We start from the raw sequence: 72,089 nt of genomic DNA on the forward strand, positions 1-72,089 counted from the left end.
TGCAGCCCCTGCTCCTGCAGCCCCTCCTCCTGCTGCTGCCCCTGGAGCTGAGCACCCCTACTGATGCCTGCATCAGTTCAAGAATTGTATTGTAAATAGTACTGTAAATAGTATACACAATAAATTATATTTTCGTTTACGCTTTGCGTGTGTCTGCAGGAAGTTTCCTTCCCGCACATATTTCCATGACGTTTTCTTCGCTACTAATTGTATAGGCAGTGAGCTAGCATACAAGCAACAGAATGGCTGAGTACAGGCTATGCTTGAAACACACTAGATGCAAAATGGCTGAGCACTGGATATTCTTGAAACTCATTGGATACAAAATGGCTAAGCACTGGCTATTCTTGGAACACGTTGGATACAGAATGGCTGAGCACTGGATGTTATTGAAACATGTTGGATACAGAATGGCTGAGCACTGGATGTTCTTGAAAGACTGGATACAGGATGGCTGTGCACTAGCTCTATGCTTGAACTACATTCGATTCTACAATGGCAGACTGTACGGCCAATCTTGGCTCGAACAGTGGGTGGACCTTGGATCGGGTTGCACTTTGCCATGATGCCAGGATTGGGCCAAAATTCGTACCAATTTCTGCGAGCATTGGACCATGCTTGGCCCAGTGGTGTCGTGCTGCCGGGGATTTATCCTTGTGTTTAGGTGTAAACGAAACTTACTTTTTTTTTACCTGAACAAATTAACCTGAGAGACGGTAACTTTATCAATGTGCATGTGATCAAGCAATCGTTTATTTTTTCTCTTTTCTTGTTATTCGTAAGAGAGCGATGGGTAATCGGAACTGGCTACAAAAGGTATTAATTACAATAGTCGATCATTAGTAATGTTGACATTAAAACGACAAAAATGGAGCTGGACCGGCCATGTAACGCGTGGGTGGATAACGGGTGATACCTTATAGATTTACAGAACGGGGGCAGAGAAGGGCGTTGTCGGGGACGGCAGGCAACTAGGTGGTGCGATGAAATTAGAGAATTCGCAGGGCAAAATATGGGGTCATCTAGCGCACGACAGTGCTAATTGGAGATCACTGGTAGGCAGTAGGCTTACGATGATGATGGTTATGAACAGAATGAAATGTATTGTGCCGGAAAGCTGTTCTTGGGTCTCAAGAAGCTAAGTGAGATGGAAGGAAGCCAACAGAAGCATATATATCGAAGGCATCGGAGGGAAGCACTGCAGCAAAGCGTACTAACTTTAGAACGTTTGCTGGCTCTCGCCTATGCGTCCCACACCGCGAGGAAGTGCGAGTAAGCGTGTTGGAATTGATTGATTGATTGATTGATTGCCTTAATTAAGGTCCCGAAACGACAGAATTTGAGAGACGCAGTATAGTCGAGGGCTCTAGGTTAACTTCGACAACCTGTGGTTATTTAACATGCACTCAAAGTGCGGAACACGAGCGTTCTTGCACTCGGCATACGTTCGAGTGTAGCCGCTTGTGCTTGAAATCGAACCCGTTACCTTTTGTTCATCAGCAGAACGCCACCGTCGCAGAGCCAGCTCGGCGGATCTTGCTGAGAGTTGACAGGCAGTAATACTTGGTATATACGACTTCATTTTAACTCTGTAGCCCCAGTGAACTTAAAGCCCAGAAGTGAACGCGGCGCAGAAAATGGTGCTCGCTGCGTGTGTTTTATTGCGATAGCAATTATATGGACACTCCAAAGCAGATTTCTGCCGTCGCCGTGAGGTTTCGTATGACGTCAGCGGCGATGAAATCGTCGTCGCGCTCCGGACGCTGTATGTGCGAGTGAAAGGGTGCGAGGGACGCGCGCTTTCACGGGGAGCGAACGCACGTCGAACAGCAAACGCGCGTTCTGCGCCGTGCTCCCTGAAGGGCTGCAGAAGTAGGCGTCTCTTTCCTCCTTTACAATAGCGCATACGCACCTTCTTCCGACGCGCGAAAGGTGGGGGGGGGGGGGGGGGAGGGAGGCGGCGTTTAGCTGCGGCACCAAGTGCGTATTTCTGTAAAAAAAGTCGCCACGGAGCTGCCCGGGATTTCGAAGAGGCGCTCGCCCGCTTGCGCCCTGCAGCAGACGGCCGCCTGCCTCCTGGACGAGACCCTCGGAGACCACCTCCTGGTGTACGTCGACGGTTCGGTGGTACCGGACACCGGCTCTGCCACGGCGGCCTGCACGGCACCAGCCCTGCAGAAGAGCAGGCAGTGTCGACTGCCCAGACACGCCAGCTCGACTGCAGCGGAGGTGGCAGGCCTCCACCTGGCCGTCGACCTACTCTCCGAGGAGCTTCCTGGGGTACCAGCGGCCATCCTCTGCGACTCCAAGGCAGCCCTCCTCGGCCTGCAGAGGCCAGAAAGCGCCAGCGATGGAGTCGCACTGCTGTCTACCCGGCTGACAGCGCTGCAGGACGCAGGCCACCCGGTGTCCCTGCACTGGATCCCCGCCCACGTAGGGATCCCGGGCAACGAGGCAGCCGACACCCTGGCGAAGGACGCCCACCACACCACTGTGCCCCTCAGTCGGGCCGTGACGGAGGGCGACTTCACAGGACTGAGGCTGCGGCGACACCTGGCGACCCACCACCCAGACAAACGGGTGGCACTGGAATGCCCCCCACGACCACTCCCCCAGCGAGGCCTGGCTCGCAGGGAGACCTCGCTCCTTCTCCGGCTCCGCATCGGCTGCAGCTGGACGGCAGCACGCAGCTACCGACTGGGACGAGCGACGTCCCCGGCCTGCAGCTCCTGCGGGGAGCGGGAGACGATCGAACATCTCCTGCTGGCCTGCCCGGCGTACCTCCAGCAGCGGGGCCCACTCCTGCAGGAGTTCCGCCGCCTGGGCCTCCCCTCTGGCAAGGAGGAAGATCTCCTCTTCCCCGGCCGACACCACCTTTCTGCACTTCGAGGCGTCGTGGAGTTCCTTGACTCGTCAGGGCTCTCCGCACGCCTCTAAGGACATTTCTACAAGCGGGAAGGCCTCACGGCCTCCCACCCCACCCCGGGCCTGACCGGCCTGGCACAACACCCCTGCAGACTCTGCAGCACACCAAGGCCTTCCATCTCGGCCTGATACGTGCCGCCTATGCCTGCCGGTTTTGCTTCGCCCAGCCATGGCGACTCCACTCTATCCCTTCTTTCGCTCCCACTTACCCCTCCCCGTTGGCGCTGAGCCGTGCTCCCTCAAGGGCTGCAGAAGATAGCGCCAACCTTTCCCTTTCCCTCAAGAATCACTTATCATCATCATCTGTAAAAAAGTTGTCGCAGTACGTTTCACCTGAAAGGCGAAGCATCAATTGCGATAGCAAATTTGAAGAGAGCTATACGGAGTAATGATAGCAGCTTTATCAGCTGTATAAACTTGGACATGCAGCAGCACCGGCAACACGCAGAACTGTTGTCGACGCCGCCGGCGTTTTGCCCGCGTTCGCTCAAAGTGCGTGCGGCGTTGGTGACTGTTGCCGGAGCCTCTGATATAAATAGGCACTTGGTGCCGCAGCTAAATGTCGCCTCCCTTCCCTGCCCCCCCCCCCTCCCCCACAGCCTTTCGCGGGTCGGAAGAAGGTACGTTTACTCTACATATATGGTGATTGTAGAGGAGGAAAGAGACGCCTACTTCTGCAGCCCTTAAGGGAGCACAGCGCAGAACGCGCGTTTGTTCTCCGCCGTGCGTTCACTCCCCGTGAAAGCGCGCGTCCCTCGCGCTCTTTCACTCGCACATACAGCGTTCGGCGGCGCGCGGCGACGGCGACGCCGACGGCAGAAATCTGCTTTTGAGTGTCCATATAATTGCTATCGCAATAAAACGTGAGGCGAGAAGGTGGTAAAGACTTCCGACGCTGCTCGACGAGTGTCTCGTTCTGATGTAGTCGAAAACCGAGCCGCCCCCAGAGGCTCCGGCAACAGTCACCAATGCCGCACGCGTTTTGTGAGAACGCGGGCATAACGCCGACGGCGTCGACAACAGTTCTGCGTGTTGCCGGTGCTGCTGCATGTCCAAGTTTATACAGATGATAAAGCTACTATCATTACTCCGTATAGCTCTCTACAAATTTGCTATCGCAATTGATGCTTCACCTTTCGGGTGAAATTGCGACAACTTTTTAAATGCGAATCATTTCTTGGCAAACATCTGCCACTTTAACAGTTAATATCTATATCTATCTAGCCGCCTACGTCTTTCTGCTCTCATGGTCGTTTCGTTAACTTGGTATGTACCAAAATTGTCATAGTATGACAAGAGTGTATGACGAACATAAATCATGGGTCTTGATATAAATGTCATGACATGCGTATCATGTAGGTCATTAAAATGACCCAGCGAAAGAAGATTAACAATCAAAAATCTCTGAAATGGGTTCGGACGTGGTTACCAAGTGAAGGAAACATTAAAGGATGATGGCAGAAGTCATAGTCATGAGCATGACTGAGCAAAAATGACAATGACTCAGCGAAAAAAGATTAACACTCAAAAGCCACTGAAATGGGTTCGGACGTGGGTACTAAGTGAAGGAAAAGGCTAAAGGTTGATGGTTGAAGTCGTAGTCATGAGCATGACTCAGCAAAAATAACAATGAATCAGCGAAAAAAGATTAACACTCAAAAGCCATTGAAATGAGCTTGGACGTGGGAACTAAGTGAAGGAAACATTGAAGGGTGATGGTAGAACTCATAGTCATGAGCATGACTAAGGCTTTTGCCTTAAGGTCTTTTAGCGTAGCTAAAGGGACTCCTGAGGACTCATATGAATGCCATGACATGCGTGTCATGTAGGCCATGAAACAGCCGCCTACGTCTTGGTGCTCTCATGGTCGTTTCGTTAACTTGGTAGGGTTCCTGCACACCACTTTGCATAACATCGATTCTCACAGGGCGTGAGATCTGCCGGCTTTTTTTTTGCGATAGCTACATTACGCCAGGTTTTCGCCTCTTCGCCGTCGCCGTACTTTGAGCCGTGGCCGCACTGTGACGTCACACCACGGGCCTCGATTCTCCGGCGACTCAGCTCGTCGCGGTCACCGCTCCTGCCGCTAGCAAAGTCCCTTGATAATTTGAAAGTACCGACATTCTGTGAACTCTGCCGCCGCGCCGAAAACCCTCGCACGCCCTCCTCTCCCGCCTCTCGAATCGGCGATTTTCTGAGCGATGATTGCCCCCCCCCCCGGGCCGTTGCCAAGGGAACGCGCGCAAAATGACGCTTTGCTTGTGTTTTCATTTTTCGTCGGCGCCATTAGCAGGCCGCCTCCCTCTGTTGCGAGCCAAGCTAGCGCCACCACAGCGCTGGCACTCTTGTGATATCTAGCGTCATGTGAGGATGGAGTCAGAGCCTTTTCACGCGAGCCTTGTCTCGTTACAGGTGATCTGCAAACAAGGGGAGGGATCTGAGGCTTTCGTTATGACATGCACATGAAGGAAACCATCAGTCGACGAAACCAACAAGGCAAGGATATGGGAGTGTTTCTATTTTTTTATTCTTAAGTTGTGGTGTTAATTACTTCGAAATTGATTGTGTAATCATTCATGAAAGAAATTATTGATTAGACAGTAGAAGAAAAAACAACCATGCGCCGCCAGTGGGATCCGACCCACGACCTCCGAATTTCGCGTCTGGTGCACTACCAACTGAGCTACGGCGACGGCTGCCCAATCTTCAACTTTTCTGGGTATTTATGTCTAGTGTAAGCTAATCTCGATAGTATTAACCAGCGCCGCCCTCCTCCATAGCGGCGGACGTAGTACGTCCTGTATTACTGCGGTTGTCACATCGACCGTGATCGAACTTTCTAATCAATTCTTTCATATATTTCATAATCAATTCCTTTCATAAATGATTACACAATCAATTTCGAAGTATTTAATACCACAACTTAACAAAAAAGGTAGAAACACTCCCCTATGCTTGCCTTGGTTTCGCCGACTGCTGGTTTCCTTCACAGGTGATCTGAGTTATATATACACCGATATATATTTTGAAACATACTTCCAGGTTCATGACCTCGGTAATTTATAAAATGGTACGAATTATTTCCTTCCAGCTGTCAATCAGAAAATGACTACGTCCTTTATGGCCAGGCTTTACAGCGCTAAATATTGATTTCGACACGGGTATCTGAAAGCCTCCTAAAGTGCCATCTAGGTACTATCCCAGATACTTAATTCATACATAGAACGTAATATTTCCATAACTTAATCTAACTATCCGTTAGTGTGAGTAATCATCCAAAGATTTCAAGTCAGACCCTTGGCCAGGCCACTTCTCCAAATGGTCGGTAAAATTGTCTCCTTCGGGATCATGAAAAAATGTTATTGTCTTTCAAGCATTTGTGATTTTATTTTATTCAACAAGTAATAAAGCAGCTGCATGGAAATCACTTCGAGGCACCAAGAAACTATCCTGCCTCTAAAACCACTTCATAAACAACAGCATTTCTGCGAAAATTATGCACTAGATAGAGAGAGAGAGAGAGAATAACTTTATTTAAAAATAGACCCCAGTCCGGGTCCACCAAAAAGAGCGAGGCCTAATCTTCAGACAGGCCCAGAAGTTTAAGGTGTTCGAGCAGTGCTTTCATAATATCTGGGGAGGAGTCCGCCAGTCACTCCTCCAGGGTCGCAGGTCTTCGTGTAGTAGGTATTTGACTGAGGCTCCCGCGCATGGCTGCATGGGCACCCGGACAATCCCACAGAATGTGGGCGTCATCCGGGAAACCACCGCACGCCACACAGGTGGGAGGCCCGTCCTTGTCTTGTATGTAGTGCTGTATGTGGGGGGTCAGTAGAGAGTGTGTTTGCGCACGCCGCACTAGGGCCGCTTCGCGTCGCGTCATATGGAGTGGGGTGGATTTGGATAAACTTGCTACGCATTTCGTCTAATGTTTCGCGCCGGTCGGAACGCGCCAGAGCAAGTAATTCGGTACGGTTCAGTGAATCCGGCCACCACAGGGGAGGGCACGGGAGACTTGCGCGGGACGTGGCATGTGCCACTTCATTCCCTCTAATCCCCGAGTGACCAGGTATCCACTGTATCCGCACACGTAGGAAGGGTGGGCATCAAAGTGGTTAGCTAATGCGTTGTAATGCGCGTCTGGAATGTCACCTGTCGCGAGGGCTCGACAGGCTGCTTGACTATCTGTGCGTATCAGTATATTACGGGCATGCGGGTTGGGCATGGTAACGGCGTCATATAAATTCTGCATTTAGCATAACGTCAGTGGGCTGAAAAATATTGAGGAATGTACAAATATACAGGGTGTCCCAGCTAAATGTAGCCAATGTTTTAAAAAGGACGGACTGTGCTAGGAGGCTCAAACCAACTCAGTGGTGTGGAGTATCGCGTGTTCTAGTCTGCGGTATTTTTTTTTTCGTTTTGCGAAGTTAATTAAAATAACCACGTGATAGCGCCACTATTTCAGCGCCCCCCCCCCCCCCCCCAGATCATCGATCCAGAAACAAAATCCAGATATCTGTACAGCGGTTCCGCAACGGGGTTGGCGTTACCGGTGGCCGTCGCCCGCACGGCGGCCTTTTCAGCGTGCCGTGCGCACAGCGCGCAGCCGGCGGGGAGAGGATATCGAGGAGGAAAGCGCGGTAGTGGAGGAGAGTTTCGCTACGCTCGCGTCGCCGCAGACATATTTGAAGCCGTAGAAGCGAATCCTAAGGTCGCTTGTAGGGCCATTTGAGGCCGTACAAGCGAAGCTACAATGTATCTTCCTGCATGCATGCTTCCTGTCCTTTTTTTTTTGTCAACACATCTGCTTAGCACGCTGTGAAACGCTGGGGAAAACTCGTCCGTGTAAGTTCTCGTGCTCTACATTGCAGCGAAGCGCGTTTATTTAATAGGAACTCACTATTGTGAGTTTTCTTCTAGTTGACATTAAGAGGAAAAAATGAAGCTGGGCAGGCCATGTATGCGTAGGATGGATAACCGGTGGACCATTAGAGTTACAGAATGGATACCAAGAGAAGGGGAGCGCAGTCGAGGACGGCAGAAAACTAGGTGGGTTGATGAAGTTAGGAAATTTGCAGGCGCAAGTGGGAATCAGCTTGCGCAAGACAGGGGTAATTGGAGATCGCAGGGCGAGGCCTTCGTCCTGCATTGGACATCAATATAGGTTGATGATGATAATAGTGAGGGGGCCCTTCACTATAGCCATAACACTACAGTGATGGGGTAACTGCAGCCGATGCAGAACCTGTGTAATAGTGCACCTTTCCATCTGATTTCAGGGCGCCGCGCAATAGCGCTGAGCTCAGTGTTTTGGGGTTCTGGGTTCGGATCGCGGCCTTGGCGATTTTTTTTTCAAACGTTGTTGCATTTTTATTTCTTCGTTCAGCTTCTGCAGTACTTGTTCTGTTGTCCTACGCATCACCACCACACCTAACATTGAGGTCTCCTGTCAAGGGCAGTGAAGCGACGGGTTGCGTATCCCAAGTGGAGGGGGGTTAGGAGATGCCGCTTTAGCGGCCGCAGACCAATAAGTAATGACGCGTAGTTACGTTTTTACTGTGCGCACCAGTGGGATGGCTGCCCCCAACCACTGACTAGCGAAACACTGTGCACATAACCTGCGATAGAATAAAAAAAGGGGACCCCGTGGTCAGTGCCTATTTAATATCCTTATCCAAGATGTGGCAGTGATGGTGTTACTGTAAGGAAATTACCGTTGGAAGGTACTTTTCGGAAGGTACTTTTCCGAATAACAAGCGATGCAAAGAACACTTGATTTTGGGCAAAATTTTCCAAATCAAAGAATTGACTTTGTTCGACGATTTCACACGCCAGCTATGACTCGTCACTTTCGTAATTATTACCCTCTTGTAAGGACCACGCGAATAGTGAACGTTATTCGGAGACCATGTGAGGCGTCTAATCTGCAAAGTTTTATTTAAGGAAGCGGAATTCTGCAGGGATCCACGTTTATGCAGTTTAGTTCTGGTAACGTTGGCAACATGGTCCTTTTTTTTAAGGACGAAGTATTGTGAAAGGCGACATCTTTTTTTAGACAGTTATCACCACTTTTCCGCATCGGGTACGTTTCTAGCCTCTTTCGTGGGCCGACCCCCAAGATAGTGCAGCTTCAAAATGTGGGCCGATACGGGCGACTGGGACCACTGGTCACCATGGTGTTCCGGATATTTATTTATTTATTTATTTATTTATTTATTTATTTATTTATTTATTTATTTATTTATTTATTTATTTATTTATTTGGTTAACAATACATCCTTTTCATGTTGCCTGAGCAAAAGGTGACCGTAGATATAGTCACCTGACTAAGCCTCTAGCACCATAATAGCATTCGTTGCACAAAATATTCACACAAAATGTGAACTCTTTGTGAATAGATGTAATGCATATATTGCAATAGCAATTACATGGAGACTCCAGTGGAGGTATTCTGCAAGTGTCCACCAAGTGTGCTGCCCATTTCGGCCGCCGCTGATTAGTTGGAGCTGCGTCAGTGAGAAAGAGACTTGCCGGGGTGCCTGTCTGTCTCTTTCTTGGTATCCCAGGCCAGCCAATCATCACTTCAGCCGCCGATGAAATGGACAGTCCAAGACGAACACAGTCTACGACAGTCCAAGAAAAGAACATGGCATCCCTACGATCTACAAAACGGCGATCAATCGTTCCAGCACGCGGACACAAGCAACAGTTTGGCCACAACGGCACGAAACAGCCCCTTTTCTCCAACCAAGTTTTGACGGTAAGGGTTGCCGAGTGTAACTTAAAGAAAAACATTTTGACGCCTGGAGGAATGATCATTCGCTGAAGAATCTTAAGTATACGTCTAAGTTATTGCACTCTAAGTAAAGTGCCCGATAAAGGGGAACAATGTGTCTACATGTGCAGCAGATATTTATTTGCGGGAGGCAGTGAAAATGTCATCAGTGTCATCATCATCGCCATCGTATTTTTATGTCCACTGCAGGACGAATGCCTCTTCCAGGGATCTCCAATTACCCCTGTCTTGCGCTAGCTTATTCCAACTTGCCCCAGCAAATTCCCTAACTTCATCACCCCACCTAATTTTCTGCCGTCCTCCACTGCGTTTCCTTACCCAACGAAAAATGTCAGTCGTTACGTTAATAGACAGGGAGAGAGCGATGTGGATTAGACAGCAAACGTGGATAGCCGATGTTGACCAACGCCTTCTAGATAGCAGGCCTGTGCACTCTGCTTTATGACGTCATGCTACTCGGACAGAAATTTCCACCGTCAAGCCTGGGGTGACGAATGCGGTGACGTCAAAATCACCGCGGCTTAATCGGGAGCCTCCCGATTGTATGGCAGTCGGGTATGTATGGCAGATTAGATTGTATGGCAGTTGGCCAAGGCAGCATGACGTCATGGATCGAAGTGCACAGGCAACACCACCTAGATAGCACAAGGCCTGTTCACTCCGATCATGACGTCATGCTACCTGGCCCGACCGCCATAGAATCTAAAGGGGATGCTCCCACTTACGCAACAGTGATTTTTACATCACCGCTTTCGTCACGCCAGCCTTGGCAATGAAAATTTCGGGCCAGGTAACATGACGTCATAGATCGGAGTGCGTAGGACAGTGCTATCTAGGAGGTGGTGTATTGACACGCATACTTGTTTATCTTTATCCGCTGACCGCATTTCGCCGGCTAACAAATGTTCCAGGCTATCGCTCAGTGCAACACGCGTATTTCTGTATCGGAAGTCGATCGAATGTTATTGATGGTTCTATCTATTGCTTCTGTGATCGCCGAACCTTGTCTAATGAAATTCTGCGCGCGACTCGAATTCTGGTGTACATTCTAGAACTTACGCGAGTACCAGCGATTGTTCCGGAAGGTTCATTGGGTCATGTATAAATAACCGATGTGTCTCATCCGCAGATCATATTTTCGACGATCGACGACGGTTCTCGCCGCTGTAGTTGTGCATTGAGTGTCACTTGTTTTTCTGGGCACAGGTTTGCTCGATAAACAGTTAGTTTTCATTGCTCAAATTGTTCACTACTGTCTGCTTATTAAGCTTCGCCTTTAAGAGTGGAACGCGACAGCGTTATTGGGCGCCGTTGACGCCGACACAGACACCATATTTTCTGCGACATGGGGCCCGATCAAAATTTAGAAAGGCTCGGTTTTCAACATTGTCCTCAATGCTGCCTAGAACCAAAGTACAGCGAAACACCATCAGAACTGGAGGGCGCTTAAGCATCGATCGCCTTTAAGAGTGGAACGCTGATAGCATTCAAAGATCTCTGGCTGCCTATCAGGCTTTTTTCTCGTATATTCAAATTACAATCCTGACGCTATCACCTCTGTAGGTTGTGGTTACGTCGTACTATACGATTTTTCTGGCGGATTTTAGTTTGAGAAATTCAATTTTTGTTCACTAACGCCTTGCGCCATGCGAAGGGCCCGCCCGGTCGGGGTGGTTCGGGATGATGTGGTTTGGCATGATTATTTTCGCCAGACGCCGATGTTACGCCGACACCGACGCCGACGCTGGAATTTCTGCGACACGGGGCCCTTAACGCCATCGCGTTAAAAAGTCGCAGTTCCGCCCGAAAGGCGAAGCATCGATTGCGAGAGCAAGTTAGTAGAGAGCCTTACGAAGCAAGGATAATAGTTTAATGGGCCGTATAACGTTGTAAACATTCGCTTACTAACCGAATAGAGAAGCACGGTGTCACGCACGCACAGGTAAACATGAACACATCTCGCTCGATGACCGCGTAAACTCGCTGTGAAAACGTCGGAGTGAGAACGCGCGCCAGCCGCAGCGGGCAAATTGACCTTCGCGGCGCTGTCTCTCGTCTCGCTTCAACGCAACCTAAACGTCGAAAGCACAGCGCATACGAAGCTACCGGTACTCGGCGCATGCACTTTGTCCCCATCGCATATCGCTTTCAAGATGAGGCCCACGCAGGCGTGCACTTCGCCCACATCGCAGATCGCTTTCAAGGTATGGCGCCCGCGTGGCCGTGATAAGGGCAGCAGCAGATGGAGCGCAATGCACCCCCCTCCCTCTCCGTCGCCTCGCCCCCGTGCCTCGCGCGCGAAAGAACGCGCGCTTCTGGCCTGCCTTCCTCCGTCGCGTGCGCTACGTTGAGCCGCGATTGCCGGCTCAGCCTCGTACGCTTTCACTCGCACACACAACGTACGGCGCGCGGCGGCAATTTTATCGCCGTTGGGCTTTATACGGAACCTCACGACGACGGCGACGGCAGAAATGCGCTTGGAGTGTCCATATAATTGCTATAACAATGTAATAGTTTTATTTGTTCTCACTACTTTGAAAGCGTCTACTTACCTTTGGTGCCGCGTGTCCTCCGTCGCACATCGCTTGTGAGCATAGCACGACGTTGTCTTCTCAAGTTGTTTCTAGAGCCACTTGGTCTTGCGGATCGGGCGACAGTGCTGGAGAAATTGCCCCTCCTTACCCCCCCCCCCCCCCACGTACCCCTCCTATAGTGAACGAATTATTTTAATGTGGACGTCGCCGTGCAGTCGTTGACAAATTTATTGAGCTCGGTGACCAGCCGCTGGCATGCGTGCCCGGAAGGTGAGAGAGGAAGAAACAACAACACTTCACACCAGGGTTTTTTTACAATCGAACGCAACAGCGTTGTTTTCTTTATTGCTCCGTTGCATCGACTGTCGGTGTGACGGCTCGAGCTTGCAAGGACTTGCCTGGTTCATGTTCCTAAGCGTCACTGTCTCTCTATGTGGTATACGACAAGGCACGCCCGTGTGTGCCCACTCGTGTGAAGACGGGCTGGAGCCGTGAGCTAGCTGGACCCCGTACTGGAACCACCGCATTACGACGGGCCGTGGCTGTCTATACATGCCGGCGCTGCCGGCATGGGAGCCTTTCGAGTCTCCGAGCGGTTGCACTGTGGCCGCATCACCAACACCTCTTCTATTCGTCGTTGCTGTAACTATAGAGCGGGCATGCAACGCCCCCCCTACAGATCGGTGTGCTTTGAGCACTTCCTTGGATCTTTACAAATGCTTAAAGGCGGTCTAAAAGTACTGGCTCTTAAAAAAATCTTCCTCTACAATGGCATGCCGTGCAGGCCACGGGGAAAGTGGCCAGGGTGAATATAAACGGGGGAAAGTCTCTGTCGGTGTCACAACAGTGATCATCGCCGAAAAGAGCGCGTGAAAGCATTCTGCTCGCGTGGTCGTTGAGGCGTTCATCATGCGGCAACACTGCAACCCTTCAGGCGCGAGGGCGATTTGATAATGCGGTCGGTGACACGAGTGAGTGTGTCTGCGATAAGTACAAAAGGATCCCTATGGTATACCGACCCCGGTCGCATCGGCGCAAGGCGTCCGCTGTCAACCTCGGAGCGCTCCCGGTCTCCCTGAACGGAAACAAAGCGGGCGACGGAATGGCGTCGAGGTCGTGCTGACGCCTTGCGCCGAGAGGAATGCGGGTCTCCCTAAGCCCGTACACGTCTTCTGGCCGCAACACCTCGGGTTCCGGCGCGCTTTCCTAACATATATCACGATGAAATTTCGTCGTCTAGCTCATTCCCGAGTCGCTGTTAAAATACAAACCTCTCGAGGCTAGCTGGAAAAAAAAGAAAGAAAACAAGGAGGGGAATCCTGGCTCTTGACGCTTCTCTTGGTCTCGTGTAGTTGATGAACAAAAAATGATGGCAAATGACTCCCCTGAACGACCGGTTCCATTTTACTGTACAGATAGCTAGCAAACTGCTTTTCAGAAGCAGCGTTGGTGCGTCAAAAGGTCCCAATCACTCAAGCCAGAATCAACTGTTTAAGCCTAAAATTCACTCGCTGTCTCCAGAGGTCTCCGCCAAGTCGCCACTGCCTATACGTTTTTGAATCGCGGAACCACCGGTGCGGCAGGCTAGAAGACGCCTCGTGCATTCCTCAACGTGTAGCTTACGCGCACCTCGCCGTCCCCCGTTCCCCATTTGTAATACTACTCTCTGTTATCCTCAGGGGGGCTCCTAGAATATGAACGCCTTGATCTCGTCGTAGAGGACGAGCACGAGCGCGCCTCCGGTGCCTCGGAGCACGTTGGAGAAGGCTCCCTTGAAGAAAGCGGCGCCTCCTTCCGTCCTGTAGATCTTGCCCCAGCAGTGTATGGTGTTCTTGTACTGGCGCTCCTCCACGGATCGGCCGCTCTGCATCATCATCCGCCTCCTGACGGTGTCGAACGGGTAGGAGATGATGCCTGCCACGGTGGTCACGGTCTGAGCGATCATCCACGAAATGACCAGCGGCGTGTTCTTGGGGTCCGGAAGCATGCCCTTGGCCGTGTCGAAGAAGCCGAAGTAGGCCGCCCGGTAGATGATGATGCCCTGCGTCATTGCCCAAAGAGTGAGAAATGGTGTACTTCCTTCCTTTCTTTTACAGCGAAAATGTTAGCCTGTAGTTCGTCGGGATGTTTCGTGGCGTGCTCACCCAAAAGGGGGCATGTGTTTGAGTTTCGGCGTAACAGTATTACGTTTTCTCGTATATTCGAATTACAATCCGATGCTATCGTGTCTGTAGGTTGTGTTTAAGTCGTACTTCACGAATTTTTTTCCATATTTTAATTTCAGAGATTTGATTAGTTCAATAACGCACTTCCGCCAGGCGGAGGGCCCAAAAACAAACGGCAGCTGGAAGGCATTGTGTTTGAGTTTACGCGTAACAGAACTATGTTTTTCGTGCAATCGAATTACAATTCGATGCCATAATGTTTGCAGATTGTGTGTAGGTCGTACTTCACAAATTTTTTGACGCATTCTTCTTTCTTTTTTCTTGTCTGAGCGTATAGCAGTCCAGAGGGAAATCTCTTTCACACAGGCGAGCTAACAGCGACAGCTTGTTCTCGGAAACAAATAGTCGGTTACGTCTATTAAATCGCGAGCTAATATTGTACCAGTGCTACGCGGTCACTTTCGATCACAATCGGGCCCTAACCGTGTCGAGCTCGCTCCAGAACGAGTGCTGCTACACGGTCACGTTCGTTCGTGGCCTTGTTCGATCCGAATCCAGACAATCGCGATCCGGGCATCGCGATCGTGTATGCGGACGACCATACATGTAGTTCGGAGAGTTGCAGACGATCAGCAGACAATAATAGCATTACCAACAATGACAAAAGAAATATTTTCCTGAAAAAAATAAATAGATGAGCTTTACATTACAATTTTTACCACATATTAGACCAATTCGATAAGCGTTTTTGACCCACTACGACCCTTGGTGCGCTTTAGCTCACCCAAACTAATTCCGAACCGGTCGCCCTTGTAGCCGCGATCATTGTCGATCGCGATCAAGAAATTCGATCCGGAGCAGGATCGATCGCGATCGAAAGTGGCCATGTGACACCGCGGTATTAAAAATAAAGACGAAAGACCAGTGGCAACGAATAACAAAATATTGAGAGCCAGAAACAAGGCAAGAACTCCCGGTACTGTATGATGTAAGTGTGTCTCGTTCGGTGGTCCATCTTTTCATTCACAAAGCGAATCGCAAACCACCTGTCGCAAAAGCACCAGGTGCCAGCGCGATCGTTACGATGCTTGGTCGTGCTGTGCTGTTGCTTTCAAGACAAAGTAAGCTGTTTCGACGATGTTTGTCACAATCAAGTTTATTAAACAGACCCATTTTCGTGGTTATCGATAGCTTGAAGTAAAGGTTATGCGTGTCACATTTCTTTAGTCGGTGTTACTTTCACACTCGATATTGAAAGAGCCAATACTTCAAGCCTTGTTTCTGGCTTTAACCCTCCTTTGCACCGTAAAGGTCCTCATGACTAACTCAAGAAGAATGCGCTGTAACGTTTATTATAATGTCACGGCACAATAATGTGAAAATGAAAGCGTGATGATGCGTATATTTGCGAGGTCCTTAGGGCAAGCACACGTGAAAGCCTCGTCGCGTCTCTGTTTGCAGTGTCGCGAAAAAATGGCTGCAACTAGATTTCGCAAGCTCGCTGACGTAATACTGGCAACGCAACGTTTAAAAAAGGAATTACATAAACGCAGAGAGAAACAAATACGACGGTGCAAACCCATGTCCAATGACATGCATTTTGCAAGCTCAATTGCCACATGGTCATTCCTGTCTTAACAGGCGTGCGTTTCTCAGTTCCGCGCCTTTAGCTTCACTTCTGGTTCTTTGTCGATGCTTCGATTTTAACGCATGCCATGCCTCGGTCTTGTTTTCGTGCTCCCTCCACTGCCGTATATATTTTCCTCGAGAGCGCCAACTTCTCGTCTGCTGCATCGCGTTGTTAGCACCGCAGGATGAGCACAAGCGTATAAAGCAGCGCTAATACTGAAACGCTCAAGGCAGTCCGGTACGGAAAGGTAGCTCATGAGAGCGCCACAACTATACGCAAACTGGAATTCGCTCAAGCGAATCTGTCTTTTGCTGTCTGGTCTGTTTCGAGACGTCCAAATCAATAAAAGGGACTTTGAATCGAGGAATGTCGGCGTCTGCAACAATGATCCCCAAGAAGTTGCAAGAGCCAATCGTGATAATGACAACAATAATATAAGAGAAAAAGTGCCGTCCAATTTGAAACAATGCAAAGTGAACCTTGAGCTAATCCGTAGCCAAACCGTAATAGCCGAGCGCACTGACATGAGAGCAAACGTACCAGCCAATCAAAAACGGGACATACAAACAAAATAGTTTTTTTTTTTAATTCAGATCGACAGGATCTTTTCGTTCATGCGTATATGTTTGGCTTTTCATGAGAACCACGACGTCTTCCTGTGGACACTATAGAAACAATTAAATGCTGTCAACTATTTCATAATAAAATAATAACTTATCCCCTAATTTGTTTACATTTCTGAGAGGGCTTGACATTCACCGATGGTCTGCGTTTACAGTGTTTGTGCCCGGTCGTAGTGAGCAAACTACATTCGGGTTCGCGAACGTCGAGACGCGGAAATGCAGTTTAAGACGTGGACCAACGGTCCTGCTTAATAAATAATAGAAAATTGGGCGAGTTTGCAATTATTAGGTAGTGGCAAACTCCTGGTTCATCTCTGAAAAGGGGCTGAAAACGAGGAATAAGGTCTTCGCCTTGTCTTTAGTTCTAAGCGCTTTTTCAAAGATCTCCTGCTCAAGGATCTCTAAATTTTCTTTTGTTCTCAGAATGCAATGAAGCGAAGTTTGTTAATATTATGGGACTTTACGTGCCAAAACCGCGATGTAGTTATGAGGCAAGCCGTAGAGGGGGACTCTGGATTAATTTTGACCACCTGGGAATAGCGGCGTAGCCAAGGCGTTGCACACCAAGCACGTGACCCCCCCCCCCCCCCCCCCCGGAAATTTATGTGTCAGTACGCGGCCTTAATACAATATGAGATACTGTATGTGGCCTCCCGACTGTCCTCGATACAATGTGCAGAAATAATTCACACTTGCAACCCCTCTAGAACGTATCAATGACGACCATTGCCAGAAGAACTACGAGTAATCTTAGAATACCGACCTATCAAGTCGTCGCAGCAGAAGGCTACGAATGCATTTTTTTTAGTTCTTACGAACAAGAAACTTGCGCGAGTGACTTTAGCGCCGACAAGTGTTAACTGTTATCTTGTGCTGTGGATGGCAGTGACTGTGTACACCTCTATTTCCGTCTTATGCTTCTACGTGCACTACCCCCCCCCCTCCCCTCACCCCCAGTGTAGGTTAGCAAACCTAATCTCTCTTGTGGTTAACCTCCCTGCCTTTCCTTTCTTTCATTTCTCTCTCTCTCTCTCTCTCTCTCTATTGCTTATACAAAGAAATAAAAGTTTGTTCCAGTGAGATGCTGGGCTCAGGAAGTAAGGACGCTGGTGTTTGTCTGGCTATCTGTGAAGTTTAATGAGCTCCTAGAGCTTTCTTACCGACAGATATAAAACGAAATTCACCAACAAAGCTATTTGCAAAAGCACGCAGAACTATGTATGTAACTGCACCGCCTCTTCCAGATCCAATGAGTAGCTGGCGCAGTATTAGTGGACGAACATCTTCTATCATGTCAATAAAAAATAATAATGAAGAAAACTTCCATCCTACATTTACTTGTATATTTCTCCTACCTTGTTTAACAAAGTACTAACATGACAACTTCGACGTGTCTTGTCTTTTGGGTTAAATAAAGGGTTCACACCCTCTACATCTTAGAAGAAATGCTGTCAAGCAATAGAGTGTTTTCAATAATTTATTGTAATACTTCTTTATTTGTACTAGTTTCGCTTTCGATACCCAGAAGGCCCGGATATGTGCGTCAGGACGTCAACGATATATATATATATATGAGCAACTTCACGATATCTCGCCTTATTCCTGCTCGACGTCAGCGTATGACGTGCGTAAAGACCTGCGGGGTGACCTCAAGGCAATGATGTCCTGGTGTCCCGCACCAGGACGAATTTTTCTTCAACTGCGAGGCTTTCTTTCGAGGAACCCGGTTGGGTTTCCATTGTAGCAAATTGCTACATTAGGGTGGATGTCTCAGTTTCCCTTTATTACTTATCTCCACCTAGCGGATTTCCGCTGAAATATTACCTCAAGACAATGATGGTGGCGCAAGGTCGCCACTTTGAGACCAACCTCACCACCGAATTAAAATATCGGTGTTTCTCAACCTATCGTCCGTGCAAAGTATCATCCTTTTACGTTCGCGAAGCCTGCGATGGAGTTCTTGCAACTTGAAAAATACGCGTCAGCGCTTTGTGGCTGCCTCGTGGTTGCTGAAAATAACCAATGGCTTTCCCCATGACCCTGTCTCGCTTCTATAAAGGCGTCTCGCTGATTGACACACGCTGAATGTGCATAGCTGGACAGGAAGCGACCGGTGCGCATGCAAGCACAGCCCCACGACTACCCAGAGGCCCTCACTGACCTGGACAGACACGTTGAAGCCACGGTAGAGACCCATAAGGCCATCGGACTTGAAGATCTTGGTGAGGCAGTTGCCCAGCCCACTGAACTCCCGCTGTCCGGCACCCTTGCCGGTGTCGGCGGCCAGCCGGGTTCGGGCAAAGTCCAGTGGGTAGACGAAGCACAGGGACGTGGCTCCGGCCGCACCTCCGGAAGCCAGGTTGCCGGCGAAGTAGCGCCAGAACTGGGTCTTCTTGTCGACGCCCCCGAGGAAGATCTGCTTGTACTTGTCCTTGAAGGCGAAGTTGAGTGCCTGGGTGGGGAAGTATCTGATCACGTTGGCCATGTTGCCACGCCAGAAGCTGAGGAAGCCTTGCTCTTTGGGGATGCGGACGAAGCAGTCGATCATGCCTGCGCATTATCGGAGAAGAGAGAAAGGAACGAGATGTGGGTTTTTGTCAAGTCTGTCCGGCCAGAATTACGACGCAACTGAAGGTACAACCCGGATATCTGCCCAGGATACAACCGGTCCTCGGTGTGTGATATTCGAAGAATGTACACACAGGCAGGTGAATAGACGTAGCAGGTTGGAATTTGCAAGCAGTGTGTAAACGAAGTGTAGATGCTAAGAGGAGCCTTAAACATTGTCTGGAAAACTTGATTAACGAATCAGCAAGAAACCTTGCACTGCATTTGAAAATCCTGGCCTCAAGACCTTCGCTCTCAGCTGGCGCTTGGTGTGCGTCCGCTAGAAGTTTACATTAGACCTGCTAAAGTGCTCTCACGTACTTAATAGCAGTACATCAATGAGCTATCAAACGATCCGGCCTCTGCCGAAGAAATCTGTGGGACCGTGGTAATTCATTTTAAAAACAGCGCAACCACGGACGGAGCACAGAAATAACAACGCTAGTGCCCGTTCAACACTTCTTTCTGTCCTCCGTCCACTGCCGAAGGGCTGACGTAAGTGTCGCTATCGTTCGTTTGTTTGAACTTTGATTATGCTCCTGGCAGTCATATGAGGTACATAATTAGAGAGCTTAGTGTCATGCACGTCTCTGTTACAAGCTGGCTTACGGCACCTACAGAGGGAAAGGAGAAACAAATGTGCAAATCATTAGCCGCAGCAACGTTGAAAAGAAAAAAAAAAGTAATGTAAGTACAACAATCAGAGGTCAATTTATCGCTCGGGAACTCTATATACAAGGGGCAATATTTTTAACTTCCAAAGATAATACGCGAGAAGGCAATGATGTGTAACTATAATTTAGATCTGCTGTTTTTCTTAAGATCTGCGCCCTCCGTCATCCTGCAATAAGACGAGTAGATTAGCTAGCTGGTGCGTGTTTTGGGAGGAAACAGCGCTAAAAATGGTACAAATAACAGGGTGGCAACGGACGCTGCGCTGATTACCAGGTGAACGGTTTATTGCGTGAAAGATGGCTTATAACTCCTGGAAAGGGCAGAAAGGAAAAGAAGGAAAGAAGTTATTGCATTTTTCGCTCGATGGGCGAAGCGGTGACAGCGACAGCAATGAGGGTTATGCCCTTCAGCTTTACCCATGCTCTCGCGCCCACGTGACCACGCGACTTGGTTGTCCACACGAAACTTGATTATTCGCGCGAAATAATTTCACTACTTCCATCGTTCTTTACTCTGTTTACCTTTCGCTGTACGATTGGAGTTTGTCCTACGTCCTGCGATGGTAATGTGAGACGAGCCAGTTTTTATTAGCACCGCCATGGAAAGAACGAGTTCCTTTGCCGTGCTAGTGGCAGGAAGCTGGGCTTTAAAGAAGCCCGCGCTTTGTGTGATTTGTTTTTCACGTACTACCCGTAGTTCCTTTATATGTGCGCGATTTTCCTTAATAAGATCAGTTAAGAGTCAGCGCCGCGTTGTTCCTAATTCTTTCGTCTGTTCCTGTTTGTTCGCGTTGTTTCACACTTCAAAATGAAAGCAATTAACGTCCGCGGAAAGGCGGATATACAGGGTGTTTTTTTTTTTTTTTGTTTTTAGCTGCACCAAGTTATTAAAATTAGAAAAATATAAATCTTGGTCACGTTATGTTTACCATTCGAGTGTACGGATTGGCGGCCTCTAGATACAGAGTAATTTTCGCACTTACGTGTGTAATTAGCGAAGTTATGGTAATTAACTTTCTAATTATCAACTATAGGTGGCTACAGTAAATGAGTACGGGCCCCAACGTACACATCGACGACACAGACGCTCTTTTTGCGGCCAGTTTCGGTGTCAAGGAGCCTGCCAAGGGGTATTAATTGTTCGCGTAGCTCCCACATGAACTCCGCTATTCAAAATTTGATCGTTGAGATAGGTAGCGTCGAGGACGGGCCCCAACGTACTCATTTACTGTAGCCACCTATTGTTGATAATTAGAAAGTTAATTAACGTAACTTCACTAATTACGCACGTAAGTGCGGAAATTGCTCTGTATCTAGAGACCGCCAATCCGTACACTCGAATGCAAAACATAAGGTGACCAAGATATATATTTTTCTAATTTAAAAAATTTAGTGCAGCTAAAAAACACCCTATACACACACACACACACACACACACACACACACACACACACACACACACACACACACACACATATATATATATCCGTTTTGGCGTGCCATGGTCATCCATACGCAAGTTGCATGGCGCTGCAAAGAAAAAAATAACGTTCTGGCGTTTCTGAAAAACGAAGCTTCGTAGTCGAAGAAAAAATTAATCCCGGATGGGTGAAGGATATACTTTCCTTGTCATGAAAGTTTATACCACCTGTCGATTTCCGCAGTATTAAACTCCATATCACAAAAAACTAATGTTCTTACACTTGAACTGTTCCTAAGAGCAGATGCGAGTCAAGCGTGATACTATTTGGGCACATTCCTAGTGAAGACGGCAGGCTAATGGTAAACGAACGAGATACGTGGCGTATTCAGCCTCTGACTTGCTGTATACCGTTAGGCGAGAAACGTGCACAGCTCGGCCCGTAAGACACGCTGCCAACCGATGTCTATGGTTGTACCTTTATACGCAACTGCTATTCTTGACCTAGACAAATGCTGTAATCATTCGCGTAAATAACTGTTATTGAGGCGCCGTCAAACGGCCTGTCACAGCAACGGAAACTTCCAACAAACAGTCCAAGGCGCCCTCGCTTCTTTAATCTGCATTATTTCTTCTCTTTTCTTCCTTCCTTTCTTTCTGTTTCATTTTTTCTCTGTCTCTTTTATTTCTTTCAGACCTGCACCCACGGCCAATGGCTGCTCCCGGACAAAAGAAAAGAACCTCGAGTCGCAAAAGAAAAGCGGCGCCGTCTATATTTAAAGCAGCGGCCCGCTGCGCTCGCCCGGAGAGTGTGGCCCCGACCCGATGCCCCAGAACAGAGCCGTGTCGGTCGACCCGGGTCACCTTCTCCCCGGGAATAACAGCCGCGCGCAGCACAGCGCGCAGCACACTTCGACTCCCCGGTGGTTTTCTCGCTGCCGCTGCTAAGCGTTATCGAGAGGGAGGGTTCTCGAAGACGGGATCAGCCGCCACCACACGGCGCACCAGCAGGTGACCGCTGGCGCGCCGCTAGCAGACGACAGACAGCCTTGCGTCACAAATCGCGTCAGAACCCACGTCAGCGAAAGTTGCGCTCGCCGCGCGCCAATCGCGCGCAGGGACGCGGCACTGACGTCAGAAGGGAGCGCCGGCAATCAATGGGCGTCCCTTCCGCACCTTCCGGCCGTCTTCTGCTGGCGTTCGGCAGCAGGGAGGGTGTGTCGTCTGGTGCGACGTAGAAAGGCCGTCTGTCGGCTTCTCTACGTTTTTACAATTTTCTGTGGCGGCCGCATTCGTTTCACAGGCGGAAGCAAAGTAAACGGCGCAAGTCGTCAAGCCAAGGCTGACTCCAATACGGCTCGATATTGAGACTGCGACCTCGATCGTGCTAGGGGGCCCGGGGCCTCTTCGAATCGCGTCGTGACGTCGCAGGGAAAGAGTCCCGATTCTGTGACTGGAATGCAAGCTATCGCGAGGTGGTGATCGACCGCGGATGAGTCGATTGCGACATCGGACGAGCGAGTTCATCGATCTCCTCAGCCTCGCTCCTTTCGCTTTGTGTGTTATTGTAGGAATCCAAGGGAGCTTCGTTCAGTGAGCGTGTTTCTAAAGTTTCAGGACCGCCTTCGCTGCTGACTCATGAAGCATCGTCTTCTTTGCTACGCGGAAATTTTTAGATTAAAAGAGCTCCGCGCTCAAGGCCGGCACCTCCTCCATGGACTACACGATCGCACCGTGCTAAATCGGAAAGTCGTTTTTGCCGTGAAGTTTAACGCCCAGAACCTTCTGCTCAGAAGGTGTATATATATATATATATATATATATATATATATATATATATATATATATATATATATATATATATATATAAGCGGAATGTAGGAGATCAATTGGACCAGTTATTGTTTGACGTAATGATACCACAGTGATACGTCGTCATTGCCATGTTTCGAGAGTGGAACTCTCTTGGTCAGGGCAGTTTCAAAGTTATTATATATATATATATATATATATATATATATATATATATATACCACTTGCCTTATTATTATTCATAGAACGTTTTTGGAGCGTAGGCGTGGTTTGCACGTGTATGCTTGCTCATCTTATCGACAGCCTGATGCGTTGTTGGCAAGACACTTCGTGCCAAACTAAAGCGCTTATCGGATGGTACGTAATGTGAGTTGAGACAGCGTTTATTAGCACCGCCACGGAAAGAACGAGTTCCATAGCGTGTTCCTTTGCCGTGCCGGTGGCAGAAAGCTGGGCTTTAAAGCTCGGAGTTTCATCGCGAACTGAAGACCTAAGTGAAGGCTCTTGAAGAGTATCTTCAGAACACCGAGTCCGTGCCAATGATTACCTTGCTTCGAGATGCGTCCGTCGATGTCCACGCGCTTTGAAATATCTTCATAGACTGATTACTTGATTACAGCAGGGGTGCAGTTGCGAGGCCGTCTGTTATGCTGGATAAGTTAGAGATTGATAACTTGCATGCCGCTAAATCTTTAAGCTTTTTTACACGTGTGTGTAATATGCAATATATACTGGTGTTTCTGACAATTAACCCGAGTCGTTATAGTCTGCGATCGTATTGTGTATCCTTCCCGTCCCTTGTTTATCGCGCTATTATTCGTATATTGCGCTATTATACCAACTCACCCAGCACGCACAGTTTTCTGTTACATGCGGTGGACTCATTAACATAACATAACAAGCACAGACAAGGATAAACATAGCACCTTCCTTATAGGCTCTGACAAAGCCCAGAAGGAAGTAATAGTCTCATAGCGCCGAAGCAGCCAGCAGTCACGTCTCGACAAGGAATCTCTCGGGATATTGTTGCTCTCCAACTGCAACGGTTAGTTCTCTCCTCGCTGCGTACACGTCTTCGTTTATCTTTTAGCGTCGCCTAACCATCACATCGTTCTTAGGTTTCCCTATAGATTTATATTTCAGTGCTCCCGGCGTTTCTCACGATTTAACAGCAACGTCGTAAATCTTCCATTTCTTTATATTTACACGATCGTCGCAACCTCGATGAATAGAAAACGGAGTTTAAGAAGAAAAAAAAAAGAATTGCAATACCCGTGTTGCAGGTGCAGTTTCAAAGGATATAGTCAGCATTGCCGTCCTTGAACTTGCCGTTGCCAGTTCGAATTGAATGCTATTCGCAGCTGCATCTAGGGGTAGAGTATTCAACGTTCAGCTGTTTACAATACATAGAAAGTGATCTGCGCCATGCGATGGCTTTCGATCTTAGCTTTAGCGAACTGGACAAATTCAACGACGACACCCTTCATTGATCATCGAGAGTTCGCACACAGTCGCACTACAAAAGGTTATGGAACGCACGATTTGCGAAAAAGAGAGAGAAAAAAAAAAGCTGAATTACCGCGAAACTCGGGCACATGCGGTTTACGAAACTTGCGGTTTTACAAAGTGGTCTACTAAATAAATTAGAAGCGTCATGGCTGAACAGAGAGGAAATTCACATTTGTCGCGGCATCCGCGTTTCGTTAACCTTACATAGTGGCTGAGTGTAATTAGGCGAGTACGGTAAAAACACACGAGGAAGCATATATGTGCTCGACCGGCAGTTGATCTCCCTCTCGTCTGAACACGACGTGGCCGCCGTTTGTCGAGCGAGCGGGAAGACCGCGAGGTCGTCCCCCGCGTGGCGTCATACGAGGGCTGGGTCCACGTCACTGCCGGCGCGGAGGGCGTAGCGCGCGCAGAGCGCGAGCGCTAGCGAAAGTGCACGTCCCCCCCAAAAAAGAAAAAAAACGCTTCAGGCATCACGTGCCGTGCACGTGCTGACTCGCGACGCCGCAGCGCCGGCGCCGATAGCTGGCAAGCCGCACAGCTGGTTTTGTGCGCGCGTGGCATTACATATGCGCGCGCTGTGCCCTCGGCGAACAAACAGTTCGCGGCCTTTTGCCGCTGCCGCATGCGACGCACCGGCCGCAATCGCAGATGTTACCACTGGAGTCGCTATTGATTGGGTTTTACGAGTACGTCCACAAGCCGCGGTTGTGGCGATGGGAGACGACGTAGTCGCTTGTCGTGTTTGCCGTAAAGCACCACGAAAGAAACAAATAGGAAAAAATAAAGAAAGAAAGAAAATCGGCAGAAACCATCGGAGGGTGATTGCCAAGCGAAAGCTTCCTAGTAGAGCTGCTCAGATGTGCCCCGTCCGTCGGTTTTTTTTTTTTTTTTTTTTCGCGCTGTTACCATTATGAATGCTTACCAATTCGCCCACCTTTCCACTTTAAAGTGGTGTGCTGCTACAAACACGTATTGGTTAGTTCTGTTGGTTGATGCCAAGACTCGTGTCGGTGCCGTGACGTTGCATCGCCTTCGCGATTGGCCTGCTTTACAAACCACGTTGAAACGCCCTGCGAGGAGAGACAGCCTGCACTGGTGTAAGAATCGGTCCATTAAGCCGCCACCTTTGATTGTCTCCGGGGTTGGCTCAGTTCACTCGGCCATCCACGCAAAACGGGCTTTTACGTGCCAGAACCGCGATATGTGAGGCAAGCCGTAGTGGCGGGCTCTCGATTAACTTCCATCACCTGGAGTTTATTCAACGTGCACTTAGATCTGAGTACGCGGGCGTTCCTGCATTTCGCACTGCGTTGAAATGCGGCCGCGGGGTCGAACCAGCGACCTCGAGCTTACGCACAGCTACGCCACGACGGGTCGAAGCAAGCTTCGCTTTAAAACAAAGCTACGCAGTTCGCACCACTTGGATCTCTCTAGTGCGAAACATGATATCTAAGCACGCTGGCATCCTCGCGCTTCGAGTTCACCGAAATGCAGCTTCTTACCGTCCTTGGAGCAGCAGGACACCTTCGCCCCCGAGCCAACGCGGCTGCTCGCTGTACCGGCAGAGCCGGGAGCACATTAACATGGCGTCCCTAAGGACGCTTTGTCGAAGCCTAACCATCTATATAACGTATATGCTTTGGAGACGGCAATATTCGTGCCTCGATGCGACATTGGACAACTGCACAGTAGTGCGTATATAGGCCATAGATGGTTGTTTGAAGGGCGGGTTTAACGTCCCGGTACATTGGACTGGCCCCGCAGTCGAGAGCTTGTGTCCGAAGCATCCCACACGATCCAGAATGTATAGCCGGCCAAATCTTTAGCTATAGCTTACGTAAATGCTTTTTCTGCTGTCCAGTGCGTTACGATGGAACCAACTTCCGAAACGGTCGAGGTTAACTAATGCTCACAAAGCTCGTGAAGATAGCATAGTCATTTGTAAATTTGTTCCTAATTTAAGGTTCTGGCGCACAGAAAGTCGCCGCTCGCGCACGCTATTTAAAGATCTTTGCGGCTGTACGTCGCAGATAATACTTAGAGAACGCGATCCCTAACTTTCAACTGAATATTGAAAACTTGTGACAGTTATAAGCTAGGGTATAAATGAAAGAAAGAAAGAAAGAAATAAAGAAAGAAAGCCACAACCAAAATGACGCTATCGTATGTTTTCAATAAAGCTGTAGCTCAAAGGCAGCAGCGCCCGTGTCGTTTTCGCTGTTCCTTGTCTGCGTCCCTTTCTTGGTCTACATGTACATGGCATTATGTGTACTTATTCCGATTCCCCAATACGCACACTCACTGTGCGCTTTATGCGCGACCGTTCTTGCATTCAATCCTCACTCGGAATTCTGTCGCCGCGGTTACGTATAGACCATGAAAGGTTAAGCGCATATTAAAAAAATAATAATAAGGAAACTGACAGCCTAAAACAGATGAGAAACGTCGAGCACATAGCTGTCTTTCTATATAGGAAGCGCGCTCCCTCGCAGACAATTAACGTCAGCGCTGGAGTCTTCTGCAATGTCACGGATAAGCTTGCTATCACCTGCAACAATCTCCTTCGCAAGCTTTGCTTTTACTACGACGGCCGAGAGTTATAACAAAAAAAAAAAAGAAGAAAAACAAGAAAGACTTTGCTGTGTCCGTCTTTTCCGTTTCAAAGTCGTTAATTGTCGTGTCGACTTCAGGCCACCTCCTCGTCTTCGACATGCATGATGAAGGTAAGCAAGACGTGACCGCCATTGGGCATCGAACTCGTGCCCTCGCGTCAACGTACCGCCGGTCACGCTATGATCACAGCGCTATCTCGCAATTGTATAGCTTGGCAATTCGTACAGGGTTACGAACACCACACAGACATGCGAGAGTGGCGCCGTTTGTGCGCATATATTTCGCAGGTGTGACACACGAGCACGACGTTGTGTGCATCGCAAAGACGGCGTTGTTCTTGAGAAGACGGTGACGTCCGCTGCCAAATCCTGCTGCTTTCGCACTAATGAGTGTAAGAACAGGACGCTCTTTTTTTCTTCTTCTTTTTTTTTTTTTTTAAATAAGATTACGCCACATCGCCGTCTCTACTGGCGTTGCTTGATGGAGAGCAAACAGACGTGGCCGGGATAGATACATAAATTGAGAGAGCGGTGTCCTATAGCGTTGACGAAGAGACTTTGCGAAGTACTCGCGGCAAATATGTGAATAGGGATCTCGGCTTGTGGTGTATCCCGGTATCCGTAGTGTCTAGTTCTCGTTGGTGATGTTTCACTCGAAGAGCTGGTTTAACGTAAGCCTGTCGATCGAGATTTATGCACCACCGGTGAAGAGGTCGCATAATAGTGGATATTATCAAACGAAGAAAAAAAAGAACAAAAAGAAAGAAGGGCTATTCTAAAGGTGGGAAACCGGCCTCCGCGTAAACGCAGCAGTTCTGCTCAGTTTCTTGCTGGGCGTGTTGATATGCGTACAGTCGTCATAAATTTTTTCACGCACCCGTAAGGGTTAAACAGACATGCCCTCCATAAAAGTGTTTAGTGATACTAAAAGTTCATCAGGAAAGCTTGTTAGGTATCAAGTTAACTACATTTTAACCCATGCATAACGAGTTATCGTAGTTAAAATCACCGCCCCTTCCACTCCGTGAAGACGGTCGAACAGCGAAGCTGTGTTAGTTTCACCGAGTGTTACATGTGCATGTGTTGCACGTGATGCGATTGCGTAAACACAAATAAACACAGATCTGCTGTTCCCTTTCGTATTGATGAAGACTGTACATGAAATGGACAGGTTGTAAAGTAGTTGCAAGTCTAGCGCTCGTCCTGTCCACTTATTCTCTTGTGAACGCTTCTATTTCGCAGTTATTTTTTCTTTTTGTTCGTTTACAACGGGGGATCGAACGCAGCGCAATCCTAAAAGGTAAATCTCTGCGTGTTCATTGGAGAGCTTAGCAACTAAATGTTCGTCCCGATTGAGGCTTGGAACAATAGCCGGGACAATAGCATGCAGGTAACAGCGCTGGTATCACCTTGCAATTATCTCCGTAACTCATTTGGTGAACGGTCAAACCGTTTAGCGAGACATGCATGGCCTCTGGAAATGATTGCCCAACTTCTCAATGCAGCAAACGGCGCGAATGAGGAAAACCGGATCGCTTGCAACTTTGATCGTATACGGTGTGCTTTCACCTCCAGCTCACTGGCGATTACGATAATCGTGGGCCGTACCGACAGCCGTGTCGTTTTCATTAAACTTCTGGAGCAGAGATATGCGTCGATGATTATGGAACCTCGATAAAGCGGTTGCTGCAGCCTGATTATATACCCTTCGCTAGAAATTGCTCAATCCGCCGCTTTAGAACTAGCTGCTTACGCACCGTATAATGGTCTATATAATTAACTACTAATTGGGTTCAACGTCCCTGCAGAGGAACGTCGTCTAACGTGGACATGCACCTGATAAATTTTGATCGCCAGGAGATCTTTAATGAACACTAAAAAAGATACCGTTACAAAACTGTCCCTGCATTTCTACATGCAGAAAATTGCTTATCAGCAAAGAGAGAAAGGTCAAACTTTCTTTTCGCGCCTGGACCGCAGCTCCCGTGTCGTAATTAGTGAAAATATGACTTCATTGTATTCGTGTTCAGTCTGCGTCTCTTTTTTTTTTTTTTTTTTTTTTGTACATGTGTAGGGGGGAGGGGGGATGATGTCACGACAGAGTAGAAACGAAAAAAAAAAGTGTCCTGTGGAAAATCTATTAGGTACCTTAAATTATTTCGTTCGCTCTGAGGTTTGCTAGTATTCTCACTGGGGTTTAGAGGTCCAGTGACTTCATTTAACGCACAAAAAATATAGAGTCGAAAATGGCGATGTCCTCTATCCTTTGCGTCCACTTAAAGTCCGGCTAAACGTTTCATTAATTTCTTTATCATCTGCCTATCCCCACCGTGGTGGCGGCGTAGTGGCTTTGACATTGCGCTGCTGAACACGAGGTCGGGGGATCAAATCCCGGCCGCGGTGGCCGCATTTCAGATGGGGGCAAAATGGAGTTATACGAGCCCGGAAATGATAATGATGCAATTGATGCATGGGCGAAAATATATAATAACGCAGTTTGGCGTAATTACCAAGTAGTCTTTAGCGAGCGGATCTGCTGGGCATATTGCCTTTACAAACCAAAGCCCAGATTTTTTTTTTTTTTTTCTGTGCTGCCATTCGTGTGCTTTCGCGCTTCGATCGACTGCCCTGTTCGCAAATAATTTACACGACTGATTGTTGTTCGGTATGTCCTGCTCTGAACGGTTCTTTGTAGCATTCGCTGTAACACGTGTAAGTGCGGGCAGACAAGTTATGGTGCGTGATAAGATCTCCGAGAGGATAACGAGGAGTGGGGTAACGGTTCAACGATCGCGGGAGTTTTTGCGCAATAAGGAGGCCGCGTCTACCCCCATTCGTGTTCAAGAGCTGATTGTCATTGGAAGGCGCATCCGTTGTCCTATCATTTGCCCTCTCAAGACCGGTAACCGTTGCAGTCCTCATGCGTGCTTGTGTACAAATAGCGTTGCGGACGCGTTGAGAAAGGAACAATGAAGAACCAACCCAGGTTGCTATTCAAGAATGCATTTAGCGTGCTTTGGGAGGTGGTCATCTGTGGCACTATGTTGCATTATGTGTCATGCGTGGCGCTCCCCTTACCGTAAGTGCCTTGCCAACCAGTACTTCGAGCACCAATTCCTCAATGATCACATCGGAAACTCTTGCAGCGTCTTCGGCCGAAGGCGCAGCGTCTGAAACGGCACTATCTCAAAACGCTATAGCTGTCGCGATGGGGAAATGTGAGAACGCTCGCCTCATCCAATCCGTGCGGTACCATCGGTTCCACCACACAGTGGTACCGTACCACCGTGCTGTTTTTACCGCTGTTTTAGGCTGCGCTGTCTTCAGGATCGGCCCACGAAAACGGTTAGACACTCGCAAGAAAATCGCGATTAGTTCCTAAGGAAAGCTAAATCCTGGGGTGGGCTGAGAGGGTGGCGGAGGACTACCTCGAGTAGACCTCTCCTTTTAAAAAGGATAAATAATGTTGTTACTACTACTACCACTAAACTCTTTAAAAAAATGAAGATTTCGAAAGCATTCTTTAGTAAGTTAATAGTAGCTAGTTTGTTAGGTAATTAGTCAGTCAGTTAGAGCCGACAGTTACGTTGGCGAATGGCGAAAGAACAGTGACTACTGATTCCGGTACCGAGAGGAAGAGAGATCGTAGGCGGCAAGGAAGTATTGAGTATGGTATCAACGCCAGTAGACTACCAAGAAATCCGTGATCTCCTCAAGAGTAACTTGCTTGCGTCGCGCAGAATATCGCTCCCGTTTGTTTATCTGTGTCCCTTATTCTGTCCTCGTCTTAAAAGCGCACCCCACCAAAGAATGTCGCCTTTGTCCGCTACCGTATGACAGCTGCTACGTCCTCCGAAATATATACATTCACAAACTTCCGCCCCTTCAACGTGGCGCACAGAACACTGCACAAATCGCCTAGCCCAAATACTGTACGAATCAGACTTGTAGGTAACGAATTACACGAAAGTATTTACTTGCAATCAATTGAATTTTTTTGTAATTTTGTAATTTACCGATTACTCTGTTTACTCGGTAAAGATCGCTGTAATTCAATCACTTTTTTTTCAGCAGCCAATTACATGCAATCAGTTACTTTATTGACGAGACAAGCTGTAACAAGCGACGCAGCTTTGATGTCCAGTATTGCTCATTGAACCGACGCTGGCATGTGTCGATAGTGAAGGCCACTTAGAATGTTAATGCCACGAAATTCCATGCGAACGATGGTTTTCAGTTTTTCATTGGCCCCGCCGCGAGCGTTCTCTCCGAGTCCCAGCAACTATGAATCCCAGAACCATAGAGGACCTAGATTGTATCTAGATGCCGAGTAACGACAATCTTGTGCAGAATCCGTATGTATGACGTAGGTCGTATACCGTATACCTACGTCATATAATAAGTCATACCTCCCAGCGCGCACATCGAGCGAACTGGCTAACCTCCCGATATTTCCGTCTCTCTGTCTTTTTTTTTTTTTCCTTTTTTTTTATGTCGAGCGAGTTTTTCGTGTCGCTTCTGATGTCTTCGCAGCAAAAACTATAGAGATGATGACCGATGAATTTTTTTTAAAGCGATTCTGTTTACTCTATCTATGCGATGGTATAAACGTTCGGTGGGAAGTAATGTGAAGTAATCGATTACTTTTGAGTAACTCCTCAGTTTTCGTGAAGAACTATAATCAACCACATTTTTTAATTGAGCAATTGTAATTGTAATCGGTTACATTTTTTACACAAGTCTGGCGATAAATCTCATTGGTTAGGCCGTCTGGCTCGTAAATGCACATTGTCACGGGTGCTGGACAAACTTCCGTCGTTTTTCGGCATATAGTGAGAGGGTGAACCTGAGGAGGTGGCCTGAAGAAAATGACAGCACGACAGCACGGTTAACCAAAGGATGGATAGACGGAGGGACTGGGCAAACCCGGTTTGGGAGCTGTTAAACGCTGTCGCAAGGAATGTACTTCAAATAACTGCTTCCGGAAAAGCGATCTTTAGCTGTAAAAGCTGTGTATACGACGAAATAAAAAGCAGTTAAGTGGCAGCTCTAATGCGATTACTGGCATCCCCGTTTCACGAATAGACGGCGGCGGAATGGTGCGACGCGGAGATCGAAGTCCCGACCGTATAACGCGACACGCGCTTACGTTTCGAGAGGGGACAGGGTAGCGATGAGATAAGGGCGCGAAATAGGAGTACCCGTGTATGTAATAAGAGACAAGCACGCTGCGCAACTGACGAGAGCGAGGCACGCCCACCGAATCTGCCGGGTCTGTGGGCCAGGCCGCCGTCTCTCGGGGCGTCTACTGCACCGGAGGTATAGGCCGCTTATCAGGCAAGCAGAGAGGAGAAGGGGGGCCCCAGGAGGCCGTCGCGGCGTTATTAGGGCTCCGTCGATGTCAACGACACCGGCAGATAGAGCGAGCCGTGAGTGCGCGGGGAAGGGGGGGGGGGGGGTGGCAGAGATAGATAAAATAAAGATAACGGGCCTGAGCCAAGCAAAAAGGTGAGGCGAGAAAACGCGATCGTGGCACTGGCAACCCCAGCTTTGGGGCACCTTTCCGGTGGCACATGGGTTCTGTGCGCTGGGCTTGCGATTGTGCGAGATGCGCATCCACAGAGGCCGACAGCTTCTGGCGATAGCTGTGCGCTTCTGCAGCGAAACAGGGCGTTTTCCGCATGGTGCGCATAGGTCGGGTACAACTTAAGAAGGCAGGAGAGGCCCCGCCCAGACGATCGAAGCGCGGCAGCTCATTGCCTCCGCGACTAGACAGTCCCGCTTACGCGACAGCCCAGTCCGAAGCGTGGGCTTCCATGTTCTCCGTCGGCGCGATCACCGGCCGTCCGGCTCGTGACGTCACTCTGGAGTGCGCGCCCATTGGTGGAGGCTCGTGTGCATCCGCCTTTGAGGTACAAATGCCGCTGCCGTCTAAAGTTGTACCCGACTATAGAAATGGAGGGGGGGGGGGGGGGGGGGGTGTACTTATCGTTACCTGATCCGAGTCCCTGACTCCCATACTTATTTATCCCCATTGGCCAGTAAGCCATCCGACGTTAATAAGTCTCTTTCCTACCATCAGTTCTTTCAAAAAAGAGGTGCGTTGCTTATATGTAATTTCACAGAAGACGTCAAAATATTTCTTTCATCCGAGAACGTTGCTCTGGTTCCTTCGTTATACTACGAACATCGTTCACTTTCTCTCCTTGAAAGGTGAGCGTTCATTGGTGTCAGACCTCCTAAGCAGCATGTAAGGAAACTTTACCAAGTGACATACAATGAAGCCAGTGAAAGTATAGCTAAAGGTATAATGGTTGTGACTGATCCCCTAGGCAACTACGTACATTGGTTGTCTAAAATAAATACTGAGGAAAGCATGGTTGCGCGAACAGGAAAAGAGAGACTTGGAAAAAAAAGTAGGAAACGATAGGTCAGGCGCTGATCAGCGCCTGATGATCAGCGCCTGACCTATCGTTTCCTACTTTTCTTTCCAAGTCTTTCTTTTCTTGTTCGCGCAACCATGCTTTCCTCAGTATTTAAACCAACTCGCCCAGCAACAAGTTCTACTAAAATAAATACGTTTCACTTTTCGCAAACAAAAATCGAGCCCCTCGAATCACCTTTATCCTCTTCTTCCTTTGAGAAACACTGTGTTAGAAGAAGTGATGCATCGTGCACGGATGGCCAAGCAGACATGTTCGAAGAGCCACAACAGCTTTCACCATTCTGTTCGAGAGCCGCGGTAGAGTGTCAGGTAATGGTGCCAGACTGGCTGCCTTTTGCGTCAACGGCAAATGCGGCATGAATTTGTGAAAACTGCCCAAAAAGCTAGCCGGTAGCTCCTGTGCAATATGTGGACGTGTGCGTGCACATGAATTGTGTTTGTTAATGTTTAGTCTTTTCTTTTATGATTTGATTGTTTTCCTTCCTTTCTGCAAATGCAACTGGCGTCTTTATTGGCGTCGTCGTCACCATTATTATTATTATTATTATTATTATTATTATTATTATTATTATTATTATTATTATTATCATATCATCATCATTATTGTTATGTTATTATTGTTGTTGTTGTTGTTTTTGTTGTTGTTGTTGTTGTTCCACACTCAGATTTCAAACCTTAATCGATGTGCAGTAGCGAAAAGCATGTCTATTCCGACCTCCACATTTATAGATTCCAGGTAAACCTATATACAGCTTTGCGCGGTCGTCGTCGGCCGCCTTGGAAACTTTGTGATCGCCGGCATGACCTGTAAATACACCTTCTGAGCCAAGACGAGTCCCTGCGTCTGCCAGCGCATTGCAACAATGTTTCACTGTTGCCGCGCTGTGCATATACTATACCGGGCATTGCCGCGGCACTCGCCGGGCTTCTTGCGACACGACGTACAAACAGCAAAGCTCGCCAAACGAGTATACCCGACGAGGCCGGCTTTCCATTTCGTGCAATGCGTGTTCCCGCCATGCATAGCGCACAAGTCTTGCCGACTCGTACGCAGCTTACTGCCGTTTGTTTTCAATCTCGTCTTCAATCGAAAACCCCAACACTGCGCCAAGCATTTGCCAGTCAAAAGCAACTGCGATATTGTGGACACCAAGCTTAAGGAATGCATAAATGTTGGACATGAGTGAATATTTTATCGAACCGAAGCCACGCACGGCGTACATGAGAGACGCCGTAGCGCAATACTTTGGTCGACTGGGGTTCACGTGCTCGGCAGCCGAGCGTTTCTGCCCCCATCGCAATGCGGCCGCAGTGGCCACGAGTCGAACCCTTGACATCGTGCTGAACAATAGAACCACAACAACAGCCACTGAACTACAGCGGGGGATGAGCGCATTGAAGGGAACAGAAATAGAAGGACCGACGTTAAGGCCAACAACCCTGCCTCTGTGTCTTCATACGTCGCGAGCGTTGCGATTTCCTGTTATTCCCTCCGCTTTACGTTTCTTTTCTTTCCTCAGATATGCGTTTCTCGAAGGCTTTTTTAAAATTTCTTTTCTTCTGAAAGTGTCTCGTTTCTTCGCTATCGGCCCCGTTGGTTTTTGCCACTCGGGGCATCGCATGCGTTATGCGGCAGCGCGGTGCACTGCGCTTCGTATAGACCAGCACGGCTTTGACGCGGTCTACATGCAGACTTGGGAACGCGAGAGACGCAGATATTGGCGCCACACACGTACGAAAGCCGCAGTGCCTGCGTCGTAGATGATTAAGTTAGTTATCATCGTTGTTAACGGGTGGACTTCGTTACGAGATGATATGTAGCTGCCCCCTTACTGGAAATTTCTACGTTCGCAAAACACACACACAAGAAAGAAGGAAATAAAGCACACTCTGCTGTTGCATATTGAATGGACCGAACATTTAGCTCGGAAGTTCGAATTTAAATAAGAAAGGGACAGTTGTTTCTCAGCAACCTCTGCAGTGATTTTGATGAGGTTTGTACTATTATTATTATTAGAGATATTATTGAAAACTGCTAAATTTCAGTAAGCTCAACTATCAAGGTTACAGCTTTGTAACTCAGCATTAAGAAACAGCACCACAATTCTATAAACTGCACCAACTACTACACCTAAAGCGGACAAAATTAATCTATCATATGCCAATCTGTCATATATAACTCTATCTTTAGTTGTACCTTTGCGAAATCTTTGTAAATGCACTGTAATAAATTCACGTGAGCTGTAAGCTTTCTTGTGCGCTTGAGATGTCCTAACATATGCAATTTACAGAGCTGCGATGCCTGCCTTTTGTGCAGAGTTACATATTTGGTCTTTTGAAAATTACAGATTCATGACACTATTTATAAAACAATCGAAGTCCTAAATAAGTATTCTGTTTGCTACAGTCACTAGAAGTCAACTTTCTCTTTCAAGTGCAAAAAAAATAGATTCCTTCTGGTCGGTGCAGCGGTTGCCTTATAAAGCATTTCTGCGTTTTACGTGTGCTTGAATCGTGGTTGGCTCCGAGCTAACGCAGCCGCATGTACTACAGAACCCACTCCGTGATAAATATTTCGTATCTGGCTGATATTCAAGTGTCGCACGCGTGTCGTAGAAGTTGCAACTCTTATCTATCGCGGCTCATATTATGCTCCGTTTCCATCGATGACGTCGGCGAAGAGGCCGGCATGCAAAGCTGATATGCACCGCACTGCGCCCCGCGATAAGGCTGCAAGAAGCCGGAAACTTGCGAAGCTGTAGATAGCCCACGCTGGCCGCGTGACCTCACGCGGAGATAGGAATTTTCCCGCGGTCTCGTGTGAAATCCATCGATGCTCATTGCAGGCAGCGACTCTGCCGGAAGGCTTCGCATTACGCGAACACGTGTACGAAAGTTTCAGTTCGGTGACAGTACGGATGCTTGTGAGGCGCTTGACCAGCGCTCTAAAAGAAAAAAAAAAGTTTACACCCTTTGGGTGATCTTGTCCCCGAAAAATTACCGTCATCTGTCTTGACCGCATTTCCTTTCTTTAACGCTGCTATCCCGGTATTTCCTAGTCACAACACGCTTGCGCGTTATCAGCGTGCGGGCTTCGCCGCAGTGCAGTGCGTCACAATGCTGAAATTTCGACAATTTCGCTCGACTGCGGGCTTGACGTCGCGCAACTGAAGTTACACGACATCAAACTGCAGCGAACTGTAGCCAGTCGTGGGTGTTCAATATTTATGTGCAGCAACTCATAACCATGGCACACGAAGAGTGGTGCAATCAAGTGATCAAGCATATATAAAAGAAATCTCATATGTAAACCACATGAAACCAACAGAGAACGAAGCCTACAAAAGCATGGGGAAAATAGCCTGTTGTTTTTAATTCGGACGTGGAAACGATAGCGACACGAAAGTGGACGAAAGAAAGACCTCCCTCCCCATGGTCAGATCTCCCAGTAAGCTACTCCGATCTATTTTCACTCCAAGTCCACCATTTGCTCTCCGTGATAGGTCAAAATGGCTCGCCTCCCCCCCCCCCCCCCCCCCCTACATGGACTGGATCTGCGCCATTCTGACCTATCACGTAGGGCTAATGGCGGATTTGGACTAAAAACAGGTTGGAAGAGTTTTACGTTACACCAGCCCAGATCTTGTCCACATACAAAAATACTCAAGAAAGTGGATCAGGGAGCAGCCGTCTTCGCAGCTGCTACTCTGGCGGCCGCGCGGGCCCTATTCTGAAAGCGGTCTGCGATGTGGACAGAGTGCGCCGAGTGCTGATAGCTTCGTGCGCGCTGTTTTTCGTCGCTTAGTTCTCGTTGAAGCAGCGCGAAGGTCAACTCGCTCGCTGTTGCTGCCGCGCTTCCAGACTACAGCGTTTCGACAGCGAGTTTCCGCGGTCATCGAGTGAGATGTGTTCATGTGTGCTTGTGCGCACGTGACACCACGCTTGTTAATTTAGTTACTAAGCGAAGGTTTACAACTTTACACTCCCGATGTAACATGCTTACTTCGCATAGCTGTCTACTAATTTGCTATCGCAATCAATGCTGCGGGTGTACACAAGAACTCTGTAACCTGCCAAGCGTGGTACTGATTCTCGCCCAGGAGATATTGTTAGCTCGTCGTAGCTATACCAGCTTCTCGCAGTAACTAGTCTGCGAAAGGAGCGTAAAATAGCTGCTAGGATGTATATCTAATCTGTTTTTGTTAAAGTATTTTTGTATAAATAAACTTCCATTTTTAGGGCACCTCCGTAACCTGCTGTTAACAGCCTAATAGGCCTCTCTTTATCCAGCGCAAATGTGAGTACGTGAATGATTAGTTTTTATATGATAGCGTAAGTGCAATTTAGGAAAGTTTTGTCGTCAAATAGAAATGATACATCCATCGTGAAAGGGGGTTACAAAGAAGTGCGGCGCTCCTCCGAGCTGCTTTGAGACTTACGAACAGCTCATACGTGCTGTCGCTGCCGCAGGAACGGCAACAGTATACGCGGAGCACCCGTTTAACGCCATACGCACCAACGTGAAAGCCTACAGCGTGTGTGTCCATGGAGATCGGGCAATCTCCACCGCGAGATACCTTTGCTGGCACGTCATCCAGTGACAATGGTGCGGCGCATATCTTTATACGACAGCGACACACAGCGCAATCCATAACGCACGGAGGCAGGCCAGCTGCTTTTGCGCAGTGCGCTTATCGAGGGATACGGGCTCGCCGAGATGGATGCGTCAGACAGAGCTGAATGCATACCGAAGGCGTACTGCGCAGACACGCGTGCAAATTATGACTCTCTGCGCTTTATATAAACGCGCGAATGTATCGTATCCCGCGTTGAAAGGTTGCCGCCCGTTTCTTTTTCACCCGCCGGGGTGGCTCAGTCAGCTAAGGCGTTGCGCTGCTGAGCACGAGGTCGCGGGATCGAATCCCGGCCCCGGCGGCCGCATTTCGATGGAGGCGAAATGCAAAAACGCCCGTGTGCTTGCGTTGTAGTGCACGTTAAAGAACCCCAGGTGGTCAAAATTAATCCGGAGCCCTCCACTACGGCGTGCCTCATAATCAGAACTGGTTTTGGCACGTAAAACCCCAGAAAGAAGAAGACGTTTCTTTTTCTTTTGTCTCATCAGTGCTTTAATCGAGTACCGCTTAAGTCGCCAGCCTTTGGGTGAGAAATACCCTCCTGATATTTGCGCCACCGCTGCCGCAAAGGATACAGGCAAAGTCAGCAGGCCGAAGGTATACTATGGTAAGACGTAGGATTGTATGTGTGTATATATATATATATATATATATATATATATATATATATATAAAGCGTATGGGTTTTGTATCATGACCAACCGCTTGGCCCTTGGCCCTAGAGATGAAATAGCAGGCAGATGAGAATAGAAATGCTCTACACCATATAGCAATGGGGTTGGATAAACGCATCCCCCAACTTCCCCCGAAAATTCACTATAAAATTCCACAATGGCATTGTCCTGGGCGTTTACCTCAATGGTTCCTTGAAGCCAAGTACAGCGGAGAAGCAGCGAATACTGCTATCATTCCGTCAGAACGATTTCCCCCTGTTCAGAGCTCATTCGCAGCAGCGCCAGCGGCCGGCGCCATGATGACAGTAGTCCTCGCGGCTTTCCCGCTGTACTTGGCTTCAAGGCAACCTTGAGGGGAACGCCGAGGAGAATGCCTTTGTCATGGAGGGAGGAAAGAACCAGGAGGCAACATTGCGCAACGCGAATGAAGGCTACTTTCTTCCCCATGACCATTATGGATATTCATCGACAACCCACTACCATTGTAGAATCTTTTCGTTCTCTCCTGCCTGCCGCTTCATATCGAGGGCCGAAGCGGGTTCCTCATGATACAAACACAACATGCTTCTTACCATGGATACCCCTTCAGCCCGCTGAGAGCTACTATATCCCACCGGCATCCTTTGCGGCCGTGGTAGCGTAGCAAAGCTTGGAATGAAATCGATTGAGAGGTTCGATTGTTTACAGATGTGTTTGTGGACTCGATTGATTATTAGCGTGAATATGACTTGTGCACTGCAAATTATTTTTATACTACACAATCGTCGTAAAATTTGTGCGCTGTACACTTGCTGCAGTGCTGCCATGTAACGGGGAGTCGGGACCTCAGTCAAGCCGAAGCATGGCTTTTAGTTCTGCCCCACCCTTTCGAAGTAGTAAAATAAAGTTTGTCTAATTGATTGATTGACCGATATATATACCGCTCGAGGAATCTGTTTCCGCGTTACCTCGCACATTGGTCAATAATGAGCATGCCTTGACTCCATAGAAATTATATATCACTTCTTGTTACTTTTCCATTTCGTTTAATCAGTGAGGTGTTTATGTATTTTATTTTCGTCTAGATCTAGAAATACGTGCAGAGCAGCGGTGGATCAAATCTCTCCCTCGACGGATGTACGAACTCGCAAACCCATTTCTTGTATCGCCTTTTCCCCCTTACCCCAGTGCAAGGTATAGAAAACGAGGCGCTATATACACCTGTAGTTAAGATCTCCATCAATTCTTCATTTCCTAGCGTACAGCCGCACTTTCCGCACTCCACGCAACGTAACGGCATACAGCCATCCCGTATGACACAGCGGTTATGCGAAAGCGCAACGCACACAAACGAGCGAAGCTCGACTCCCTCGTTCCGGGTCGCCCGTCCTTGTGCTCTATTTACGCCACCGAGTTCAGTCGAGTTTCGTCACTTTGTCGGCACGTGTATAGTTTGAGGTACAGTCTAACTCAATTATATGCGTAATAGCCGGCTCTGTGTTCGCCACAGCGACAGCTCTGCAAAAAAAGAAAAACATGGACGCGACGGGCAAGGTGCCCAAGAGAAAGCAGTTTCGAAATCGCTCGAGCTTAGGGCTCTTCGAATGCTTGCAAGTCAACAACCGCAGAATAAGATTCGTGCTTCAGGTTTCCTTCGCTATGAGAACAGTACGCGCGTTCTCGCCCTTCAACAGGTGCGAGGAGCCGTCCGTGAACTTCGCTAAGAAGGTGACTGACAGTGCGTCTTCGATATTTTTTTTTTGAACGCAGTCGTTGCCTTTGTTCTCCACAGGCGCCTTCCCCGAGGCACGATGCGAGTAGCGCGACGACGACAAGAGCCCAGCAGACGCCGAAGAATCGAGCAGACAAAAGAACCCCGACCTCTACTGCTCCTCCCTCCCCCCCCCCCCTCCACTCTAACAACCTTCCCTCTCCCACCCCCCTCTTCGAACGAGTCTGAATGGAACGCGGTGTCAAGCAGTTGACAGCGACTGGAAGCTGGAGCCAACACCGCAGTGACCAAGCAATAACGTAAAAAACTTTCGAAGGTTTTGTTTTAACTAGCTAAAGAGAAAATCGCGGAGTATAGTGGCGCTTGAAAGACAGATTTTCAAACATAGGTGCACGGGCAAGGCAAACAATTGGGCCCGTATTCACACAAACAAAAGCAAAACAAGAAAAATCCGGCATAAACTATCTCAGGATGACTGTCGACCATGGAAGCAACGTTCCGCAGAAACACGTCACGTATGAGGCGTTTACTTCATCCGGGCTCCTCTCTCTGGACACGCGGCGCTATCCAGTGGCGGTGCCGCGAAGTTCGCGCGTGGCGCTTGTCTGAATTCGGACATGTCTGTCTGAACGTAGATGGCGCGGATTCGATTCCGCGCTGCGCCACATAAATTTTAAAATATTTTTTTAATGCGACGGCATTAGTAGTGCCAAAGTGGACACAAAGTGTGTGTGTGTGTGTGTGTGTGTGTGTGTGTGTGTGTGTGTGTGTGTGTGTGTGTGTGTGTGTGTGTGTGTGAAGTGTGAGAAGCCAGTCACGTGGTAGAAAATGGATGAGCGAGCTTATAAGAGCGTGTGTATATATAATATGATAAGCATTATAGGCCGCCCGAGCAGTCTGTAATAGTTATAATAGCCGATAATAGTAAAAATCGCCCGCATACAGCGCATGTGAGTATATACAGTCAAACCCGGATATATCGAATCTGAAGGGGATCACAAATAAGTGCGATATATATATATATATATATATATATATATATATATATATATATATATATATATATATATATATATATATATATAGGTAATTCGATATATAAAATAAAAACCTTACACCAAAATTTTCGAGGCGATTTTACTGCTGTTCGTTATACACAATGATTCGTTATATGTGGGTTCGCTATATCCGGGTTCGACTGTACAACCGATTGCGCGGGTGTTTTTCGCTGTCGGAATGCGTGGATCGTTCCAGCTGCATGCAAAAGCCATTCCTGGCATCAGCGCCCGCGCAGCAGTAAGGCGCGTCGTGCAACCTCCTCGCTCATTCGTGCGTCACAGAGGGGAAAGAGCCGCGTGCCCAGCGGTCGGGGCCGTTCCGAGATTAGAAAGGCGGCGCCGCGGAGTCTGCGCGCGAGCGCCCAGCACAGCGCGCCAGCCCGGAGTTCTACTTGGAAGACGTCCCAGGCGCAGCGTTACGCAATAACCGCGTCTCCCACCCCCTCAGTTCACCCTGACCGTCGAGGCGCGGTTCCAGTTCACGCGCACACTCTCGGGTGGAGAGCGAGGACGAGACGGCGGAACACGATTACTATTCGCGTCGCGTTTATAAACGCGACCATTTTACAGAGCTCTGAGCATCCGATGGGCATTTGGACAGCTCGAGTGTGTCGCATTGTGACTAAAACGTTCTGGAAGCTCAGTGTTTATGTGCCTGCTATGTCCTCTGTCCAAGTTTTACGCGCTGGCTAGCACTGTGTACGTATCAGAAGCAGCTATCTCAAAGCAACAAATTAATTTATCCCGACAAATTGGAGTCGCGAAACTGTACATGCAGAACCTATGTAGCTGCTTCAAACATCTCTTTCGAGGTCGTTTATAAATGTTCATGCAGAACTGGCAACAGTCGGAAAACACTAAGGGTAATTCGTTAATGCGTTAGACTGGGCGTTAGACAGGAGCGTGCACGAAGGGAAAATGTCGCCTACTGCGTACCTATACGTGTAGGTCGGTGTGTGTATGTGCGTCTGTGCACGTAAGTGCACACTTGCATGTGCGCTTATGTATGTGCCAGTCAGCACATTTTTTTTCTACTGATAGTCTACCTAATTTCCTTTGTGTGCAAGCAGAAAACCTGATTCGAACAATTTTTCGCTGGACGTAGGTTATAACTCATTTCCAGTTTCTGAACGCAGGCGAGAACGTAGTAACATAATATATACGCTGGCGTAGACAGCCAATAGTTACACGTAAAAGCTCTTCCAGTGTCCACTGCAGCTTCGTCGCTACAACTGCAGGTACAGTGGGTCACGCTTTCCGCACGCACCCATATACTAAAGTTGAACAAAGCATCAGCCAGACAGCTGAACAGTTCCCACGGAGTCACAGATTTCTTCGTGCCGTCAACAACGTCGAAAGCAACAACCTCGTACCCACGCAATTTGCGACGGAGTCTGCGCCACTCAAGTGCTCTGTGCCGGCTCACGGTCGTTTAGCTGCGCTCGTTCTATACGTAATCGCATTCGCGCGTCCAGAGCTGTTGTTGCTGTCAACACCACTCGGTGAGGAATAATTCAAGAGCGACAGTCACGTGCACTCGCGAACAAATCCCGAGAGTTGTCTTGGATCCTGCCTTCGCGTACTCCCGTTCTGTCCTACCGAAATTGAGTAGTACGTATATCGTTGTACGAAAACGCAGTGATGAGGTGTGTGTGCGTGCATGGCTCCCCCTCTCTCTGTATGTGTGTGCTTGCGTGCATGCGTGCGTGTGTACGTGCTTGTGCGTGTCTTTTTTTCTTTGTCTCTGTGAGGAGATGGCATCCGCGGTCGTGTCACTTGTGTCACGCTTTGCGTATACCTGCAACGGGGAGGCACCGCGGGAGACAGTCGCATCCTCCACCACGGCGCCGTGCAGGTCGCCTGCAGACGCGGCTCTGCGTGCGTTAATTCTGCGCTTGCCTTCTTCCGCGGTTCCCGCTTCAACGTACTACAACGGCCGGACGGTGCTTTTCGCGACATTTAATGACTCTCTAAGGTCTGATGAGTAATAGTGCGCGCTTTCCCGTGCAGCGGTCCAACCCTACACGGTGGTACAGTGCTTGAAACAATCCGTTACAGTGAGATCCACGTTGAAGGCTCCATTCCTGACCTTGCAGAACGCTGTGTAGCTGAAATGCGGGCGACTGCGAACCCCCGCTGTACGCAGTGTATAGCCACTTTATACACGTTCGTGTGTGAAGCGGTGCATACACGGATAATAAACTCGCAATGCGAAACCAATTGATGCACTCATCCTTGGCACGAATTAAGCTTTCCTTCGTAGTTATATACGGGACATTATTGAGACTGTAATTATTGGTCGCACGAGAAATGCTATACACTTGACATGTTGTATGCCTGAAACTTTCCACTGAAAACACATCACAGCAATAGCGTAACACGGAATTAGGAGCAGCTAATATGTTTATAATACCCCTATATTGTGGGCATTTCTCAGTCACTTCTTCGTTGGCTGCACATGTTCATCATCATATCGGCTTCTTCGTCTTCATCGCTTGTGGGGACTCATCTTGAGACTGATCTGTGCCTTGAGTGTGATCGGTCCGCCGCGTCTTCGCGGCGTATTAAAGGTCGTGTTAACGCTACGTCGCAAGTGGTGGGTATGTTTAAGCATCGAAAAGCTCCCTCCTTCGATTGATGCGAAACTGGCGATACAAGTTTACACCCTTCGAAAGACGAATGGTGTATAATTTTACACTTTTTCTGTCCTTATATCTCACAAACGCGTATAAATGGCATCTATTCAGAGCGCAGGGGAACGTAAGCGCGACACTATAGACCTTTTAGAGAGGACAGTGTGTGCACCACGCACCAGGGGACGCCACGGGCGCACCGCCATTGGACGCCTTCTGAATCGGGGGCAGGCAGGCATCAGCTGCCGCCGGTTGTTCCAGCACCGTTCCGTCCGACAGGCCCGGGATCGCTTAGTACTATTCATCTTAAACGTGGAAGGTCATAAGCAAGACGAGCTCGGTAGTGAATTGCAAGAACTGCTTGAGAGACTCGAAGGTGTGGCATGATACTGCGGGCAAGCTTCGTCCGCCTTAGCTGCACAGTTTACGACCTGTTCACCTTTGCGCAAAGCGAGCACAACAAGCTCAAGCGCCGGCGCTAGATAGCCAACTGCCGGTGACCACCGGCAGCCCATTGCCGACAAGAACTGTCAGGCTAGCAACAACACGGCGTTACCGCCATACCGGTGGCTCAAAGTATCCCGAATCGTCCCACATTCTATAAGCATACAAGTCAGCGCTACGTCCTCCCCACGCAAGCTCAACTGACATAGTCGAGCAACTACACTTTCCCCATAACAGCGAATTCAAACGTGGAATAGGCGGGCACCTCGAGTTTTCGTTCTGTGCCGTGAATGAAACAGCAGGCCCCAGTGATCGCGCTCAGCCACTGGTGGCAACTTCTTTTGTCCGGCATAGGCGAATACATTTTAATATGAGCTGTGAGTAAAACAGAAAACCATTCCGAAATTTAGTTAGCTGATCAGCACTGGCGACAAGAATGACGTGATCGGAGCAGGTCGCAAACGGGCATTTCCTGCGCGCGCACACGTGCCTATTCCCGAACGAAGTTGTCGCACATAGAGGTAACGGCGACAGCAGGCGCATGGCTGTAACAGCCTTAGATCTGCCGCTACAATAACTAGAATATAAAGGTTAAAACAGGCTGCTACATTCGTCGCCTTGAGCCGGTAGGCTTGCACTCAATCAGATTACCGCGCAGACAAGATGGAAACGTGAAAGGTGCATACTTTCACTGCATCTGCAGCTTCAACCAAAGTTCTGTGTCGTCTGCCCTCTTACTGCTCACCGGAGCGTCTGAAATAGGGGCTGTCTGCGGCCGTGCTTGCAGGCCCGTAATGATGCGAACCACGGTGTAAGAAGATAGGTGTTCCGACGGCGCGCCCGCGCTGGGGCGAGAGAGCGGCCACTTCGTGTGACCGGAAGTGAGCGCCGCCGCTAGGGGCAGCACGTGTTTAGGAGGCCTTGGAGAAGCGGCACAACAGTGGATAATTTACGACCTCCGTCAGCATTTAAACACCCATACACAAAGATATGCAATTTTTCGTTATTTAGACGCCAAATCCTGAGCAGGTAGAAGGTTTCATGCCACTTACAGTCAAAATACCGTCATTTAGAACACGAGAGAGACGCGTCGTCTGCTCGAGCAGACGGCGCGCTGCGCTTACGGCTGCTCGCCGCGTCGGAGTCAATCGGAATGTAGGCAGAAATATAAAGGGACGTTCCTCCAACCAAGTAGAGTCGTTTTAAGCAGGCGAACAACATATATTCATCGAAATAAAGCACTTCTGCCGCGCGTGCCCATAAAAGCGCCAGCAAAGCGAGCGAAAAAGTTGCCCCCAGAACAGGTGCTGCCCCTTGCGGCAGCGGCGTGCGTAGAGTCACACGAAGTGGCAGCGCCTCGCGCCGCCGTCGGATCACCTTCCTTTTTTACACCGTGATGCGAACCAACGCCATTAGAAGGTGCTCAATGGCGAGCTCTGTCACGTGACCAAATATATGGCGGCGGCGCCCGTGGGTATATGGTGCTGTCAAAGTTTTGTAGGATCGCGGTTTGCGGTTTTCTTGTCGGTCTCATATGAAATTACAGGACAGTACGCATGCGAATGCACGGCGATTCAGTAACGTTGTGCTGCCGCAGCTTGCTGTATAAAAGGTGCGACATTCGAGAGGAGAGGCCCGATACATTTTCTCAGTGCGAGCTCGAAAGCTATACGGGAGCCGTGGGGAGGCTGCGCGTTTGAGACCTCACGAAAAGGTCATCGTGAGACGTTTGCCCGGTTGCAGTGACGGCGAACAAGCTGACACTGCCGAAACTGCGGGTTAATTAAATCGAAATCCTTATTGGGCGAACTCGTTCCCAGCAAAAAAAAAAAAAAAAAAAAAAGACGCAACTCGCAAAGCACAACGATAGCGGCGTACATGGTTGTCGGTCATTGAATCCGATCGATCTCGTGGATCGAGTCCGTCTGCTATATTACGCATGTATCACCGATACATTCATTCAGAGTATACTCGCTGGTTTTCCGCGTGCATTCGAAAATATGGAACACTTTCATGCGTAGTCTGATTAGACGAGACTCATTTTGTATTCAGCGACAACATTCAAGGTCATTTCGAATAACAGCTAGCACGCCCGAGAAATCGGTAACAGGGACAATTCGGCTGAAAGACGGTCACCTTCACAAAGCAATGCAACGTACGCAGGATAATATGGACGATGCGCGCATTCCGTGCGGAGGGTGCTACTTCCATGGAGCACGACGCACCTGAGGCCGTGCGCATATATATAGCGCCATCGCCGAGGCTAAATCCGCCGCGGTGCAATGCTGCGTCGGGGGAGGGGGGGGGGGGGGGGGCCTTGACCCGATTAGTGGTAGGCGTGGGTGTCGAGAAAGATGCCCCAGCTCCGAGTGTTTGACCCAACTTGAGCCTTCGGATCGCACTTGCTAATGTGGAGGTGCAGAGAGGCCCAAAAGGCTAAGAACGGTTACAACGAACTTCCGCTCACTGTGGCACGCGTTTTTGCGAAGTGAGGTCTTGAAAGCGGGGAATTTAGTCTAGCTGGAATGACATTCCGGCTAGTTGATAAAGAATAATCTTTGACTTGAGCAGCGGGCCGAACATGGGGAAAAGACATAATGCACACGATATACTGGTTACACTTGCAGCTAAAAGTTTATTTATTTGACAGTAAAAGCGGTCGCGTTTGGTTGAATTAGATGTCAAATTGCTTTGACCACGTGCTTTTGCATAATATCTATATAGGGTCCTTCTGTCACGGAGCTTTCACTTGTAAATTTTTAAGCGAACGCTCTCTATCAAATAAAGTTTATTTCCGACAGCATACACGGTGTGTAGATTCTTTCTTTCTGACCCTCGCCTCCAGCGAGCCGTTCAAGTCAGCGAATTCAAAGCACTCGCGTGCGCGCGTCAGTGGCATCATCCAAGTTGTTCTTCGTGACTCAAGGCATTTCGCCGCCCATTCACGTGCGGTCTATACTGACGAAGTCCCCACATCGTGTTTGGGAAGCGGTGTTCAAGGTAGCGGGCGCGCACGCTGGGAGAAGGTTATTAGCGAATACAGCGAGTATCGGTGTCGCCAAGGCCGTGCGTGCACTAAAACGTGCATCGGAAGGCACGCGCTCGTCGATCTGTATTCTGCGCCACCAACTACGCACGTTCTTGTTCCTCGGTCGATGTCCTTTCGAATCTACAGGGATTAAAATAGGAGGCGCTAAAGCCCCGCGATCCACGCAGCTTCGTCTTGAGAACGCCGTGGAGGGGGAGTTACAGCACAGTGCTCCTGTAATATGTACCCAGCCGTATGCGCACATTAACCGGAAGGATCGAATATACCGAAGAGGGCAAGAAGGTAATGAAGACACTGCGCGCGCTAACGACAGCGTATATATGTCTATAGATTCAACGCAACGCGGCTTCTTGGTTTGTGGCAGGAAATTATGTAGATAGAAAACCACATAGTTTCGATATAGGCCTCACGCAACCGGCTGTTTGATACGTTCGCCAGTGCTCTCGTCCCAGTGCCTGACCATGACGTAAGCAGCAGTCGCCGGACGGGACCGCACGCAGCTCATACGTCGCTGGCTTCACTTTTTCTTTTGTTAACTGTATGCAAGGAGATGTTGGTGCCTGTTAGCGGCTACTCTTCCTAATTTATAGAAGAAGTAAAAAAAATTAACATCAAACAAAGAATAGAGAAAAGACTACAGTGACAACAATTCCAAGGTTCACATACACACAACAAAAACAATTGTTTCTGACCACTTCCCATGCGTTCGAGCGTTCATGTTGACGTATGCACGGCGGTCCTCGTCGGTGGAAAACACAGCTCATCCAAACACACACAGAAGAACCACAGGGAGATGATAGTCAATACACGAAAGACGTATATACGAAAATGTTATTAACTTCGACAAATACAGCTTCGTGATGCAAAGTTATAACAATAAAGTTTAATAACTTTTGTATGTTCCGCTTCTTCACGAAACTGGACTAATGCGCGTGCTGCACTCAATTGCAAGTGTTCTGATGGTCATGCACGCAGGATTTGGTCTAGTGATATTGGCCTCCCATCCAGCGCATGTAAAATTCGCAAAAAATCCTCTTACGGCGAGTATCGCAATTTTTGCAGTGTAATAGCAGGTGTTCTATGTGTTCATCAGCCTCCCCACAAGAACACACAGCCCTATCGCTTTGCCCTATCTTGTACAAGAAGCATTTAGTCAATCCAATGTCTTGAATGGTTGTTTCTAGCGAGCGGCTGGTTTTCGTAGTTATGGTGAATTGCATGCTAGGGTCTATCGCGTACAATCTGAGGCTTTCCGCACCATTTGTGAACCAAGTTTCTCTGAATATTCGACCACAAAGTTTGCTTAAAAGACAACGCACGTCACTAGTCTCTAGAGGGAGTAGCGATGGCACTCCATTTTGGTGAGCTTCGCGCGCCTCGTCATCTGCAGTGACGTTCACTGTAATTTCGCAATGACTCGGTACACGCTGGAATACGATATATCGTGGAGAAGACCCCGTGCTGTAGCGTAAGCATTTTGTATTTCGTATATTAATGCACCGCGTACTTCCCTAAGCTTATTACCTCTATGCACAACAGGGAAGTTTGCGAACTGCTCAGAATTATATTCCCATCGAAAAGATCCTTTGTGTGAACACATGAAGCGTAATGCGGCAAAGTATAGCATAGAGGCTCTGCTGTCGTAGATGTTGTAAAGTGACACAATCTAAATTTCCTTCGCTCTTGATATGCCGGCATAAAGGACGCCGATGTAGAGCTTCTGTCCGTACACGAACCGTCTGTGTAGACCTGAATACGATCCCTAAATGTAGTGTATAGAGGTGTGACAAAGTTAACCGCTTCATTGCAATCACTGGCATGTCCCACTTAGACCGGCAATGGAAGTGACGATTTTGGGGATTGGGAGTTTGTTGACCAACATTCATGAGCAGCCGGAAGGTTTCAGCACTGTACTATTACCTCATGCAAGCGGGCCCCGTTTCGCGATCTTGAATGGCTTGACAAAGAGGATGATTGGCACGTTGAGTTGCCAAACGAAAATAGTGGCGACACGTTTCAACAAATCTTTGCGTCTGAAAAGGCGGCTGACGAGACTCGGCAATAACAAATGCTCAGGTAGATGATGTTCGAGGTACTCTCAGGCATATGTGGAGGCTTCTAGCGAGCAGTCGTTGAAGGGTGCCTTCTTGGGTGCGAGATAGCCCACTTGATGCGTTTGCCGTGACATGTACTATACGGAAGTGAGGTGACCGCACAAGCCTATAATAACAAACTACAGCACAATTAATAAATACAGTGTCGTGCTTGCCACCAACGAGGGACGTCATCTGGGCTTCCACATGAACATGTAAGTTTCATAAACTACTCGGCAACATTGGCTTTTATGTCTTTATATGGTGTGTGTGTGTGTGTGTGTGTGTGTGTGTGTGTGTGTGTGTGTGTGTGTGTGTGTGTGTGTGTGTGTGTGTGTGTGTGTGTGTGTGTGTGCGTGTGCGTGCGTGTGTGTGTGTGTGTGTGTGTGTGTGTGTGTGTGTGTGTGTGTGTGTGTGTGTGTGTGTGTGTGTGTGTGTGTGTGTGTGTGTGTGTGTGTGTGTGTGTGTGTGTACTTTAGAACTGTTGTGACTATATTGTTTTCTCTGTTCTTTGCTTGAAGCTTCTACACCATTTGGAGTACATCTATGAATCAAGAGGGGTAGCCGTCTACAGGCACCCCACCCGCATGGAATACAGATAATAGTAACGAAAAGCACTATAATGAAGGCGAACGACATCATACTGGTCGATAGCTTTTCACTGTCATTTAGTAAATCTACTGCAAAGATGCGTTGAGAGGGTGGTAGCAGACCAAGGGCTGTATAACGTAAAACTATTCCAAACTTTTCTATTCCAATTAAGCAATCAGCCCTCCACGATTGGTCAAAAAATTTCGGGCCACACCCAACTTCACCTGTCTGTCACGCGACGTCATGAAAACCGCGATAGCTTCCCATCTGATATGACGTGTAGACACTGATTATGCATGATTAGACCGAACCGAAGAAAATTAATTATTCCTGATTCGACGCCTTCTCGCTATTAGCCCTCTGTTATTGGTCAAACGTTTTCGGGCCACTTCGCCTGTCTGTCACACGACGTCACAAAACCGCGAAAACTCACCGCGTCAAAGTGGCATGCACGCGTTAAGGATGCATTAACATGCCGAACAAAACTGAAGATGGCTGCCTGCCGATCTCTGAGGCACTGTCTACTCGTACCTGGCATGAGCATGGATTTATTATGCGTATAATAAACCTTTTTGCGTGGCAGTAAAATGTTATCGAGCCTTTTCGGCACGTATACGACATCGCTCTGCCAACTCTTCCTTGCTGAGGATCCGTTTTAGCGGCATTAACCTTCCGTAGCACGCCGTCACGATTTTCGACCAGCCACCGCAAGCTAAGTAAAGGGAAGCGGACCAATCGGAGACGCCGGCACCACCCTCTTCATTCGATTATCTATTTTCACTGCGCTGCCTCGGCCCCATCGAAACCCTCTCCACTAGAGCGTGCTCCTCGCCTCTTGTCAGCCAATTATATAACAAAAACCGCTCAGCATAGGCAATGTTATTCGTCTTCAAAGCGAACAAAGGTGACCTCCTATAAACGAGGAGAGCGTTGGATTGGGCTGTTCAGACAACGCTGCGGGTCACCGCCCGATGCTTCCGTCAGTGGTTACGTAAATTTGACGTCAGGAGATTGGAATAAAAACAGATTGGAATAGTTTTGCGTTATAGGGCCCCAGCAACCTCATTATAGCACTTTAAACTACGTTCACCATAAGGCCTAATACCTGTCAAAGATATGCGTATTTACAGGAGAATGAAATGACACCTCCGTATCTCGAACGAAAAAATTCTGTGCTACAGTACTTCTTCGGTATTTTTCATTGCTTTCCTTTTGTTGTTAAACCGCTGATTGTAAAACCTGTAAATTACGTACGCAGAATCAGAGTTAACTGAAGAGGCATGGGGCTGTATAACGTAAGACTATTCAATTCTGATTTTATTCTAATCTCCTGACGCCAAATTTACGTAATCGCCGACGCAAGAATCAGGCAGTGACCCGTAGCGTTGTTTGAACAGCCCAGCCAAACGCTCTTCTCTTTCATGGGAGGTCACTTTTGTTGGCTTTGAAAGCAAATAGCGCTGCCTACATTGACAGGTTCTTCTTATCTAATTGGCTGACAAGAGCCGAGTAGCTCGCAGAAGTGGAGAGGGTTTAAGTGGGTCTGAGCTAGTGCAGTGAAAGTAGATAACCGGATGAGGAGGGAGGTGCCGGCGTCTGCAATTGGTCCGCTTCCCCTTGCTTAGCTTGTGGCTGCTGGTCGAGAATCGCGGCGGAGTTATATATGACGCTAAAACGAATCCTCAGCGAAGAACAGTTGGCAGAACAATATTGTATATACGTCTAAAAGGCTCGAAACCGTCATGCCGTCAGGCAAAAATGTTTATTGTACTCAGAGAATGTAATTCTCCCGGGCAGCTCCGAGTAGCCAGTGTCAGAGCGATTGGTAGGCAGCCTTCATTTATTCCTTTCAAAACGCGGTAATCTACGGCTATTCCAAAAAAAACCAGCTTTTTTCGTCATATTAGTGCACCTTTAAGGCATACGCTGAACAGATGGCTATGTCATCTGTTCATCTGATGAAGGCCGGACCCCGGCCGAAACATCAATAAACCGCTTCATACGCGCGTCTACTTCACTGTGAATATTTACCCGGACCCAGAATCGCTTTTTTCTGGTATATATATATATATATATATATTGATCCGATTTTACTAATCAAAGGCGCCAGGGGTAGTGATATGCGTTTATGCGCGTACCATTATCATGCCTCAACAAGAGCATGTGCACAGGCAAGACACCTTATGCCAAACAAATTAAATATTCAAATAAAATGCGTTGCAGCGGTTGTGCAGTCGGCTCGCCGAAGCTCCGCGTTCAAGGTCACAGAGCCACTTCTTGCTCCATCGCTCGCACCGAAGGCCTGCGACGCACACGGTTCCTCGCGATCTGACGCAGAGAAGCCGCCCATCCGACGAGCGAGCTGCCTTAATTAACTCACCCTTGTACTGTTTGTCGGGGGTGAGTTGCCTGGAGACATGTTGCACCTGCAGCAGCAGCTTGACACGTTCGATGGGTGCCACGCTGGTTTTGGAGATGGCCGCCGCCACGCCTCCGGCGACGAAGTCCTTCAGGAAGGAGATCACCTGCGTGTCCTTCTTCTCAGCCATCCTTGGTGCTGTTGTCTCCTCGGCGGCGCTGAAGATGTGTCCTTCGCGGGGCCACCACCAACGACAAGAAGAGAGAGACACGGTGAGAGATCCGCGGTCCGCCAATCGGCAGGTTCGAACTATGCGCGCTTATAAAGACGCCACGGAGTTCGGTGCCAGAGGTTGCGATTCATTCGAACGCTGTTGTACAACCGCACAAGGGAACTGTGCTTCATAGAAAAAGAAAAGCTTAAATAAAAAAAATAGTAAAGGCTCTGACCGTCGTTGCAGCGTCGCCTTATTATTCTTGTAGGTCATAGCGGTTCAGTCGTCGTGCGAAAAAAAAGAAACGTCCAGTTCGAAAGTGCCGATCGCGAGTTCACGAACACAAGCATCGAGAGTTTGCGAATTAAACGCAAGCGACGATACGAGGGAGGAGGAGACATAATCCTGCTTGCGCTGGCCGCATACGTCGCAGCACGGTGACCTCCAGCGGCTCATCCGGCGATGCGTCTCAATGGGACGAGCTATATAGTCCCGGCTATGCCATCTGTTCATCTCTCGGCACAAGACATAGAGTAACTGAGAAGTGCGGGATGAGTGTCCTCGTCGCGGTCACACACAGCAGCGTTCTGGACGGTCACGCATACACAGATTAACTCTCGCCTTCAACCCATGTCCTCCCTACGACTACGCGGCGCGCTCATTGAAGCCGCGAAGGTTAACCATCTCATACGCCGCGGGCTTTCGGCGTCCTCGAATAGGTCCTCGCGGACAAAAGCGGTTGCTATACATCTTGCGGATAACTCTTAAGGGAACACGATTAATTGCCGATCCATTCAATCGAAAAAATCCGACGCGATTGCCCGGCGTGGCGCGTACCTTGCAAGTCTCGTCCGTTCCACAAGCCCCTGGCCCGTCGCAAAGGGAACCCCGTCCAGGAGACGAGCCTCTTATAACCGCGGTACCCTCCTCGGCGCGGTCTATATATATAAACGAGGAGCCTCGGCTCCGTTTCCCTTTCCCGTCAGCTAGCTGCCCTCCTCTTCGAGCTTCCATGTGTGCAGTTTTCTCTTTCTGATTCCTTCCGGCGGACGACTGGATGGAGTCTGCGCCGAGGATTCGTCCCAGGGGACGTTCGTTCACCGCAAGCCAGAAAAGGTCGAGACGCGCGCGCGCGACCGCATAACGACAGATTGAGACGGCGATTCTCTCGTGCTGGTCGCGTGGTCATTGAGTGATCTCGAAGATGGTCAAGTGGCACATCCCGCAGTCGCTGCAATGCAACGCGCTTTTGCATCATGCACAAAGTCTTTGGCCGTTGGCGTCGTCTGCTTCTGACCCCCCGATGTCGTCTGCGAGCGGCTGCTGTCGCCGCCATTGGTGGCAGTGCCATTCCTCCCGGTCCAAGATGTCGACTGCTTCGGCCCAGCCCGCTCACGCCATAGTGCCAAAGTCAGTGGTTGTTTCCTTCTGGTTATGCTAATGTAAACGCGTAAGGATAGTTTATTTCGTTGCGCCTACAGAAGCTTTTCTAACTTGTGTTGCACTAAAGGACCACTTCATTCCAAAGTCGGACATGCCTTTTATTTCGTTACCGCGATACAAGTAAACAATGCTTCTTTTTTTTCTAACAATGTCGGTATCGTAATCAACTGTATATAGTATGCTTCAGCTAAGCTTCATCATATCCGGTTCTTCATACCGCTTTTCTCGATGAAATCAATGCAGCATGAACAAGTTCCACAATACTGTAATCGCATCGTTCGCGTATCAACTTGAGCAGATATCATTACGGCCACCGAAAACCTACATTGCTTGTTGTTCAATTCATAGCAACACATTGTATATGAACGATTCTGGGTGTGCATCTAGACGACAAAAATACAGCGATCATGTAAGGAGTGAGGCGAAATGTCGGTGCTTTTTATACTTGCGCCACCTCTCTGAAGAAAACAAATATAGGAATAATGCAACCGGCAAACCACAACACGTCATCGCCGGAACATAATAACTGCAACACACGAAACTGCTGTGAACAACGTGGAGCTAGATACTAGCCTCTTGCGCATAACCTCTGCGTCACAAGAGACATGATGATAGGAAGCCTGTAGCCAGTAAATATTGCAATGAACAGCAGCGCTCCTTGTGCAATCACATGTACCGGTTACTACGTAACCATTACTATCCATGTCCGCGACACATTCGCTCAGTACAATGTCGTCGTCGTCATCAACATCATCATCATCATCATCTGCCTATTTTTATGTCCACTGCAGGACGAAGCGATTTCCAATTACCCCTGTCTTGCGCTAGCTGATTCCAACTTGCGCCTGCGAATTTCTTAACTTCATCACTCCACCTAGTTTTCTGCCGTCCTTGACTGCGCTTCCCTTTCCTTGGCACCCATTCTGTAACTCTAATGGTCCACCGGTTATCTACCGTGCGCATTATACATGCCAGCCCGGCTTCATTATTTTTCGCTTAATGTCGACTAGAATATCGGCTATCCCCGTTTGCTCTCTAATCCACACCGCTCTCTTCCTGTCTCTTAGGTTTACCTCTAACCTTTTTCGATTCATCGGTCTTTGCGTGGTCATTAACTGGTTTTCAAGCTTCTTTTTTAACCTCCAAGTTTCTGCCCCATATGTCAGCACCGGTAGAATGCAATGATTGTACACTTTTCTTTTCAACGACAGTGGTAAGGTCAGTATTTGGTAATGCCTGCCGTATGCACTCCAAACCATTTTATTGTTCTGTAAATTTCCTTCTCGTGATCCGGGTCTCCCGTGAGTAAATGACCTAGACAAACGTAGTCCTGTACAGACTCTAGAGGCGACGAATCCCGGCCGCGGAGGCCACATTTCGATGGAGGCGAAATGCAAAAACGCCCGTGTGCTTGCGTTGTAGCGCAGGCTAGAGAACCCCAGGTGGTCAAAATTAACCCGGCGCCCACCACTACCGCGTGCCTCATAATCAGAACCGGTTTTGGCACGTAAAACCCCAGAAAGAAGAAGGACTGGCGATCTTTAATTATTGTTCCCTTGCCAGGCTATTGAACATTATTTTTGTCTTCGGCATTTTAAATCTTCAACCCCATCTTGCACTTTCTCGGTTAAGGTCCGCAATCATTTGTTGTAATTCGTCCCCATTGTTGCTGAATATAGGACAATGTCATCTGCAAACCGAAGGTTGCCGAGATAGTCGCCGTTGATCCTCACTCTTAAGCCTTCCCAGTCTAATCGCTTGAATAGTTTTTCTATAAGCATGGCGTGAATAGCATTGGAGAGATTGTGTCTCCTTGCCTGACCCCTTTCTTGATAGGTAACTTTCTACTTTTATTGCGGAGAACCAAGGTAGCAATGGAATCTTTGTGGATAGATAATTCTCAAGATATTCATGTATGCCTCCTGTACTCCTTGATTACGCAATGTCTCTATTACTACTGGTATCTCTACTGAATCAAACGCGTTTTCATAATCTATGAAATCCATATAGAGAGGTTGATAGCACTCCGCAGATTTCTCCATTACCTGACTGATGACATGGATCCATTGTAGAACATCCCTTCCTGAAGCCTGCCTGTTCTCTTGGTTAACTGAAGTCAAGTGTTGCCCTGATTCTATAGGAAATTATTTTGCTGAATATTTTGTACGATACTGAAAGCAAGCTAATGGGCCTATAAGTCTCGAATTCTTGACTGACTGACTGACTGACTGAAAACCTTTATTGGCCAAAGTATTGACAGGGAGGGTGTGGACCGATCCTTAAGGGACGTTCCTTATAAATACTAGGTGGGCTCCTCATTACAGAAGCCCATTGGCTATAGCCGCGGCTTGGGCACGCACGACCAGGGCCTTCTGGCTCGCCAGGTCGGAGCAGCCGAGCAGGGCCGCCTCCCAGTCCTCCCGAATAGGGTTGGGTATAGGGGGAAGGTGCGGGGTGGATTGGCATGCCCACACCATGTGGAAAATGTCCGAAGACTTTTCCCCACAGTGTGGACACTCCCCTGTGCAAGCAGGGTCGAAATGTTTTAGGACTGCCGGGCACAGCAGTGTTTTAGTATAGAGGCGAAGGAGTAAACGCTCCTCCGCCTTCGTGAGGCCCTTACAGGGCTTAGGAAAGATTGCGTGGCCGAATTGGTAATGTTGGGTGATTTCCTTAAAGGTAAAAGCCGGATTGGGTTCGGAGTCCGCATCGAGGGGGGGAGATGGGCCTTCTTATGGATTTGTATAATGTTGGAGTTCTTTCCGCTCTCTCGTACACTTGAAGTCGCGAGGCGTTGCGTATAAAGGGCCGCAAGCTTTTCAAGCATGACATCTCCTCCACCTTTGATTAAATCGATTGTTATTTCGTCGTCTCCTGCCGCTTTTTCCCGGGTCATGTATTGCAAGGCCCTTCTAACTTCATCGCTAGTTATAGAAGGAGCTTCTCTATCCTGTTCATCACTACTTCGAATGAAGGTAGCGTGGCTGTTCTGGGTATTGTCAGTATAGAATGCTTAAGCGGCTTTTACTATATCATCAAAATTGCATATGACATTAGCCAGCTTATATTTCAGTGCATCCATCTTGCCTTGTACTATGCCAAGTTTTCTTCTCACTGATTTCATGCTGCAGCCTCAATCTCCCTCAGTCTTTCCCACGTTATACTTTCGAATATCCCAGACTTTTTTCTTGTTGATAAGTTTTGACAGTTCAGCGAATTCTATCTCTTGAGTTGGACGCTTTCACACATTGTCATTTCTTTATTAGGTCCTTTGTTACTTAGGAGAGCTTACCTATCACTTCAATTTCTGCTTCTGAAATCAGCCTAGTTACGGTTTCATTCATTACCTCTATGTTGTCTTCATCTCCCTGTTCTAAAGCTGCATATGTGTTTGCGAGCACCAGCCTGAATTGGTCTGCTTTTACCCTTACTGCGCCTAGGTTGGCCTGTTTCTTCTTGACTAATTTTATCCTTTCTCTCTTCAAGTTGAGAGAAATCCTACGCATCACTAACGTATGGTCACTGCACTTTACCTTACCTAACACTTCTACATCCTGCACTATGCTTGGATCGGCAGAGAGTATGAAATCTATTTCATTCCTTGTTTCTCCATTAGGGCTTTGCCAGGTCCACTTCCTGTTGCTGCGCTTCCTGAAGAAGGTATTCACTATTCGGAGCCTATTCCTTTCCACGAATTCTACTAACATCTCTCCTCTTGCATTCCTAGAATCGATGCCGTAGTTGCCATTTGCTTGCTCATCAGTTTGCTTTTTCCCCACTTTTGCACTGAAGTTGCCCATGACTACAGTATACTGAGTTTGCCCATTTCTCATCCCTAATTCAACATCTTCAAAAAATGTGGTTGATCACTCTTATATAGGAATCGGTATAGGACACGAAAGTGAAACGTGTCGTCACAGAAGTAGTGTAATGTTTATTGCACATTGATATATAATGTCTATTTGTGTTTTGTGGCTAAAGCGCCCTTAGGCGTTGATGCACCCACGCTGACGCCTGGTGGCACGTCTCCTCCATCACGACTACCAACGTCGATGACCATGAGCAACCGTCGTGCATATGGAAGCTGCACTACGCTGCACACGCTAGCACAACGCAAAAGACGAAGCACGTAACTGACACACTAATACAACGCGCAAGACAAAGCACGTAACTGAATCGTCACCAAGTCAAATCAGCGCGTACAGCGCGTCGTAATTGCAGCCTCCGCGATCAACTTCAGAAACATTTTCAGAGCTAATTGCGGAGGCCACGCTCCGCTGTGCTGAGTACGGTGAACGCCACCTAGGTGGCGTTGGTAGTGCTTCTTGATGCCAGCGTCCCTTCGAATGCTGGCATCGAGGCGTCGTAGTGCTGAGACCACCGAAGCGTTCACTGTCGGTGCGCGTTAGTGTCATAATGCAGTACTTCTCTTTTCTGCTCGTAGGCGGCGGCACCGCCCCGAGCAAGAGCGCGGGTACACGGAGGAGTGTTAGATATATAAGGCGCGTCTGTGTAGCTCTCTGCAAATGCGTTTGTGGCGCAATGGGTTAAACGCTCGGCGATCTATCGTCGCGGACCGAGAGGTCGTGGGTTCGATTTCCAAATTTTGCATGTTTGTGGAACTTTTTCTTCTGGTTTCTTTCTTTGTATTATGTTCGTGTACATTGTAACCTGACGTATTTCCGTGACGGAAATACGTCAGTGAAGTCTTGGTGGACCCCGGCATAAAACACTTTCGTGTTAAAAAACTGTTCTATTTCTTCATCATCGTGACTGGAGGTTGGAGAGTTGATTCTAGTAACGTTGGGTTGGAGCGCAGGATTGCACTACCTTTATTATATATACCTCCTATTAAGCTTTATTACGACGACTGCTACCCTCTCATTAATTCTGTAGAATTCACCAATGTTGCCCGCTATGTCCTTATGGATTAGAGATCATACACCGTGTTCTCTCTTATCTGGAACACCTGTAGCAGAGGACGTGACCGTTAGTCAGAAATATATAAGCCACAGTTCTAACTTTACTAAGGTCATTAATGTCCTAGGCAATGCCTGATAATTCCTCAAAGAGCTCAGCTAGCCTCACTCGAGAGTGTTCGTGTGTTGAACGTTTCCAGGTTCAGTTCCCAGTGGCGGCCTGTCCGGATCCAGAGATTCTTAGCACCCTCTGCCGCGTCGCAGGTCTGACCGCCGCCTTGTTCATGTTCTCCGCAGCCGCTGGGGTCTGAGGGCCATGGGTTAATTGCAGGAGTCACGAGGGAGGTAGTGGCCGGATGCTGCACCTTTGGCGTTCCAGTTACTTTCTTAATAAAACATCGTTTATGCGTTGATACCCCAAAAGTAACTAGAACGCCAATGTATTTCTCTGCTAAGTTCGGGAATTATTATCTCGAAAGTGGTGTGATCCTGAGACTTCGTTCCAAGTGGTTCCGCCTTGCGAACCACGAACACGGCTAGAGTTTGTAAATGGCAATACGGGCCCCCCATAAGGGAATTAGTTAAAAACTTAATCAGTGAATTTTTGTTAATTAGTCGATTATACATTTCAATTTTTTGTGCATGTCCGCCTCTTCGAGTAGACCAGCTCATGAACTAAAATTGTGCTATCTGCCACAGGCAACCTATAAAAACTTTTGAAAGTGTTCGCTGAAACACCCGACATGTGCCCTTGTGCCCCTCTCGGCAAATTATTATGGAAGCGCTCGGAGCACCCGTCAGGCACCTTGCTCGCGCCCCTTCCCGCTATCTAGCCTCACAACCAGAAGGCCGACCACGCGCCTCTTTTTGTCAGACACTGCCTTATCATGGATACTTCCCATCAGGTTACACAGCTGCAGCGAGAGTTTTGTTTCCCCCTTGGTGCTTGGCTCAGCCACAAGCTCGACTGACAGTACCAGGAATTCGAACGAAGGCACAACTCTCATCACCAGCTCTCAAGCAACTTTCGCTGATCTTACTGTACGAAAAATACAGTGATCATGCCCATCTATACACTGATGGTTCAACTACCGTGGACGGTTCCGCAGGATCAGTGATATTTCCGGCGAAAGCCACCACCTTGAAGTTCAAGACATCACGCCAGACGACGTCGACAATCGCGGAGCTTGCTGCTCTTCGCAGCGCACTTCGCATAATTCCTGAGGGACCACCTCTAAATGGAGTGTTTTCAGTGACTGCAAGGCAGCTCTACATTGCTTGCTTTCCACCTTACGCCGTGGACCTTACGAACAACTAGTCCTCAAAATCCGAGAGTTCCTTTATCGCCTCGTCGAGCAAGGACACGACGTCATATTTCAGTGGCTCCCTAGCCACTGTGGCGTAATGGGCAACGAACATGCCGATGAAGGTGCTCGATCTGCTCATGAAAACGGCTTGCAGGAACCAATCCCGCTGTCAAGAACAGATGCGGCAGCGAAAATTCGAGTGCTTGCAAACGATGCCACACAATCTTTGTGGAACACACCTAGTTTGCAGCACACACGTTTGCATCGAATGCACCCTTGTCTTCGACTTTGACCTCCTCCTGGATTATCTCGACCCGAGACAACGGTACTTTGTCGATTGTGGCTTGGCGTCGTATTTACGAAGTCGTTTACTTTCCGCGTCAGATGGGAAGATAGTGCTGCGTCTGACCACTGCGGCGATGAGGAAACTATTGAACACGTTCTTTGTCATTGTCCCCGATACAGCGCACAGAGGCAGTCACTCGCGACCGCGCTGGCGCGTATTGACGACCGACCGCTTTCGTAGCAGACAGTCCTGGAACGCCAGTCATCACACAAGTCAGTCAAGGCACTCTTGAAAGTTTTTTGCGTTCGAGTGGACTATCTGACAGACTATAGTTCTCCCGGACGTTTCCAACCTCCTCTATTTTTTATTCTTCTTTATTTTTTTTTCGTGACTGCTTTTTCTCTCCCCTATTCTTTCAGTCTTTCATTACCCCTTACCCTTCCCCCAGTGCAGGGCAGCAAACCAGAATCTTTTCGGGTTAACCTCCCTGCCTTTCCCTACCCCTTTCTCTATCTCTCTCTCTCTCAAAGCCGACGTAGGGTGCCTCGATGTCCTCCTCGCCCGGCGCTCCGTACAGGGTGGAGCCAACCGCGCCGTCTGCTACGGCGTCCGCCATTCTCTCATACCGGCTCCGAGGCACGCGTTGCCTGGCGCGCGTGTGTATGAGCGATTGCTAAACAGCACGGAGGCTTTATGTGGACAAAAGTGGTGTGGAAAGACGTGGTGATAGTTAATCAGGTAATACTTTTTTTTATGGCTTGCAGTCAAACAGCCCTATTAAAAAGCTCCCTCACGCTGTCATCCAATGCTGAAATCGTTTTGAAACGCGTTACGACCGCTTGGTGGCGTGATACTTTGCTAACTGTCAAACGGGAACTAAGTTTCATGACACCCTGCAGTGCGAGAAACTGCGAAAACTCATGCACAACGGCGGCGAAACCCGTCCCCGATTCAAATGTTATAGTGCATTGCATATATAGGGTTGGTAATACCGATGAACGATTAATCGATTAAAAGTATCCCGCAAAACTTCATCGATGTCCAGCTTTCATTTAATCCACTTAGTCGGTTAGACATGTTCGATTAATCGTTTTCGAGAGTTTGTCAGGAGTTGCGCGAAAATGTTGAAATCGTACTAGAATGGCGCGGAGAACGAGCAGTGACTGTGCGGCTGTGGTAGAGCGACTGCCGACTGTTTTTCCGAGTCCCGAGTGATGTCGAGCCGAATGCTTCCCCTCTCTTCACCCACACCGCACATACCAGCACGCCACCCGAAGCCGGACGCTTCAAATTCCCTCGCAATTCAAGGCATAATATAGCAACCCAGTCGTTGATCGTCGTGTCACTCCTAGTCCACTAAAGACGACGCACGGCGTTCGCGCCGGTTTGGACCACGTATTTGACATAACGATGATGTTCATGTCGATTCCAGCAAATGTGTAGCTTTCGAGCGCATATTCCCACATGCTGGTTGTGTGGCCATTCAAGAAGGTGTCGGTTTCACCCGAACATCCCACCCAATTGACATTCGTTCACTCTTCATTCCACGTGGCTTGAAATCCTAAACCACGGTTTTGGGGGTGGCGGTGGTAGTGTTGCAGCAGGCGGGGTTAGCCTGGCATACATAGCCGGCAATTGTCACGCCCGAGCCTCCTATGAGTTGAGATCAGGGGTGTGTCACCAGGTGTCGATGAGCCCCGTTTCTCAAAGGAAGGCAATCAGCACTAGCTCGTTGCACCCTCTTCCTGATTGCCGCGGGCCCTCCGGGGAAAACGACGTCTTCAAAGGTCCTGTGCTATAGCCTACGCTTTTGCAGGCTGTCGACCATCGCGTTTCTTTCTGTGTCGAACTGTGGACATAGCCAAATGAAATGTTCAATGTCGCCGATATCGCCACAGAAGGCACAGAGTGGGGAAGCGCAAAGTCTTGAATGACCAAGCCGGTGTGTACGCGGAGTCGGTTCTGATGCGGTAAATCAGCGTCGCTTCTTCGCGAATAAGTCCATGGATCACACAGGTTTTGTGTGGAGTCTTGTGGATCGCCCTAAAGTGATAACGGATTGCATCCTTAGAGCTCTGAAAAATGCTTGGAGCTCTCCCTTTTGGGACACATGTCAGCGCTAGGCGTGCAAGAGCGTCAGCTTTTTCATTTCTTTCAATTCATTCCTACGTGGGATGGGAACGATTAAAATTTTACGTTAAATTCCTTGCTCATTAATCTTTGATCAGTGCTAGAGATTGCCCTGTAAACTTCTCTAAAGGTAGGCCATGATGTAATCGTTGTTATGCTGACTTTGTGTCCGTCAGCACGACGATATCTTTTGCAGTATATTCCTGTAGTTTTCGCAAGGCCGCGGTAATTGCGGCGATTTGTACTGTTGTATAGACGAACCTACGCGATCCAGGCGATTAGACCGTGATACACGAAGGGAGGATATACAGAATGCCACTGCGCAGCTATCTGTTTGTGCACACACCGACCCGTCTGTGTATGCTAGTAGGTGGCTTTGGCACGCTGTGCTCAAGTGGTCCAGTACAAGGAACTTAGCTTCGGCAATTGTAATGGTGCGTTTCGCCGGTAGCCGGGGTTCATTGAGGCTGCAGCTAATGTCCGAAACAGACCGTGGCGGGTCGAGACTACTTCGTTTAGGCCATTCCAATCCTAAAAATTGGAAGGTGTTCAGCGCCGCACGGAAATGAGAATGAGTTCTTCATCTTAGCCGCTGGAGAAGCGCCGTGCCTGCGGGGGACTCGCCCAGCCTTAATAGAGAGCTTTAGATTAGGAGGACGCAAGCGCTAGGGGGCCCCTACGCTTGCGTCCCCCTAAAGCTCTCTAATAACTGGAGTGAACAAGGCCTGAGATACCAAAAGGAGGAGTGGGAGAGACTGCTTCATTAGTAATTCCTTCTTGTTTGAAGCTCCCATCGCCAAGCGAAGTCCCTTTCTATATATACGGCCTTCAAGCGCGCTGATAGAGAATGCGGCTTGTTATCAGTGCATCGTTCAGTGTAAGCATGGACATTGGATTGTTTCCCCAACGTACGCCTGCCAAGCGAGGAAGTGCCGGAGTGACGTGGAAGTCAACACGTCTGACGCTGCATATCAGAGACCATCTAATTCGTTGTGCAACTACACTGTTCTTTTCCTGGGCCTCACCATAGAAAGCAAGCTACTGTGGCGACGCGTGGTTGAAAGTGTTGTGGCTGCATCAGTGCAAATCTCTGATGTTGTAGGGCTTTTTCTCTTGCATAAACTGGACGCGTTGGAACGCTCGCCAGCGTTCCAACGCGTCCTTTTCACAAGCTTCTTCCTGTTGTTGCAGATCCAATTCTCTCGTTGCTTGCGTTTTCCGCGCGTTCCTTGTCCGCGCAATCTCTCGCCTGCGTTCTAACTGCGCTTCGAAACGCGCCAAACGTCGCAACGCGCTCGCTTGCCCGCGAGGAATAAAACTGTACTTTGTTTAAATTGATGAGTTGACAAAGTCACGAAGCCGTTTACAACCAGAAGGGCGAAGTTTAACACATATATGTATTAACGATCATTCCAATGCTGGCTGACGAAATATCACGTGGAGGTCCGTGCGCCCACAAGTAGGTGGCGCGTACAGAAGTTTGCGTATTCACAGAAATTCACCTATTCAAGCCTAGATAGCGATACAGGATTTCGGGACACGAAGCGGGAGGATGAACGGAACTGAGCAGAAAATGACCCCGGGCAGCTGTACTTATAGCCATGGAATGCTAGGCATTAAAAAGAAAGGACAGGTGCTCACCGTGCTTTCTCCATAGGCACTTCTAGAGAGTTCTTAGCCGCAGCAAAGTCAGGCATACGAGACGTGCGACATTTGCGCGTTGCCGGATCTCTGAGACCATGAGCAAAGCGTCGGGGCGCTTATAGCGCACAAACCGGCAACGTATATACGAGTCGAGGCACGCTCTGTGGCCAGTCGTGTCAGCAACTGCTTTGGCTGCGTTCTCGGTCTACACCAAAAGAGAAAGGGTGGCATCCATCCCAAAACATTGCTGTAGAAAACCTGCAAGCGGACAAACCGTTGGTGTTCGCGTCATTTGGAAAAGGGGACGGCAGAAGAACGTGCCGTACTAATTGGCAAAGGCTGAGAGCGAGCGCTGTCCACGGGAGACCCCGGAGCAGCACAAATTTAATTCAATGCGAATTCCTGGTTGCAGATCGTCGAATAATAAACATAAAAGGCAGTTTTCTGACCGTTCCGTACAATGCTTTTCTCGACCAGCAAAACTTAGACGAGGTATAAGACAAGAATGTGGTAAGTAAAGAGGTTCATGTGCCGCGCATCTCGTCATTTCCCGCCCCGGATTGAACAAGGAAAGGGAACTCCAGTCTAGAAAAAGATCGTCATCGGTCTCAGCGTCAAGCACCAAAAGAAATAGCCATAACGCCTTCCTCGGATATGAGCCGCGTCCTCATGCTTGAGTGTCCACCTCGACTTCGGGAGGACGTTGATGTAAAACCATGCTGCTCCCGTCACCCACCGGTATGTCCTATTGGGCGCAGGCATATCTCGACCCGACGCTCGGTTTTCTTAAGGGGGCGAACTGTCCTGGAAAAGAGCCCGCGCCATGTAAATTCCGTCGAACCCTGCGGGCACAACAAAACTATGTCAAAGAGGGTCTGGGCCGCTCCCATTGCGGCAATTTTCCATGTATAGCGTCCCGAAGCACCTATTAGGTGGGGGACGCGCTCGGGTTGAGGACAAAACAGTGGCGCAACGACGGGGGGGGATTCGGGGTTGTAAGCCCCCCCCCCCCCCCCTGAGGCCGACTTAACCCCCCCTTTTGTTTAACCCCTTTTCTTTCCTTACGCATTTGAGTACTGCAACTAAGATGTAAGACGCGCAATCGTCTGCACACTCGCAAAAAGCGCATTTTTTTTACAATTTCCCGTGAAGAAATCGAAATTAGTGCTGTTTAGATGGTATTGGCAAACTGTCAACCCCCCCCCCCCCCTCCCCTGGCAGAGATCCTGGGTGCGCTACTGGGACAAACACCCCTTTCCCAGCGGTCCCATAATGGGGAGTGTGCTTGTACCTGTTTTACCGGTGGGTATACCGGGCGGTGGATCTATACTCTGCCTCCCACAGTCGCGGCTGTTATAGAAAGGGTTTCTGTGGTTGGTTAGGGGCACCCACAGACCACGTCTAGAAATATCTATAGGGCCCTCTTTCTATAGATAGACTGGCATATGGCGAAAACTTTGTCCTGATGGGGTGTCGAACCTGGAACCAACCGCTGTCTGAGCAGATCAGGACAGTCATAAAATGAGCTGTTCACAGATAGCGGGATTTGTTTTACATCGAAGCGCATGGAGTGGACCTCTTAATTGGCAAGATGAGAATTAGGGCGCGGATAAATATCATGCGATTACCATTCTTCGGATACTGTCTGTCGGTCTATGTCTCTAACCGTCTTGGGTCACCGAGCCGAAGGTTCCTTGGCAGATTCGCTCCTACTAATATAGGCGACCTGCGCCACCACCGGGTTCACCAGGGGTCATCCTATCTACGCCTAGCTGAGCGCGGACGTCCCGTTGACATGCTCGGCCGTGGTACAGGACTTAGAGCACTGCACGGGCCGATTTTTTCAGCCCGGGCCCGGCCCGGACCCGTTTTTACGTTGGGCGGCCCGCCCGAGCCCGATCAAAACTTTTACGGCAAGACCCGGGCCCGGCCCGGGCCCGGAAATAATCTACGTTACCCGCCCGGCCCGGCCCGCCACCCCTTTACCTTAGGCCCGAGCCCGGCCCGAGCCCGACTCGAAACGGGCCCGAACCCGGCCCGAGACCGAAAAATAATGTTTTTCAGAGTTGAGACGCCCGAAAATAACTCGCTGCACGTTACATGCACACCACCAGAAAGCCCGAGCCCGGCCCGGGCCCGCGTCAAAAAACCCGAGCCCGGCCGGGCCCGAGTCAAAAAGCACACGCCGTGCCCGAGCCCGGCCCGAGCCCGTGAAAGAACTGTGCTACCCGGCCCGGCCCACGGGCCGGGCCGCGCTTTCGGGTAAGCCCGAGCCCGTGCAGTGCTCTAGTACAGGTCTCTGTTGTATCTCGCACCAATGCAAGATGGCGCGAAGAAAAAGACACCGGGCGAAGGCAAGCCCGAAACTACTGTCGTAACGGCGAAACAACAAAGAGAGCTTTTATTTCCGGTCAGGGCCTTATATACCCTACGCCCGTCACGCACAAGGTTGACTACACTAGTACTATCGTGGAGAGGTTGCCAACCCGCAAACTGAACACAGCTGAACACAGGCAAACACAACATCATCCCCTTCGCAAAAAAAAATGAAGTCACACATAGAAGTCCCGGAACCGTGACGGAAGCCGTCGGTCCCTAGTCGAGGGTCCTCTTGACGTCACCACTGAAGGGCAGTTAGGGGGTTGACATGAACTTGATAAAGGCGTTGATCTCGTAGGCGTGGTTACCTGCAGAGGCTGTTGCGAGTCGTCCACACCACACGGGTCGGGGTCTTCCTCAGTGGGCAGGGCGCTCGGCGACTGCTGGTTCCTCCCGATCTGACACTGCTCTGGAACAGACACCAACTTCGACGCATTCCATGTACGCCCATCCTCCAAGCGGAAAGAGTTTGGACCTAGCTGCTTGACTATTCGTCGGGGCTTGGAGTAGGTTAGTCCCGCCTTTCCCGTCGCTGCTTGGGTACGAACTCTCACATAATCTCCTTCCCGGAACTTCGGAGCCTTCGCCGCTCGCCTCTCGTCTGTGTAAGTCTTCATTGACATCTGCTTTGCCTGAACACGGGCACGCAGCCGGCGCATGGCCAATGCAGGCTCTTGGAAGAACTCCTTGGACGGCAAGCCCACAATGTCGAGGCGAGTCCTGGGCTGGCGGCGGTGAAGTAACACAGACGGGGAAACTCCTGTAGTAGAATGCGGCGTTGCTCTGTACACGGCCAGATATTCCACTACAGTCGACTGGACACATCTGCCTTCCAAAACAGAGAGTTGAATGAAGTCCTTTAGGCTTCTGTTGAATCTTTCCACCAAGCCGTTGGCTTGGGGGTAATATACGGACGAGACACCATGCTTGATTCCCCTCTCCTTCAGGAAATTTTCAAATACCTGGGATTTAAACTGGGGTCCATTGTCAGAAATTATTTCCTCTGGGTAGCCTTCGCGGCTGAAAACATTAGTTAAAAAGTCGATGACAACTTCAGACGTCACTGTATTTGCGAAGTAAACTTCTGGCCACTTAGAATGGTAGTCTATTAGAGTTATTACAAACCTCGGACTTGCCTGCTGCAAGTTGAGGGGGCCTACAATATCAATGGCGAGCTTCTGCCATGGCAGCTCTGGGAACGCAACAGGCTGCAGGGGTGCATTAGTCGGTTTTGCCGACTTGTCAGCTGCTTGGCAAGTGTGGCAACTTCTGACTGCGTGTTCCACCTCCGTATCCATTCGTGGCCACCAGAATTTCTCTCGAAGTCTTTGCTTTGTTCGTGTGATGCCTGGATGCGTGTCATGCGCGAACACCACCAACTCGGATGTCAAAGTTTCAGGCACAACAATTCTGTCCCCTCTGAACACTATGTTGTCTATCACTGAGAGTTCCTCCTTCACCTCATGGTAGGGCTTTACCTCTGGGCCTAAAATCTTTTTGGCAGGCCATCCAGAAGCAATGTATTTAATCACAGTCTGCAAGGTTTCACTTTCGGCTGTAGCTGCTTGAAGCTGCCCTTTGGTGATACAAGACAGTACCACGGACACCACCTCTTCGTCCAACTCCGGCTCAGCTGCAGAGGTCACCGCTAGCCTGGACAAGGCATCAGCCACTACGTTATCACTTCCTTTTTGGTACACAATGTCAAAGTTATAATACAAAAGTCTGGCAGACCATCTTGCAATTCGTAGTGGCCTTCTACCAGCACCTCCCGACGACAGCAATGTCACCAACGCTTGATGATCAGTTCGGAGAAGGAATCGCCGGCCCCACAAGTAGACGTGCCAGTGTTCACACGCGAAGAGACACGCGAGGGCCTCTTTTTCCCCCGCAGAATACTTGCGTTCGGCAGACGTCAATGACCGGGATGCAAAAGCTACCGTTCGCAGCTCTTTCCCTGCTTGCTGCTGCAGTACAGCGCCCAGTCCTGTGTTGGAGGCATCCGTAGTCACAACCACCGGCAGTTCTGGATCGAACATGTGGATCACGCTGCATGACGATAACGCTGCTTTGACTGCATCAAAGCTGTGCTGTGCGGCTTCGTCCCATACGAACGCTTGCTGTTTGCGCAATAGTTTCCTGAGCGGTTCTACAACGTCCGCATAGTGTGGCACGAAACGGGCGTAATATCCTGCGAGTCCCAAAAACGATCGTAACGCTGGTGCATCTTTTGGCACTGCTGCCTGGGTGACTGCTTCAACTTTTGAGTGCATGGGTGCGATGCCCTCACTACTCACTACATGACCCAAAAAGGATATTTGGTCCACATCAAAAACACATTTTTCATTCAGTGTGAGACCTGCATTGGAGATCCGTTTCAGAACTTCTCGCAAGTTCTCATCGTGTTCACTGGCAGTCTTTCCCCATACTACCACATCATCTATGTAACACAGTACCCCTTGGCACCCTTTCAGTATGGATGACATCAACTTCTGGAAAGCTGCAGGTGCAGATGCAAGGCCAAAGCATACTCTTCTAAATCTGAAAAGGCCTTCGTGAGTCACAAATGTTGTTAGTTCACGACTTTCACGTGTCAGTTCCAGCTGATGGTACGCAGCTTTCAAATCCAGTTTTGAAAATCTAGTTGCACCTACCAGGTGGTGCAGCAGTTCTTCCGTGTGGGGGAGAGGGAACCCATCCACTATGATGGCCTTGTTCACTTCTCGAAGGTCAACGCAGAGGCGTAACGTCCCATTGGGTTTCTGCACAACAACGATCGCCGATACCCATTCGGCCGCATCAACTCGTTCTATGATGCCCGACAGTTCCAGTTGGCGCAATTCGGCAGACACACGTTCACGGAGAGCAAGCGGTAACCGTCGTAGCTTGGCAGCTACAGGCTTCACCGAGGGACGAACTTTGACTTCGTGCACAAAACCCTTGACCTGGCCAAGTTTACCAGAGAACAGGTGCGAAAATTCACCACGCAGGTGGGCTGGCAGCAACGATGAAGGCTGTGAATCTGTTTGTAGACATGACAGCGTATCCCCTTCAATGCAAAGTTGGAGATTCTGTATGGCATCCAGTCCCAAAAGCGATGTACCACGTTCCACGACGTGAAAAAGAACACAGGTTTGAACCTGCTTGTAGGCTACGTTCGCCAGAAAGCATCCCTTGACTGCAATCTGTTGCTTTGAGTAGTCGATCAGCCTCACTTTAGCATCCGTAAGTGAACAGCCAGAGAAATGTTCTTGAAAGCTTGCTTCGTTAAGCAGAGAGACAGACGACCCCGTGTCGATGAGGAGGCTCAGAGTAGTATTGTTAACATTGACATCGATGTAAATTCCTTTCCCTCGCATACCTTCAGTGCTGAGGTTGAGAACAGAGATAGCATTCGTCGCTTCCGGTGTGTTCTTGCTTTCGGTGTTGCCCTGAGACTCACCTGGGCGTCTTGAACGGCACACAGACGCAAAATGTCCAACTTTGTTGCAGTTTCGGCATTTCACCTTCTTAGCACGGCATTCTCTTGCATTCGCTCGATGTTCGGTTGACCCGCAACGGTAGCACGCCGAAAATCCACTTGCACTCCTACGTTCAGGCTTGTCAACTATTCTTTGCACCACTGAATCAGCTGACAGTTCCTTAAGTTCATGTCGAGTCTGTTCGATGTGCTTGCCAAGCTCCACAGCGCGGCTCAGCGTAAGGCTTGTTCCCTCAAAAAGCAGACGCTCACGTATTTGTTGCGATGTCGACCCCTCCAGTAGCTGGTCTCGTACGGCTTTCTCCATTTGATCACCGAAATCACAGCTTGCGGCTAGCTCACGCAGTGCAGCGGCATAAGCCTCGAAGGGCTCACCCGGCAGCTGACGACGCTGTCGAAAACGGTGTCGCTCCATCAACTCGTTTACGCTTGTTGCGAAATGCTTGTCAAGCAGTGAAATTGCCTCGTCGAAAACATCCGAGTCGGGCTCAGTCTTCATATGTACGTTGATGAGCTCCGACGCAGTAAGTGGCGCCAAACTGTAATATATTCGCTGCCCCTCCAAGCCTAGTGCATTCAGTAGGATAGCTTTTCTGCGTCGCTGCGTGAGGTCCTCGCCGCCGATAGCCTCCAAGTAGTTGAGAAACGCAAGCTTCCATTGTCTCCACGGTACTGATGCAGGACCCGGCGTAGCAAGAAACGGAGGAGGAGGCGGCGGGTTGCAGTTGAATAAGGCAGCCATGGCTTACCAGCGTAGAGTGAGGCGCAGGCGTGAAAAGAGTAGCGGGCGACACGGCAGCGCTGCGAAGCCTAACTTGCCGGAGTGGCGTCGCGAACGACGGAGACTGCTGGAGTGGGCGACGCAACTCGAGCTCGCATCCTTGAGCTTGATGAAGCTTCTGGGCGATGAGTGCAGGCGTGCATCGATCTTGAAGAACTCGCGGTTTTACCTCGTCGCCATTTTATGTTGTATCTCGCACCAATGCAAGATGGCGCGAAGAAAAAGACACCGGGCGAAGGCAAGCCCGAAACTACTGTCGTAACGGCGAAACAACAAAGAGAGCTTTTATTTCCGGTCAGGGCCTTATATACCCTACGCCCGTCACGCACAAGGTTGACTACACTAGTACTATCGTGGAGAGGTTGCCAACCCGCAAACTGAACACAGCTGAACACAGGCAAACACAACAGTCTCCCAGCGTCAGATCGTCCCCTAGACCCGGACTCCGAGAAGCTGGATTAAAGGGGCATGCCGCGACACCGTAGTATACCGGCCTCATTT

General features: G+C 49.0%; 2 protein-coding genes across 2 annotated transcripts in view; one reads left to right on the forward strand and one right to left on the reverse strand.

Annotated features, from left to right (window-relative positions):
- Window positions 1–81, forward strand: part of LOC125944856 (uncharacterized) — a 56,611-nt gene extending 56,530 nt beyond the window's left edge. The window contains exon 7 of the transcript XR_007466557.1: window positions 1–81. This exon is cut by the window's left edge and continues 276 nt beyond it. The gene's annotated coding sequence lies outside the window, so the exon portion shown is untranslated.
- A 12,467-nt stretch (window positions 82–12,548) lies between these two features.
- On the reverse strand, window positions 12,549–54,165 carry LOC119450806 (ADP,ATP carrier protein). The gene is made up of 4 exons (XM_037714302.2): window positions 54,056–54,165; window positions 53,026–53,235; window positions 18,838–19,226; window positions 12,549–14,299 (listed from the first exon to the last, which is right to left on the reverse strand). The coding sequence occupies exons 2-4, from the start codon at window positions 53,192–53,194 to the stop codon at window positions 13,946–13,948; spliced, it is 912 nt and encodes a 303-aa protein (XP_037570230.1). The 5' UTR covers window positions 53,195–53,235; window positions 54,056–54,165; the 3' UTR covers window positions 12,549–13,945.
- Window positions 54,166–72,089: the final 17,924 nt, after the last annotated feature.

This window comes from Dermacentor silvarum, chromosome 4 (genome assembly GCF_013339745.2).
Source record: "Dermacentor silvarum isolate Dsil-2018 chromosome 4, BIME_Dsil_1.4, whole genome shotgun sequence".
Lineage (NCBI taxonomy): Eukaryota > Metazoa > Arthropoda > Arachnida > Ixodida > Ixodidae > Dermacentor > Dermacentor silvarum.

What these genes read in the sequence shown, in the direction of transcription:
- LOC119450806 (XM_037714302.2), bottom strand. Translation starts at nt 53,194, where the DNA reads ATGGCTGAGAAGAAGGACACGCAGGTGATCTCCTTCCTGAAGGACTTC. An exon ending in CCCCGACAAACAGTACAAGG is followed by an intron (nt 19,227 to 53,025) that starts GTGAGTTAATTA and finishes GATAATGCGCAG; the next exon opens with GCATGATCGACTGCTTCGTC. An exon ending in GCTTCAACGTGTCTGTCCAG is followed by an intron (nt 14,300 to 18,837) that starts GTCAGTGAGGGC and finishes GCAATGACGCAG; the next exon opens with GGCATCATCATCTACCGGGC.